Here is a 72089-nt window from a genome sequence, read left to right on the forward strand (position 1 = left end):
TAAAAGTTCGAAAATAGCCTGTTAAAAGTTCTGGAACATAGACAGGCAAACGCGGCATTATCGCTAATGCGCGATTTGTCTGGATGGCATAATGCCATCCTCGAGCGACACCTGCTCGTATATTCCAGTAGCTTGCACCAGCTCAGGTGGGAGGCCAATTCAAAGTTACATTTTGACATCATAATGATACCTAAATGATGTCATTTTGTTCTCATTCGCCCGCCGTGCATCACGCTTGTGCCAATACATGTAAGGACATGAACGAACGAAATGCAAATGATAACTAAATGATGACATTTAGTTATCATTTGTATTTCGGTCTCGATATCTTCTTCTTCTTCTTCTCTATATTTAAAAGCTGTGCTCTTGTCGGTGGAGCAATCTCCAACTCGTCCGGTCCTCTGCCTACTCCTTAACCTTCTGGTACGACACGACCTGAACCTTTTCTTTCATTTGGTTGAAATCATTTATTTAATTTTCTCGATATCTAAATTATGTTATTTAGATATCAAAAACGAAATTATGGCTCTATCTGATCAGAGTCAATGCGGCGGGTGGACCTTTTTCGTTAAATATCTCGTTTCCAGAAGAAGTACACTGATTTCTATTCATAGTTTACGCAAGTACACTGAAAGTACACTATAACTACATACTTGGAGTACGGCATAATCAAAGATTTCACAGGTCCACCCGCCATCCTGACGTCAGAATGGCGGGTGGACCTTTTTTGTTAAATATCTCGTTTCCGGGAGAAGTACACTGAATTCTATTAAAAGTACACTAAAGTACACTGAAGGTACACTGAAGGTACAATATGTTTATAAATATTTCGTTCTAATTCGCTAAGGTCCACCCGCCATCCTGACGCTCACAGTTAACTGACTCTAAAATCAAGCTGAGATTAAAACTCCGGTGCTCGTTTAGCGACGTGAATGATAGGGCTGGTCCCCTATTGTTTGCACCGGTAATTGTGTTTGCTTTGACTTTGTGCTGACGCGACTGTCTTTTGTTCCAACTGTCGCCCCCTGAAATGAAAACCTACGGCCCGATTCAAACTTTAAGATACGTACGTTAAATATTACATTTAGATACGATATGGATTGGATATGTCAGTGTCAAAAGTCACGTTTCTTCAAACAATAAAACGTCACTTTTGACACTGACATATCTAATCCATAGGTATCGTATCTAGACGCAATAGTTAACGTACCTATCTTAAAGATCAAATTGGGCTGAAGTCGAAGAAATTAATAAATAATAGGATTAGAGGGCATTTTCACTTAATTGAACACCTTTAACGGCCGGTTAGCAATCGTTACAAAACTGACGGTCAATGTCAAATCCTATACATTATGTCAGGATCAGGAATAAAACGGCTAGACGTTACTGAAACACGACTTAAGTCGCGCTTTAAAGTATAAGTTAAATGAAAATGTCCTAGAACATGGTTAAAACGTTCAATCTGTCTCTTATTTTGCCAGTGCCTTCCCGTTTCTCGCTGCTGCAACGCAACTCGCAATCCGAATGTAACAGTCAATAATTTGCCATTTCTCCGAAGGTGCTGCTTGAGTTATTTACCTGTACGCAAACTAAGCTATTACACTCTCCGAGAACTGTATAAGTGTGGGTCATTTTGAAATACATCCTGGATTAGGTGTGTTCAAGGAAAAGAGGGGCTTCTGGTTTTGAATGCGAGATTATAGGTCTGTTGGAGCTGATGTCGGGTATTTTAGAGTAAGTTTTTAGGGTTCTGTACCCAAAGGGTAAAAACGGGACCCTATTACTAAGACTTCGCTGTCCGTCTGTCTGTCTGTCTGTCTGTCTGTCTGTCACCAGGCTGTATCTCATGAACTGTGATAGCTAATAGGCAGTTGAAATTTTCACAGATGATGTATTTTATTGCCGCTATAATAACAAATACTAAAAATAGAATACAATAAATATTTAAGTGGGGCTCCCATAAAACAAACGTGATTTTTTTGCCGTTTTTTACGTAATGGTATGGAACCCTTCGTGCGCGAGTCCGACTCGCACTTGGCCGGTTTTTTATCATAAGAAGGAAAACGAGCAGACGAATAGGCTGATGGTAAGCAATAGCCGGGTGACTAAAAATAGTAAAAACAATACACTCCTTTTTTAGGGTTCCGTACCTAAAGGGTAAAAACGGGACCCTATTACTAAGACTCCGCTGTCCGTCCGTCCGTCTGTCCGTCTGTCACCAGGCTGTATCTCATGAACCGTGATAGCTAGGCAGTTGTAATTTTCACAGATGATGCATTTCTGTTGCCGCTATAACAACAAATACTAAAAAGTACGGAAGCCTCGGTGGGCGAGTCCGACTCGCACTTGTCCGGTTTTTTGGCAGTCGTTTAAAAATACGTAAGTTAAATCGTAAAATTAGTACAATAAGTATATTAGGTAGGTAAGCGCTGGTGGCCGAGCGGTATAAGAGCGTGCGACTTTCAATCCGGAGGTCGCGGGTTCAAACCCCGGCTCGTACCAATGAGTTTTTCGGAATTTAACGCTTTTCGGTGAAGGAAAATATCGTGAGGAAACGGGACTAATCCCAATAAGACCTAGTTTCCCCTCTGGGTTGGAAGGTCAGATGCCAGTCGCTTTCGTAAAAACTAGTGCCTACGTCAATTCTTGGGATTAGTTGTCAAGCGGACCGTAGGCTCCCATGAGCCGTGGCAAAATGCCGGGATAACGCGAGGAGGAAGAAGAGGTATATAATAGGTATGTACCTATTATAACATTGTCTAAATAAATAGTGTGACGCTAAGTGGGTGTATTCTAATTTCATCTCTCATCCCTTATTCCTGTCATCTCAATAAAGCCGCTATTGCCATTCGACATTGCCATAAATAATACTGACGTCATAATTTGGCTCTTTACTCCGAGTACTCCGACGCCAAACGGCCTAGCTAGGTCAATGAACGACAAATATATTTAATAATATGTGGCTTTCCATAGAGAAGGGTCCTTATGCTTTATCTGAAATAAGGACGTTTTTATCAGAATTTCTGTTGAAACTACTGTGAGGCTTGAACATATAAAAACATTTAAAAGTACGTGAAATTGAATCATATTTCTTGGATTGGAAAAACCTTAAAGGTGCAGCGAGTTCAGGCCCTCCGAACGCATTGTAAGCTCTCTGAGCACTGAGCTTTTGTGCAAATAGGTATTGTTACAAAGTTTTAATGGTGTATTTTAGACCTACTACTAGTAGGTAGTAGAGAGATTTCTCTAGAGAAAGGCTTCATTGCTATTCATATTTTTTGGCAAGCGTATTAAATATGATCTAAAAAAGAACTATGATATTTCAAAAACTCCGCTGACTGAATACACTACACATTAAAATTGAATACGAACATGTGCAAACTTGCCTTGCAGGTATTGTAAATATGTTGTATATAATAAATTCAAGTTCTGTGGTTGTGAACCAACGAACCATAAGCTCAGGACCCGTAACAGCTGCGAATTCAATTAATAATTTAACTAGAGAGGCGCCAAACATTGTATTTCCAGATTCTGTCGAATTATTAGGGTTCGATTGCAGTACGTTTAATAAGATTTTATTTGCATAAAGGGAGAAGATCGGTTGCAAGAGCATACGTGGGTTAAATCTTACGGCCTTTAACCCTCAATTGTGATAAAGTAATAAAACGCTCAAGCAATAAAAATCTAATAAAAACTTACCCATATTATTATTACGATTAAACGTATTCGCAAGCAAAGAAATCAAGGGCCGCGAAAAGAAATAAAAAGCCTTAGCTTTTGAACTGAAGAGCCGACATAAAAACGTGGCTCATTGTGTACAGAATGCCAACCTCTGAGTACGTGAGGCGAAGGACCTATGACAAAGTGATGATGGCGGCCGGGATAAAAGGGGACGCGAAGCAGTAGGGCTGCCTTTAAATACACTCAAGAATTATGAATACCTATAGGAAGGACATTTTCACAGAAAATTACACGTTTTCAATGCATTTGCATCACATACCAACTCAACTAATAGACGGAACACATAAGACAATCGAGGTCATCAAACACAAGCGCTTCCGTACAAATTTATTATGGGAGCGCGTCCGTTTATTTCAGTTGCGTCCATAATTTCAACCAGTATTCGTGTTATTTACAGAAATTAAGTTAGGGTTGTACCCGGGCTGTTATAGTTTGAAATGGTGTAGAATAAACCTCCGTTGTGTTGCGAATTGTAGGATTTTACATACCTTCATCCCTATTTCTCAATGTCCAGCAGTGGACGTCCGTGGCTGATAGGTAGGTTAGTAAGGCGGTAGGTAACCTCGTGTTTTTGTAAACTTTTCATAATGCGGTATCTGAGTTGTCTGTATTTTAGATGCTTCTATTGTAGGAGAACACTCCGTCTTATAAAGTAGTCTTACTGAAATCGACTAACAGCTAGCGTTATACCAAGAAAAGTCTGCAGCGATTTTGATAGCCCACGCAGTATTATTTTAAACGTCAATCTTCTATGAAATTATGACTTGAACTGCGTGGGCCATCAAATTCGCTGCAGACTTTTCTCGGTCTAACTATAACAGTAAGCACAATAAGGCTAATATTAATTAAAAAAAAACCGGACTAGTGCGAGTCGGACTCGCCCACCGAGGGTTCCGTACTTTTTAGTTTTGTTGTTATAGCGGCAACAGAATTACATCATCTGTGAAAATTTCAACTGTCTAGCTATCACGGTTCGTGAGATACAGCGTGGTGACAGACGGACGGACGGACGGACGGACAGCGGAGTCTTAGTAATAGGGTCCGGTTTTACCCTTTGGGTACGGAACTCTAAAAATTGAAAATATTTCACCTCCGGCAGGACTCTAACCTGCCATCATTGGAACACTGGTCCAATCGCTTCTGCCAACTGAGATGCTCTGAAAAATAGTTAAGGCTTGTATTACCTACATGTCCGGTCAGCTTCAATGGAAACTACGGAACGCTACCCTAAGCATGGCCCACATGCACTTGGCCGGTTTTTATTATCTGATTGACAACCCTAAGTTTCTTCCTTAACTCCCTACAAAGGGTGTCTGAAGCCCCATTCATTATCAAAACCCGAATGTTAGTGATGTTGGTTTTCAGTCATTGTTCCCTCAAGGTCACACAACTTGAACATTGCAAGTAGTTGGTCTAGAATTGAGTTTGTTGGAATAAACAACAGAGGCTTTTAAGTGGCTTCAGTACAGAAAGTCTGCCTTTTTGGAATTAATTCAGAATGTAGCCTTTTCAAATACAAAATACAAATCATTCTTTATTTACCTTTCTTCTTAGGCTAGGTCATTTATAATATGAATATAAAAGTAAAATACAAAATACAATCATTAAATTTATTGTTAGAATGTAAGTATTAGAAATGATGTTTGTTACATAAAGTGCGTCACAATCAGCCGTACAATATCTTGTTTCTAATGCATGTCATTGAATAAATATAATGTTTATGTCAAAATTAAATATAATAATAGGTAATTTAGGTGGATGTCAAACAAAAGATTTTAAATAATTATGTGACCATGTCATGCTATATCGGACCCTGGCAAAGGCCCGATAATGCTAGGTAGAAGAAGAAGATGTGACCATGTCATGCTATAGAAATAATAAAAATTAAATACTTAGGTACTTATAACAAAAAGGAAAAAAAAAAATTGAAATGTCAATGGTGGAACATACACGAATATTGGGTACGAACTACATTTTCAAAGTGTTCATTAACATTAAGTATAATACATTTTATTTATGCACCATTTATACAGCTTATGTTTAAATTCAGGGAAGTCAAGGAAGTCGTCCAAATGATGTAACACAAATGAATCAATTAGAGTCTGTGCGGAAAGAGAAGAGTCGTCAAATGTATGGGATCCCTTACATTCTACGACTCTTCTCTTTCCGCACAGACTCTAACACCTCAATTATCTTAAGTCTGTGTATCTTTCAAAATCTCTTAAATAGCTAAAAACATTACAAACACATGGGTGGATTAAGTACCTATTACATAACTTATAAAAACAGCTAGACCACTTGCGAAAAAACTAATCATTTCTCCAGCCGCTCGCGGAAGGCAAAAACTTGTACGCGCATTGACAGCGCGTCTCAATCAACTGTCAAACGAGTTACGAGCCGCAAAAAGAGCCTTATTCTTAAATATAGATTTTGACGTTTGACTATTAATATAATACCGATATCGTAGCATGCATGTGCTCACTCTAGTATGTACACCCACTTAATAAAGGATGTAACGAAAAATTTATGCAATTGGTAAGGATTTTTGGATTTTAGGATTACTAGAATATAAAGCTACTTTTAATTGACCGAAGCGAAGCGAAGGTCTACGTTTTGACTCGGGCATTTTGCTTTCGTATGTCCGGATGTTCTCCTCTACAGGTCGCAATTCTTAACCGATTCTCGTGAAATTTTGTGACCGAATTTTATGACTAAATAAAATTTTTTTGTCAATCCGGTTTTTGGAAATTTTTAAAAATGGCGGAGTCGTGATACCTGGCGCCTAAACAAATAGTCGTATCGATATCATAAGACTTTTTTCTTTTTGAAACATGTTTACAGAGTTAATAGCAAAAAATGCAGAAAAAAATTATCGCTGGTTTAGGCGGTATTTAGATATTTAATTTTAACTAATTTTAATTTGAGAAGGAGTAGCTAAATTTCGTCAACCCATCTAAGAACTATTTGGCTCAGTTTGTAAACGTTCGCTTTTTCTGTTTGCACAGAGGGTCTGGGTTCGATCCCCAGTAATTGTACGCTGGGATATTATAACTTTTTGTATTTTTTTACACATACATTTCGTATTGTTTTTCTTTAATTTACTATACACCGTGTTTTTATTGAATTCCGTTAACTTCGGGGTATAGTTAAGTACGTTTATAAGAACTGAATGGCATAGTTAATTTAAAAAAAAAAAAAATTTTTTTGTTTTCTTTTTTGTTTTTTTTTTTGTTTAAAAAGTAATTAAATGTAGCATATAGCGTTGTTGTAACACGGGCATTACATTTAACTCAACCAAACAATTGAAATCTGTGACATATCAATGTCATTTCGTACATCAATCGACCGAGATTGTACTTAAGTTTAGTAGCAAATGTATGAACTCATTCTAAACACTAATCAATATGTAAGCCGGCCCTAAGGCAAGTGTACACGCTTGTAGAGGCCTTATAGTAAAAAAATAAATTATGGATTATCTCCGAAATGGACTTAATTAGAACATCGGTGTCTTTGAGAAAGTTACTTGATTTAAGCTCAGGAATGCACCCTTGAAATTAACGGAAATCTAAAAAAACACGGTGTATTTAAAGCTCTTAGCACCATGTTATTTCAAGCTCTGCTCGCGAGGTCTACAGCTCACAGAGCCACTAGTTTAAATAATTATCAGTTTTTATTTGTATCTCCTTAGATATCACGGGCCTATAAATCCCGGTCTTTTGATAGGCTTGCGTGGGGATATAGATCCAACACGTAGAGGCCCTTTGGAGAGCTTTAATGTCATGTAGAACGCCTGCTGGAACCCGTTCACAGGCGCAACAATAGACACCCATGAACCGGTCTCAGCAGGCATTGGGACTATTGTATTCAGTTTTTATTATTATTATATTTTCTGTAGGAGTGAAAAAGAGCCTTATTCTTAAATATAGATTTTGACGTTTGACTTTTAATATAATACCGATATCGTAGCATGCATTTGCTCACTCTAGTATGTACACCCACTTAATAAAGGGTGTAACGAAAAATTGATGCAATTGGTAAGGATTTTTGGATTTTAGGATTACTAGAATATAAAGCTACTTTTAATTTAAATAATTATCAGTTTTTATTATTATTATATTTTCTGTAGGAGTGAAAAAGAGCCTTATTCTTAAATATAGATTTTGACGTTTGACTTTTAATATAATACCGATATCGTAGCATGCATTTGCTCACTCTAGTATGTACACCCACTTAATAAAGGGTGTAACGAAAAATTGATGCAATTGGTAAGGATTTTTGGATTTTAGGATTACTAGAATATAAAGCTACTTTTAATTTAAATAATTATCAGTTTTTATTATTATTATATTTTCTGTAGGAGTGAAAAAGAGCCTTATTCTTAAATATAGATTTTGACGTTTGACTTTTAATATAATACCGATATCGTAGCATGCATTTGCTCACTCTAGTATAAGTGGGTGTACACTTATTACATGACTGAATTCCATTCATAAAGAATATGCACTTTTGTAGCTTCATGAGATCATTAATTATTACCTTTTATGATAGGTATATTATTATTAATGTTTATTTATAAGGTAGATACAAACAATTATTACCTTTTTATCTAACCGCAGCAGTATTGGCATTGAGTTCGAAAGTGCGTTGACGCTTTTAAGATTTGTCTTGGCACCGACTTCAAAAATATCAGCTATTTATCATTTACGAAGTCGGTTTTCTATTTCTAAAAAGGTTTTATTCAAACTAGAAGTAAAGCTTTTATTTATGTACTTCTTATCTCCTGATCCTGAATCATATTTTTAAATTTTTTACATAAATACGCCTAAGTAAATATTATTTTTACATACCGCTACTTTCTAACTCAGGATATCTTATCCTACCACATTGAATTGATATTATATTGATACGGAATTTCAGTTTCTGGATAACATTGTATGACTGAATCCGAAATGACTAGAAACGGCTTTATAACACTGAAATATGAAACCTATGGAAGTGAAACGTCAACGAATAATGCGTGCCACTGTGACGTCATCTTGGGACTAAACATGGCGGTTTTAGTGCTGCCCAGAAGATTTTTACTGTTACTAGGTTTTATCGATACATCGATACCTTTTTAACGTTCTCGGCTCATTTTATTTAAAATACTAAGTATGTATTATTTGTGCAGTTTATGTTTTAATAGGAAGTAAATAAATAAAAATTCTTTATTAGTATATTGTTATGTGAAAAGATACTTTGATTGAGTAAGATGTGTGGAGTCTAGGACAATTTCGTGCTTCAAATTTGACAGGTAAACCAGATGACGCTGTACTACTCAATACATATTGCGATTTTTGCGGTAAAACTGATTTTCAAAAGTTGACGTTTGACAACTTAGTGACCGCAAAACACATGGCGCAGTACAGCGCCATCTGTTTTGGATGTCAGAATAAGTGTACGTGTTTTTCTTGGACTTTACCTCTCTATTACAATCAATTTTGTTGTGTTGCTAACCCTGAAGTCTGTAACACACTACCGCACTGCACCTCGACCTTGGTGCGCCGTATCTATAAGTGAGAGCGATACAAAATTCAAGCTTATTAAGCGACGGGTGAAAAAAAACAAAACACCTTCAGAACATTTTTTTATTACAAAAATAAGGAATGACTTCCGCTCTTCAACTTCTTCAACATTTATTCAGCAAATAGGCCACAAGCCACAAGGGTATTTTTATAAGTACGTCAACATTGAATTTACATACAAGCAAAAATAATAACAATACATTAACCATTTTATAAATTACAACTATATGTATATGGTCTCTTAATGTCGAATTATATAAAAAGATTCATTTCAGAAGATTTATTTCAGTTTATATAAAAAGACTTTAATAATGATATAAAAAAGCCCGCAGGGCAGCTTGTGGAGTAACGACCCCACGGACCCGAGTGCTCCCGAGAGTCGGTCAGGGTCTCCATCTCTAGCTCTTTCTTTTTATGTTCATTTCTTGGTAAGCTATAAAAATGATTTAATTATTAAATTAAGATAATTTAGTTGGTTTGAAGCGGGGTAGCATGATAAAATAAGAAAATATAAATAGGCAATCATAATATATCGATATCAAAGTCGATAAATAAAGTACAACCCTAGCTGAAATGTTTACATTATTTAAGCGTAGAAATATAGTTAAATAAATCCAATCACTTCATGATCTATAACTGCACAGAAGAACCTTGCTATTTATAATGTGAAACATCCTTAAATTTCCCAGGAACATTAACAATAACCAATATTTTTCATGTAAATTATAGCGTACCTGTGTATGGTTAAAGATGGCTGATTTGGTGGTTTTCTTATGCCGCACCCTAATAAACTACACACTGGCATATTCGCGACGTAATTATTCACATTTGGCTTCAATTATTTTCAATCACAAGCAAAATATTGAAAGATAATTAATAATTTTAATTTTCACCACGACTTTTTGACAGGACAAGTACCGGCTGAACTGACAGACAATGACATTTGGGTGACTAAACATGGCGGATTTTCGGCCGCATTAGGTATTTACGTATTTTCATGGAACACTTTATGTCCGTACTGAAATACTGTCACCTTTTTTTGCTATGGGTTACAGTGCTGAGTAAAAACGAGATAGATATATATTTATATGTGTGCCGTCAAAATGGGTGCTATTTCTATAAGCAATTGTATGTATAGAACAATATGTCTTGTCCCTATTATATAGGTCTATGCTTTATAATGATTTATAGCTGTCACTTTTGTGGTATTTGTCTTTGATTTCATGACGTTTTGAGAGGGGACTGATTGTAGGATCCATTTATAAATAAAGCTATACTCCATTTCAGATGGGATTATACAGATAAATGTTTTTTATAGTGCAATTTCGTTAAGTAACATTTCTGAATTATACACATCAAAATTAGCTCTAAGTAAAATATCAAAGAAGAAAATATTTCCACCCAATTTCTCTACCAAAAATTGTATCGTTTTTCACGTCATTATGTCAACCTTCGCTGTGTATGCACTCATCCAAATGTTTTCGATCCATCCAAAACTTACGCCTTGCTGTACTAAATGAAAAAAGCCTTTGATGCGAATTGCGATACGCGTCAATAGCATTTGCACGCTGCTCTGCTGGTCAGCGATCCATTGTCAGATTGTCACTAATGACTAAGGGTGGTAACTGTCCAATTTCTATGACCAATGTGTACTTTGTTTCACATTTTGCTTAATGAGAGAGTGAGACGTAATGACATTGGACAAAGATATTGGACAGAATACCACCCTAATCAATCCGCAACACTCACGATACAAGCTCCCCGTGTTTTCCTCGCACTATACATTCGAAATTCTCTCGCGCATGAGAGGAGGCCTGTGCCCAGCAGTGGGACGTATATAGGCTGAAATGATGATGATGATGATACATTCGAAAATTATTTGAATTTTAAATCGAAAATCTGCTGCTGTACACGTCGAACAATTCCTTAGGTCCAACCAATATGTTTACGAAGCAAATCCACAAATTTAAATAATATACCAGTAAGTCAAGATTTAATTCTACACTCTCGATACTCAAAGCCCATAAATTCACAATTTATTAAACCACCGAACAATACAAATGCAGTGCGGTGGCAACGATTAAGGGCCGATACACACCCGATGTGTATGCCACACTGCTTTAACTTCACAACTGCTGTAGCTTTATACTAAATATTTGGGAGACCACGCTTTGCTCGGACAACATATAAAAACTCAAAAATGCGCGTTTTCCCAGAGATAAGACCTAGCTAGATCGATTTATCGCCCCCAAAAACCCCCATGTAGCAAATTTCATCGAAATCGTTAGCACAGTCGTTAATCGTTTCCGAGATCCCCGATATATATATATATATAAATAAATAAATATACAAGAATTGCTCGTTTAAAGGTATAAGATATGTCAGATGTCATATGGTTTACGTAGCATGTTCCACGCATGATGTCAGAGGTGACATCAAACATCAAACATCAAACATCAAACATCAACATTTATTCAGCAAATAGGCCACAAGGGCACTTTTACACGTCATCATTGAATTTACATACATGCAAAAATAATAACATCAACAATTTTATAAAATAAAACTAAGAATTCAATCTAACGTATTACAATTACTAAGAGATGTATATGGTCTCTTAATGTCGAATTACATAAAAAATACAGATACAAAATACAAAAAAAAACTATAATATTTAGAGGTGTAAATGTCTCTAGGTGTCAGAACTATAAGATTATATAGTTTATCAAGTTATCCTTAGAGATGTATAGGGTCTCCAAGAGTCAATATCCTGTATAATTAATACATTCATTAAGAGAAAAGAAACATACGAGAGCAGAATGAGGCGTCTCACTGTAATTAATTAATAAAAATAAAGTTACTAAGTATAATAGCTTGTGTTAGCTTAAACAGACCAGTCTCCACAAACAGCACCCGTTCACGAGTATGACGCGTATCTCAGCCATCTGGCACATTATTGAACAATGATATTTTAGAGTATACAAATAATATCATGTATCTATAATGCAATCAGGCTTTCGTCCTGCAATGGGGACTGTTACTGCAAATTTATGTGGTCCATAGTGTTTTTTCTAGTAAGGGCACCTCTTTGGTACTTTTAGATTTCTCGCACGCTTTTGACTGTATAAATATTGCCTTGCTCCTCTCAAAACTGCGTTACTATGGTGTAGACATGAAGTCACTGGCTTGTTTCAACAGTTATCTTGGTGGGTGAACGCATTCTGTAAAAATGTCAAAAGAGAATGGTACTTATCAGTTTCTGACGCCAGATCTTTAACCCGGGGAGTCCCTCAGGTTTCCATACTTGGTCTTCTGCTGTTTATTGTTTACAGTGAAGATATAATTAATGAAATAAGGTTTCAATACTTAGTCTTCCAGAGACTGACACTTTACAAAGTCTTTTGTTTTGAAATAATGACCCTCCACCAATAAAATGCCTTGAAACTAAACAAAAACAATTAAAATTCATTTTTAAATGTATTCAAGATAAACAAAATGCAGGAATTCCGTACGCTTAGTTGCAGATTGCCAAATCTAGTCTATGTGGGTATAAGTATCTTTATTAAGTACACCATCCTACCTACTTTTGGAATAAATTATGTATGTATCTACCTATATAATTATTATTTCAAACATTATAAACATACGCGCGTGTTTACGCTCCCCACACCTGAGCAGTGTTACACTTACAGCCTTAAAGTGTTTACTCTGTAGTAAACATCTTAATCATTATACAGCGTGAGTTATTCCAGGAAGGTGAGAAATAAGTGGCCATATCCAGGGTGTTGCTTAACGAGAACTACTTGTCAGATAAATGCCGTATATAAAGCCGTTAGACAATGTGCTGGTTCCAAAGATATAGTGGAAACACCTGTTATAGTTAATAAAGTACGTGTCAATTCAATTATAAACCTAGAATGATTCCTATATGTAGGTACTTTTGCAGTTTTACAATGGCTTATAAATATGAAACAGCACCATTAATTAGGCACATAATAATATAATTCGGCAGTACCTATTAGTATTTTATACAATCGTGATATAATAGAGAGTTTTTCAGTCGAGTACCGTGTCTAAGTAAGGTACGAGATTGAAAAACTTGATTATATCACTATTGTATACAATAATTTTTCTACTAGTCAACAAAAATAATACTTTAAACTAGTAGAATCATACAAACAAACCAAACCAAAAGTATACAGCTAAGATTCGCGAACAGCCGCGATACCTTCATAATGGTACGCGCCCCGGCCGCCGCGCCCCGCGCCCTACGGCGGGCTGGTCAACGACACCTTCTCGTAACTCATGAGGCCCTGGTACTTGCTCCGCGCTAAATTCAATTCTTAGACAGTTGTTTTCTCGATTTTGGCCACCGTAGCCTATGGAGACTAACAAGCAACACTAAGTGGTTTTCGTAGTCTATGGATGTTGCTATATTAAGGGTGTCACATGCGCGTTTCTGACTTATGAACCAATTGTTTCTACTATACAACCTAAAATAATTAATTTGAGCTATGGTTTTGTTTCGTCCTCTTGATCGCGGCGAGCTGTGATTGGTCAATTTCATTATAGTTGACTAAACTGTATCGATATGAATATTATAGTTGAGTTGGGAGCCTATACATTAAAAATACCCAATTGCAGTTTGGTATAAGAAATCTTAATTCAAGAATTACGGTCGACTAGTAGAAAAATGAATATTTTAGCTTTAATTATTTTAAAGCACCACATACATCATAATATTAAAAAAAAACTACCGATTAAAGCCTACCAAAAAATAAACAACGAACTTGGGATTATAGAGGTACCTACCTACTATGCTCGGCTAATAATTTACGGCCCGATTCGAACCTTAAGATACGTCAAATATTACGTCTAGATACGATATGGATTAGATATGTCAGTGTCAAAAGTGACGATTCCTCAAACAAAGTCACTTTTAACACTGACATATCTAATCCATATCGTACCTAGACGTAATATTTGTGTTGACGTATCTAAACGTACTACTTGACGTATCTTAAAGTTCGAATCGGGCCGTTAGTATTCCTTTGTGATACTTTGTAGCACTAATCCTAAACATGATTGTCTGTGAAATCCTTCAATGGCTCTGTGATCCTTGTTTGCTTAGTAATTAATGCTTAAAGTCGATAAGAATGAAACATTAATCAGTCTTAATCAATCTGCCGTAAGAAACTGGCACTGGTGAGCTGGGATTGAGGGAAACATGTCTTTGGTGCGACAATTTATTTGTACGGGAATAAGTAAGTAGTAACATTTTTTTAATGGTTTATATTTTCATGATTTGATTCTAAATTTGATTTAAGTAGTTTATCCCTAATGTTTATGAATAAATTCTTCCTGAAATTAATGTGTACATAGATACCTCTCGGAAGAAACTAGGTAATTCCTAATTGAGATGCTAAAATGTTCACTACATTTTCCTTCAGTAAAGGTGATCTATATCAGACGATATTTAGCTAATAAGTTTTGGTATAACAGACAGAAGTAATCTACGTCCTCCATAATATGAATATCTCAGTATAGTGCTGGAATTCCGCATGGTTCTCTTAGAACGTTGATATAAATACTTTATTCCGAGTCCTGTTTTTGGCCAATTTTGAAACACAGTCCTTTCCCCAGTATCCAGTATGCTACCTGTGCATGAGCATGGGTGTGACGTTCACATGGCCCTCATCAACCCTCCTGCTGTTCAGCTCCGAGAACACCACGCTGCACCGCCTCATGACGGAGCCGAGCAGGCGCTGACCGGCAGCCTATCCTCCCAAATATTAATATCTTAGTTTTGTGCTGGAAGTCAGCTTGCTTCCCTTAGAACGTTGATATAAATACTTCATTCTGAGTCCTGTTTTTGGCCAATTTTGACACACAGTCCTTTCCCCAGTATGTTACCTGTGCGTGAGCATGGGCGTGACGTTCACCTGGCCCTCATCAACTCTCCTGCTGTTCAGCTCCGAGAACACCACGCTGCACCGCCCCATGACGGAGGCCGAGCAGGCGCTCTTCGGGAGCCTATCCTCCATCGGGGCCCTCGTGTCGACACCGGCTGCTGGGTTCTTGCTTGATGTGATTGGGAGGAAGTATTGTGCGACGCTTTTCTCTATTATGCATGTGGTGAGTTTAACGGCCCGTCCACGGCTTTGCGCGACCGGCGGCGGCGGCAACCATAGGTGGGGACGATAGGTCCTATCGCTGTGTCTTGCTCCCACCCACCTATACCTATAGTTGCCGCCGCTGCCAGTACCTAGCGCAATGTCGTGGACTCGTGGCCGAGCCGTAAGGCTTGTGGTATGAAAAGTAGCGGATTAGACAACTCATCAAAGGTACTAATAAATTAACAATAAAAACTTTTTACAAAAAAAAGCAAACCGACTTCAAAAAGGATGAAATAAAATATTATCCTTTTTGAAGTCTATGCGTTACCAACTGATATGTTTGAAGTCGGTGCCAAGCCAAATTTTGAAGCATACCATGATTTTGGTGCGATTCGATAAGGATGTACCTACGTTGGATTGCCTTACACGACGACAATGAACGTACTTTCTGTAGGTACAGTCGACGTTAAAAATATGTTTACACTTTTCGCCTTATTACAAAGGAGTAAGGTGCAAAAGTGTAAATATATCTTTGACGTCGATTGTATCTAAAGCGTCCAGACTATGCGCGTGAATCGCGGGCGAAGCCGCGAACGCGAGTGTGGAGTCGATTTGGCAGGTCTGCGTTCAGGACTCCACACTCGCGTTCGCAGCTTTGCGCCGCGATTCGCGCACGAGTGTGGAGGAGGCTTAAGAACACACCTCAGAACACACGATCAAACCTTCTTGGCGCAGTCTGTACCATGTTTGTCGGCACATTAGTGGAAATCCAATGCATTTTTTTTCGTCGTATTTTTTAAAGAGCATTTCTTATTAATGCTCGAACAGTCTATAGCACGCAAGTGTGAGATTGGGACTGAGTAATTTCCCGTCCCTTATCCAGAGGACTACATTTCAAAATATAAAACAATTTAAGAAATTTACCTTCTTGCCAAATTTCACCTAAAGCGGTTCAGTTGTTTAGCCTTGAAAAGGCGACAAAGAGGCAGACAAAATTACTTACACATTTGTAATAGTTATTAGTGCAGTTCTAATGGGATTTATAGCCATAAAGCTGATTATTTTGACTGGTATTGTTACTACTTGGCTTGGCACCGACTTCAAACATATCAGTTGGTAACGCATAGACTTCAAAAAGGATAATATTTTATTTCATCCTTTTTGAAGTCGGTTTGCTTTTTTTTGTAAAAAGTTTTTATTTTTCCATTTTTAGTTTTAACGCATTGTTAAGAGCGCGACGCTTGAATGAAAAACAACATCATGTTTATCACTAAATTCGTGTACCTATTACTTTAATAAATATGTATGTAATCAGGAATTTTCTCGAGTCCGTCTGGGAAATTATAATTCCTGTCACTACTACACTAAATCCATCCTCCGCCCCGCCACTGGCCCAATCCCTCAACGCCCCGATCACTCAACCTCACAGCGCATCAACCCCTGATCCAGGAACCCCTCGACCCTGAACCAGCAACCCTTCAACCGCCATTCCCCGACCCGTTAATCTCTGACCCCTTAACTCCTAACCCTAACCCCCGATCAGTAGCCTTACCAGCTTACCACGAGTTTGACATTGATATATTCGCTAGCATGTGTGTAACTTACTTCCTATGCATCTCGCTCGTACTAACCTTAGTGTGAGCGAGATGCATAAAAAGTTACATTTAGATGCATAAGACGTTAGCGAATATGTCAATGTCAAACTCGTGGTAAGGCTACAGTTGCAGTACATCAAATTGGTGGTTTTTGGAAGCAAATGCTCGAGTTACTTTAGAAAACCCCGAAATCACTTAACACGTGCCTTTGAAAATTGAGGAGTTCCCTCAATTCCTCATGGATTCCATCATCAGACCAGAACCAAAAATAATACGGAAACACCTTGGAGGTAACTTCGTCCAAACAAAAAAAGAATTACTCAAATCGGATCACAGGTGCCGGAGTAATCGGTGAACATACTTACATTTAAAGAAATCATCATCATTATCATCAAAATAATCATCATCATCAGGTCTACTTCATCAAATTAGTGGTTTTCGGGAGAAAATGCTCGAGTTGCTTAAGAAAACGCCCAAAACACCATGCATGTGCCTTTAAAAATTGAGGAGTTCCCTCAATTACTCATGGATCCCATCATCAGAACAGAACCAAATTAAAATGGGACCAACTCGGAGGTAGCTCCTTTCAAACAAAAAAAGAATTACTCAAATCGGACTACGGATGTCGGAGTAATCGGTGAACGTACATAGAAAAAAAAAAAAAAAAAAAAATAGCCACAACCGAATACAGAACCTCCTCCTTCTATGAAATTGAAGTCGGTTAAAAACAGAAATATCTCGATGTCCTACAACAATTAGATTGTGAAAATTATTTTTGATTGCGAACTGAACTGGAATATCTCTATTTGGAAAACTGTACTATTTACTAAGTTCCTTATCCTTCACAAAATACTGCAAATAAGAGACGTGAATGAAGTTTAGGGCCGAGATAATATTTATTGGTAGGCGGCATTAATGTTATCTAACACACCAGATGATTGTTAAATATTGTCGAACTGATAATAAAATGACGTTTAATAGTAGCAGAATAATTAAAACAAAGTAACTCTAATACAGGGAATCTGCATAATTGATTTTAGATGAAACAAAATATTTCTAATATAGATGTAATAGATTAAACGAGGATTAAAATTTATGAATAGTTAAAGACCGTCAAGGCCTCGAGATCACACATATATAGAGTTTGTGTGGAAAGAGAAGAGTCGTGGAATGTATGGGGCCCAATACATTCTACGACTCTTCTCTTTCCGAGCACACTCTAGACGTCCTTTTTAGCCTAAAATTCTATGCCGTGGCTTACCACTTAATTTAACTACTTACATAAACTTTTTCAAATTCATATTTTTTGACAGTTTAGTGGTAAAAGTGGACGCCATCGCCAGTAAAATGGTAGTTATATCTTAGTTTAACTAACCAGTAGGCAAGTGTTTTATGCTCAAGATGACCAGTTTATTCATACATTGACAATAACAATGCTCTTCCAGATCGCCTGGGTCATGATAATAGTCTCCAATCGCGTCGAGGTCCTCCTCACAGCAATCTTTATATCAGGAGTCGGTGGCGCTGCTTTCCTGGTCGTCCCTCTCTACGTCAGCGAATTCTGCCAAGAGTCCATCCGAGGCGGCATGACCTCTGGCTCCGTGATCTTCTATGCTGTAGGGATGATCGTATCCTACGCGTTGGGGGGATACGTGGATTATTATCCTATGGTTTATACTTGTCTGTGCATTGCCGTGGTTGGAGTTGTGCTGCTCAGTTTTCTGAAGGAATCTCCGATGTTTTTGATGAAGAGAGGCAGAGAGCAGGTACATTTTTTGATCTTTCTTTTTCTAGTTGTATTGCAACCAGTCGGTCTTTCATTGAGATTAGTTTTCAATCGCAAGATGTATACAATCCATACGTTGAAGATGTGAATACATACATTATTGGAATTAGCGAAATTAGGAATCAGATTGGAATTAGCAACCATCACACATATTATGGACAGTACAAACAAGATAGATTTACAATCGCAAACCCAGCAATTTATCTCAACTCCAAGTCAAAAGAATTCTTAATTATCTTGATTTCAGGAAGCTGCTAAGTCAATGGCGTTCTACAGAGCTACGAAGGTGTCTTCTAAGGTGGTGCAACAAGAACTAGAAACTATCCGTCGTATTCTGGATGCTGCTAAGTTGGATGAGACAGGTAAGGTAAACGTACGTGCTCGACATGCTAATGCCCAATAGATGACACCTTGCTGTCACCTCTATTGACAATGACTTAAGTTTCAAGATGACATGTACTGGGACCGCGTCGAGTACCAGTACGTTTACCTTGGGTAAATTGCCTATTTTATATTTAGAGCCGTAAGACAAACTACGATACCTATTGTACTTATGTAAGTGTCGTTCCAAATTATTAGAATTGACATCAATATCAAAATCAACGCCGATATTTAAGCAAGGCAAAATTTGTGAATCCTGATACTTTTTAATCAACCCTAATTATTCATGATTGCAGAGATTCCGGCAGAAGAACGAAAACTTAGGACTAGCGTTACAGCGAAGCCAATTCAGAAGGTTTCCACCTTCCAATTTATTAGTAAGTAACTAGAAAGAAAGAAATTAGTATGTAACTATTATACCACATGCAAATCTCACGGGTCTGCTAAAGGTGCCATAAAATCGCCTATAGTACATAGTTACAATAACTTCATATTAGGTAGGACTATTGGTTGCTTAATCTGCTAATTGTACAGTCGCCATCAGATATATCGGAGCGGCTAAGGCGCTCACAAATATCTGAAACGCCTTTATTGTCGGGGCGTTATAGTGCGTGTTTAGATATTGTGAACACCTTGGCCGCTCCGATATAACTGATGGCGACTGTACTAGCATGCAACAATCTAAAAACGACTACAAATCCATCTGTATCTGAGGAAATCTTTTATTAACAGGTACTAATACATTTTGGTAACTTGTTTATACATTTGCAGAGAAATCTTACCCAACCCGTCGCGCCCTCTTAGTCACGATGGTCCTTACCACGGCCTCAGTGTTCCAAGGCCTGGTGGTGGTGCAGGTGTACGCGGAGACTCTCTTCTCGAAGGCCATCCCCACCATGTCAGCTACCATCTCCAGCATCATATTCTCTATAATCACGCTGGTCTCGGGTTTGGTCGCTGCGTATTTGACGGACGTTGCTGGGAGGAAGGTATTAGTGAACTTATGTGATCAATTTTAATAACAAAACGTGAAACATATATAGAGGTATATTAAATATATTATAACGGGTCACTATCGTTAAGTCGAGGATCCTGCCGCCGCCGTCGCCCGCGCCGAACAGCTCGCGTCCTGGAGAGCTGCAGCCCGCAGTCTGACTTCGTTTTTTAGGGTTCCGTATCCAAAGGGTAAAACGGGACCCTATTACTAAGACTCCGCTGTCCGTCCGTCCGTCCGTCCGTTCGTCCGTCCGTCTGTCACCAGGCTGTATCTCGTGATCTGTGATAGCTAGACAGCTGAAATTTTCACAGATGATGTATTTCTGTTGCCGCTATAACAACAAATACTAATAAAAAACAGAATAAAATAAAGATTTAAGTGGGGCTCCCATACAACAAACGTGATTTTTGGCCGAAGTTATGCAACTCGGGCGGGGTCAGTACTTGGATGGGTGACTGTTTTTATAGATAATGGTACGGAACCCTTCCTGTGCGAGTCCGACTCGCACTTGCCCGGTCTTTTTTTTCCGAATATCATTATCAGGCCTTTAACATCTTGACATATGATTTATGCTGCGTCTGTAAGCGAGGTACAACGTATCTTTATGTTCTCTTCTTCTTCGCGCTTTCCAAATAAATTGCAAAATAATACGGTTTAGTACAAATTACCATTAGGCGTAGATACCTTTTTATGAAATAATCACTTTGCCTATTCGCAGCTTCTCATGCTATACTCCTCACTCGCCTCCGGCGTGTGCTGCGTGCTGCTCGGCTCTCAAATCCACATGAGCTGGGCCCCGCACGCCGTCACCGCCGTAATTATCTACACGTTCTGCGTGGCCTACTCGCTCGGATCTGGAACTATCCCGTTTGTGTTGAGCGCTGAGGTGTTCTTACCCGAGGTAAGAAAGAGATAGTCAAATACTCAGCCTCTCATGCTGTATTCCTCACTGACCTTGCGGGCGCAGCGTACTGCTGACTCTTAAATCCTCATGGCCTGTGCTCCGCACGCCATAATCGCCATTATTATGTGTGTTTCATAGAAAAATCAGCGCTGGAAGTCACCAGCAACATGCTGAGACGAGGCTATTTCATGTCACTTTTCTTTCTACGTTTATTTTTATTTTTATTAAGGTCCTTAATGACCTTAATGTGTTTTTCTGGTTGGGAAGACCGTCGTAGAGTAAGAACTCTGGTATTTGTATACGAACTCCGCTCAGACACAGTCAGATAGGAAGAGCTTCATTTTTTCTGTTCTACCGACCTTCTGTTAGTGGAGTATGTCTTCAAACGCAAAAGTTAAAAGCGACGAAAGAGCTCGTAGACGGTCTTCACTTATGGACGGTCTTCTCCACATTTCCCTTATTTCTATTCAATTTCTAAACTCTTCCAGGTGAAAGGCATTCTGTTCATGCTGGTGATCGAGTGGACCTGGCTGTGCAGCTTCATCATCCTCTTCATCTTCAGCCCGCTGGTGGCCACCATCGGCCTAGGCCAGATCTTCTACCTCTTCGCTGCTGTCTGCTTCGCCACTTCTGTCTTCACGTACTTCTTCTTGCCGGAGACGAAGGGGTTGCCGGTCGACATTATACAGACGCTGTTTGATAGGAAGCGAAATCGTCGTGCGTGAGATATTGAAATATTCGGCTCGATTCTGAAAATGAATTAGATTTCTACTAGACTTCAACAAGTTACGATACGGATAATTTAAAGATATTTGTAAGATAGATATGTCAAATTTGACGTTTCTGCGATTCTGGAGGTCCTCTTGAACGATTTCGACAAGTTATGACTTAGATATCCAAGTCACATCTAGTCGATATCTAATGTAGATCTAGTTCATCTCTAAATCGTCTCAAGATCTTGTGATCATCTCGAAATCTGAATAGGCCTGATTGATTTTTAATGTATTTTTATTGAATTTTCTAGAATCTAGGTATACCACCTATTTGGTCTAATTCAAATGCCAATGGTTTGCAAATCAGCATCAAAACATACGTGGGCCATACTGAAAGTTTCTGGATTCTGATATATGAGACGACTTATTTTTTGTGGCCAGTCCAGGAATTATCAGTATGCCCTAAGTACAACACGGAAACATGATGTGCAAGCAAGTTTCTATATGGACGTTGTAATTAAGTTGAATAAAATACTTAGATATTTCATGAATATGGAATGCGAATGAGGACAATAAACGAGAAAGAGAAAGAAAATAGGACTGTATCGGGTCCGGATATTATTAAAAGTGGATAAAAAGTTTATGCCTACTTATGAAAACGTATCTTCAGAAAACAAGCTGATTTACAAATTGCCAGCTATGCAGAAACACTTCAGCAAATCGCAGTCAAAACAGAACAATAAATAATTTCCAACCCTTACATAAACTCAACAATAAAAAATGAGACTAACGTGTCTACAACACGAAAATAAGGTGTTATGAAATGCAACCCCTGTATCGGGGGATTACTCAAAATTAGACTCTAATATCAAAGCAATAAGACCGTCTGTATTAGCATAGCAGACGTGCTCAACCCGCTCATAAAGGTGAGAAACGCAGATGAAAATCTGAATTTATATGTCCTTTTGGATTGGGATTCTAAGGGTGGCCATGCACTTCAGTCCCGCCGCACTTGCGGGATCAAAACGCGATCGTAATGGCGTGCGTACGTAGGGTGTCTGCTTTTACGTGCTTTGAGAGGTGGTTACGAGTATGTCTAGGTACTCTAGGTAGGTACTAGTGGGCTGTGTTCCCATTACTCAAGGAGAGCCATGAGTTAGGTAGATACAATTTTGCCCATCTGGGATTCAGGGCTATTTATGTGACAATGTAATATAATATAATGAAAAACATAAATTCCATTAAAATTTGTAGTTTTTTATGTTATTTCTACTCTGGATCACGAGCTCTTTCTATCCTAACAGGGATAGCAATTGTTCACAGAGAAATGAAACGAAGCACTGTCTCTATCGCACTAATAAGGAAGAGTTGATACCGGCGGACTCAACGGACAATAGCGTTTCGTTTCGTTTTCTGCAAAATTATTGATAGAAAACGCCAGTCGAAACTTAAATAATGTAGCTTCTGTCATTCTGATACATTTTTCTTTACGTTTGGCATTTACTGTCGATGTCGATGTACGATTGTCATTTTAGCTAGATATAGATATCGTTAGAGATCATTAAAGGCTGGGTGTATTGAGTCGAACTCTCGCTACGCTTTCGGAATGAATACCAGGTGAAAATAGGTAGCTACTCCGCCTTGTGAAGGATATGGAGTACCTTCACCAATCTTGGCACGTACCTTCGTATGTTCCTGGCGTTTTTATGTGTAGCGGTGTTTCAATGTCCTGATTTTTTGTTGGTGCGAGGTCCTTGAAAGAGTTTTTAAGTCCGCTTTCTTGCAGGTATTTATCGAAAAATGAGTATATCAGAGTTATAGAACGGAGAGAAAGTTAAAAAATAAAAACCGGACAAGTGCGAGTCGGACTCGCCCATCGAGGGTTCCGTACTTTTTAGTACCTATTTGTTGTTATAACGGCAACAGAAATACATCATCTGTGAAAATTTCAACTATCTACCTATCACGGTTCATGAGATACAGCCTGGTGACAGACAGACGGACGGACAGGCGGACAGCGGAGTCTTAGTAATAGGGTCCCGTTTTTACCCTTTAGGCACGGAACCCTAAAAACGAAGGGTGGAAAAGGTTGAATGAAACTGCCTGCCATCCTAGTCCCATAGTCTAATAAAACATGGTCTTCCATTCCCAGAGTGACACGGGGCTACGTCACAACAACATGGCCGCTATATATAGCGCTATCGCATATTATCATATAGCGCTGTCGCATGATGACGTAAGCCCGTGTCAGTTAGGTGACCTAGAAAAGACGGGAATGGAGTACCAGGCGGAGTATATTATTATACCATGCCTAGTCCGAACTTTTCAACCCAGAGGGGAAACTAGACCTTATTGGGAGCAGTCCGGTTTCTTCACGATGTTTTCCTTCACCGAAAACCGACTGGTAAATATCAAATGATTGTACATAAGTTCCGAAAAACTCACTCCGGATTAAAAGTCGCAACTGTCGCAAGCTCTTACCGCTAGGCTACCAGTGCCCTGTTTATCAAAAGCTTGTAACTTATTATACAAGTGGAAGTCCCTTTCTAACAAAAGCTGTCAAAAAGGGACTTCCACTTGTATTACAAGTTACAAGCTTTTAATAAACAGGGCACAGCGCTCTTTAATATCAGGAACAAATTATCGTAGCAATTTATTTGCACTTAACAGTTTGTACAGTAATCAGTTATGATTATGAAACACTTATTTAGCCGACCGACCACGCGATGCTTAATGATTTTTATTATTCTGCCATTATGTAGTAATAGTAAGTATAGTAACTATGTGAAATGATCGTTTGTCTTAGTTTTATGATGTTCGTTATGTAATCAGAATATGTGTGTAACATAATTATACTGCATATACCTATCGTTGACCGAGCGCGAGCGAAGAGAGAATAGGGTATTATACTGTATTTATAATAAATTATTTTACACCATGCATGAAATAAAGCACCAGATAATTATTAGAAAAACACAGATAGGAGTTATTTTTAAACACAAGTTCTATTTAATAAATCGAATAGAAATAAAAATAGCCACAACCGAATACAGAACCTCTTCCTTCTATGAAATTGAAGTCGGTTAAAAAGTAGGTGAGTTGACCGTGACGTCACGATGTAATGTTTCATATAAATTCCATATTAGCAAATCATTTGACAGTTCTAAAAAAGTAACTGATTTGGCTAGTAGGAAAATACCCTATACGAGTACTCTGCTTGGGATCAAAATGCTTTCGCATATATCTGGATGTTATCTACAGGTCGTATTTCCCAACCGATTTTCGTAACCAATTTTAATACATAATTTTATTGTGGATTCTCTTCTTGGATTTATTTCATAATGGCAGAGCTAAAGCGATGTATATAACTCATAGAACTACTAGTTGTATGAGTTATTGTTAAGATCGCAGACACTTCCAAATATTTAGCTCAAACTAAAAGTATGATTATTAACCTTTTGGCCGCCGGGCCTAGTCCGCAAATACGCTCACTCACACGCCGGAGCAAATTTTAAGTATGCTAATAAAAAGATTAGGGATTGCAAATAGTGATATCGATATTTACAATTTATGGTAAAAATCTTTTCAATTTAGCTTTGTTCTTATCCAGCTTTAATTTCTTTCCAAATTACCAAAATTAAACATATGTTATACCCCCTAAAATGTTTAAAATACAGGGATTTATCATAAAAAAACAACCACTAAACGATGTCGATTTAAGACGTAATATCGCCACATACTGTTTCTCTTGCCCCCGAGCAAAATATTTTTCACATCACCTAATCAGAAAATGGATTTTTCTTCCCTGCTAGGAGGGATCAAAGTGGCACTTTTCTGTTCAAGGACATTTCATTGCCAGTATAAAATATTAATATAATTAACTATGAACATCGTATGTACAGCCTGGCACAAAAGAGTAGAAATTAAAAAGTGGCAACACTGTAGTGTCAACACTGAGATTTTTTTACTTTCCTCGTAGTTGATGTGAATAGCAGTATGTGTCACACGGTATCAAAATTATTTCGTCTTGGGCGTTAACTCTTGAATCCCTCATTACGGTCAGGATTCAATGTACGCCCTTGACGGAAATATATCATTTTGATCCCTTGTAACACAAACTACTATACTTTAGCTATCATATGTACCTGGTACCCGTGATGATGACTGTACTATGAAGATAACAGCCTTGAGTTCTGTTCTGCACCGAACGCCCCAGTTTGTAACGATAGTGATCGTCGAAACTCGTTACTTTTATCTCAATTAATTTTAAGTAAACGTATTATTTAAGTTAAATTATCACGCCATTTGCACCAGCAGTTTATACTACGGTAATGTAGTGGCATGTGCACAATATTTTATCATTTTAAAGGTACAAGCTTTTATTTTATAACTACTATATACGAAGTTACATATGTCTTGGCTACCAAAAAGAATAGATAGTATGGAGGGGTCCTGTCATTGTAAATTTTGTAGTCACTGTAAATTTACTGCCATCTATCGACACACGACTAAAACTCAAAATGAAAACGTATAAAGTTATCAAAAAATGTATATAAGTATATGGATAAATGATTTTATTATTTTTATATCATTTTGATCCATGTTCATTCACTGATATCTATGTGTTAAAATTGTTAAATATGACACGGTGTCATCACGCCATCTAGCCGAGGATAGGCTAAAGGTGTGTGCGCCATCTATCCGAGAATGACTTTTACTTGAATTCCGAGGCACGTTTTTTCCTTACACTTTATTCGTCTTATACGAAGTTACATATGTCTTGGCTAACGAAGTTATATATATCTCTGCTACTATTAAGAACGGAATATTTGGGCGAATCAACTTTTTGACCGATATTTTTGAGTGACTCATGCGTTACTCAAAATGTCCTGGAGTTACCAAGAAATCGGGCTTCTAATATACATTATTTTTTGTTTATTAGGTTTAACAGTAGGGACCTTGTATGTTTTGACATACTTACAGCGTAAACTGAAACAGAAACGCCGTTTAAAAACGAAGTTTAAAAGTGGTGGGATAGATTTGTGTCGGTTAAAAATAACAGTTGATTCGCCCAGTTATTTACCATGTAAAGATTGTAAAGTTGATTCCGATATGGATTGTAATAATGAAACAAAACATCGTTAATCGAAGTATTTGTAATAAAAGTACCGTTATAAAGTACCTAAATTTAACCTGTTAGCCTAAAACCCTTGATGTAGGTACTATAGTACTAGCTTCTCCACGCGATTTTGTCTGCGTGTTTTGCTTCAATAAGTACTTAGTGTTTTAGTTTGAGCTAACTCTCAAGTGTGTACTCGCCTGTATGTCTCTCGAGCATTACGCAAGGCTATTATAAATCGGAGCAAGAACAGCTTCATTATCGGCCACATATCACCCCGGTGCGCTATTACACGCATTTATCTCACTGTCAAGCCTCGGCGACCCTAATTTAGTATCCATCTTAATCGGTTAAGGCTCCGTGACATTGTGTAACGTAACATACTCAAAAACAATGCGAATCAGGCCGCGAAGCCAACATGCCAATCGCTTATGCTCCGTAGCGATCAAAACGCAACTGTTACTGTCGCACTGATATGGAAGAGTGATAGAGAGACACAAAGCGCTTCGTTGTCGAAGCGATAGCGATTGTCACCTTGGCTAGGCCGTCAGGTAGTCTTAAAAAATAATAATGACCGGCAGGTATGCTTATCATATCAAAGTGCGCGGAAGTAAATAGTTTTAATGACGCAATAATTACAATGTAAATGACCATGTTAGTCGTAACTTGAAAGCAGTAACTTAAATATTCGCACCAAAGTAAATACAATAAATCTCTGTACACTTTACAAATACTCCTGATTCAAGAAACCTGTTAATACCTAGCAGATAATGAAGTTATTTATTACCAGACTATAATTAATAGCGGCCATTAAAAGTGGGAAAAGTAATAAAGCGGCAAAAGTGATATTTTATTGTGGACCTAATACCGCAGCCATAAAGTTTATTATCCTATAAAAAGGAGTGGTTTTTTATAACAACGATTTAATTGGAATGACCAAAATAAATAGGTACTTTAAGGGATTTAGTCTTAGAGTTGGTTGCACCAATCTGTTTGTCACCATTAAAGACTTGCTAAATTTTATTGTATGGAAAGTTTCATAGTAAACCACCGCGACGCGCCGGGTGACGTTGATCAGTCTGTCAAGTGCGGATGGTGCAACTGGCACTTAATTTAGTACCTACCTAATCTACCTATTTCAAACGCAAATAATACCTCAATTGCTTAGTTGAAAATGCTGCCGCGCTAAGCATAAGAGCAGTAACTGTTTTTGAAATTTCTTTCAATTGTGTCTAGAACATATCGTAGGCACTTGTAAGTACAAAGTATACAATTGAATGACATTTCAAAATGAGTTACTGCTCTTATGATTAGCGCGGCAGAATGTATTTAGCATTAATAAAACAAATAGTTTTTCTTAATAAATTGCTTAAGTAACATCAATTTCAAGGACATTGGGTGTTGACAACCCCTTAATTATAAATCTTGTTTTAATAGAATCACCGTCAGATATAATATATCGGAGCGGCGGAGGTGCTCGAAAATATCTGAACACGCACTCTAACGCTTTGACAATAGAGGCGTGTTCAGATATTTGTGAGCGCCTCGGCCGCTCTGATATATCTGATGTACAACTGTACATGTTTAAATAAGGGACATGTCCATGTCTATTTCGCGCTGGGGAACGCGGAAGCCTCAAATTACATCTCATTTTACTCCTAACCCGTTGTAAAGCTATTCTGTTCAACTCTGATCACTTGTCTGATAGATGGGAGACAAGACAGATTATAGATGCTTGTATTTGAATTTGTTTTTTTTTTAATTCAGGCAACTAGTGTCCCATACATAAATATCTTAAAACTAGCATACATATTATAAAAATATATTTTAAAACTAAACACTACAAATCACATTATGGCTGCGATGCATTACTCCTCAAACCTTTGTGCCAACCGTAAAGAGTTTTAACCACGAGGCTCACGGTGTCCTATTGTACCATAGATATCTGATGTACTTATTATAACTAACTAACTAATATGGCTCAGCGATCCAAAGAGGATCTTGGCCTCCGAAACGAGAGCACGCCACTTTTCCCAATCCTGCCCCGTTTCAATCGCCTTCGCCGTTTATTATGGTCGAAAAAATTTAAATTATTTCTAATCGGAATAGAGTGCATTTGTTTTTATTGGTATTCACTACGACGGGACATAATTTTATATTTACATATTTTAAGTTTTAACTTTACCGCCGACGTTTAAATAAATCATGAGTGAAAATCGTGAAAGTTTAAATCAGTGTTTTTTTGCATTTGTTTTGTTTCGTACATCTTTCAAAAAAAGCCAAATAAACTCTATTCCCTACAACATTACACTGGCTGGCTTTTTTTCTTGTATGACTGGGACTTAGGAGGGTATAATGCGGAGTCTAGGAGGTAGTCTGTGATGCAACGTGATCCTAGTGGTCGCTGATTATTGCGTAATTTCATACTGCGTTTATGCGAAAATGGAGATGCGTAAATTGTGTTGTAAGGTGGTACTGGTCAGGGATGTTGCGAACATCCGCATCCGCATCCGCAACCGCGGAACATCCGCATTATTTTCAACATCCGCATCTGCATCCGCATAAAATCGATGCGGAGCTTATGCGGATGCGGATGTCGACCAAGTTAGTACAACAACGTCTTAGCGGCGGCGTAAGTGCTAGGTAATTTCGTCATTTCCTATAACGAAATCGTCTAGATCCAGAAAAGTCGGCCAAGTTACTGTTTATTAAATGTAACGCACCTATATTATTGCTCAAATACTTAACGTTTCGTTTTTTTTAATAATAAAATACTAAAAATGTAATATTTGACGTTTTCTAAGTACCTATAATCTTGACATTCGCATCCGCGGAGGTGAGCCTTTAAATATCCGCATTCGCATCCGCGGATGTCAAAAAATCTGCATCCGCAACATCCCTGGTACTGGTGCTCGACGCGGTCCCAGTACATGTCATCTTGAACTTTAAGTCATTGTCAATAGAGGTGACAACAGGGTGTCATCTATTGGGCATTAGCATGTTAAGCACTGGTACCACCACCTTAAATGTAACTGCTTGTATGGAAAAAGTTATGGAGCCTAGAGTTTGGGTAAAAGAAATATAACATGCTAGGGCCCACTTGCACAATCCCACTAAGCCTTGGTTAAGCGGTTAAGCCGTTAACCCCGCGTCAATTTGTATTGGTAACCATGGTAACTCCGGGTTTAACCGGCTAACCCCGGGTAGTGGAATGGTGCAAGTGGCCCTAGAAGAATAGTTAAACAGAAGTTAAGTAGTTTTGAGCGGAAGTGAGGAAAAACGTGTAATACCATATCTTACAGTTTGTTCCTGGCTGTACACCGCGTTTGCAAGCGTCATTTTGTATGAGATTTTGAGTTTCCAAAACGTCCCGCTTGGCGCGCTCTTCAAAATCCCATACAAAAATAGACACAACACAAACGCGAACGCTCGTCACGCTATCTAATGAAATTTACACTAGGGATTCTGAATTGGGATCGACTAGGAGTCTTTGCTTTTATCAGTGGGGAGACACTCCTGACTTCGGGCAAACTCGGCTCCGTTCGGCTCAGCATTGCTCCGAGCAGTTATTGGGGTTGGCACAACTTGACGTCTCTTTGCGTGCACGACCACAGATAAGATGATTACTTGAATTTTGACAACCCTAAATAAAAAATACCTACCAACTAAAAATTATTGGGGTTGGCACAACTTGACGTCTCTTTGCGTGCACGACCACAGATAAGATGATTACTTGAATTTTGACAACCCTAAATAAAAAATACCTACCAACTAAAAATTGTAGGGTCCTTTCTGTACGGTAGTACTATTACCTACTTATTCTGTGCTTTTATGTAAGCGTCCCGGGCACGTGTCGTCTCGAACTCGATCGAACTCGGCTCGTTGTAAGTCATCCTTAAATGGCTAAGCCGCCTTTCGCAGTTATGTATACAGGATGATTCGGGAGACGTGAGCAGGGTCAATGATACGGAGTCAGTAAATAATGAACTAATGTATTAGTGTTAGTGAGATTAATATTTTTTTTAGTGTTGAAAACAAATAAAGCTATTTAGACATACTTCAGTCAAGTGTGACAATTTGCTCACGTGAACTTAGCCCGCTGAGCACTGAATTTGTTGTGTTATATTGAATTGTGTTTTTAGTTATTTTTAACACAAAAAAAGTAATCGATGTGCTTACTTAAAACTTAAAAATACTTAGTTACAAATGTTTAATGGCGCGTTTTAGACCTATTTTGGTGATTTTGTTCTATCGAACGAAAGTTTTCAGTTATCAGGTTTCGAATCGATGAATTTAAAGGGTCCACAGATTACAGTCGAGGACATAAATATGTATACATTTTTTCACCTCATTTCAATGGGTTTCAATGGGTACTGTACCAGTTCGTCGGACGATATCAGCCTGTCAGTTAAACGCAAAAGGTGACAGTTACAAACAACTGACAGGCTGATTTCGTCCGGCGAACTGGTAATCTGTGGGCCCCTTTACTAGAGAGACGCTTCATGACTGCTTTTTATATTTTTTGGCAACTGTATTATGATCTAACCCACTGCAGCTTAAGACGAAACAGGAGCTGAGTTTTAAATATTTTAGGTAAATATACCCGTCTCGCTAACGGAAGCGGCACCTAAAAGTAGTGCGATAAGGACAAGGCGAAAAATCCTGCGTAAAAATCTCAATAATCGAGGTTTCGTACTCCTCTGTTTCCTCCTCCAAAACTTTACCAATCGTAACCAAATTTGGAAATCTAAATGATTATGAAATTATCTGCGTCGGACCGTTTTGATTTTTTGGCTAATTGATATCAGTTTTGAATGCAACGCCTCTCATTGCGGCATAGTCAATTAGGCCATTTTGGCCATTTTTGAAGGGCTCTAAGCGCCTTAAAAAACAAAAATATCAAAAAAGCAAAACGGTCCGACACAGATATTGACAATATTAATCTGTGTTTAAAAAATCATTGCTCTAGCTTCAAAAACCACGGAGGAAAACGAGGAGTACGTTTTATGGAGAAATTACCACTCCCGTTGGCTCTTAAGTACAATGATTAATGGGCGGACGACGGATGCAATATACGTCAAAATCATGTTGTCTTATTTAAACCAATTTTAATTACGTATATCGTTTGACATGATTTTGACGTATATTGCATCCTTCGTCCTCCCATTAACAATGATGAGCATTTACTGTCGTAGGGTCGGCCCTGCTTACGTCTTCAGAATCACCCTGTATATAGCATATAGCTATGTAAGTATGTGGAGTAAAAGTTTCTTCCATAAAAAGGCAGTGTTGGAAAAACTTGTCCACACGTTGTTTTTGCGAATCTACAAATGGCGGTGAGCAATCCAGTCATGAACCCGAGCCGAAGCTTAACTAGAGAATACTAGAGATTAATCTATACATATAATAAAGCTGAAGAGGGTCGAAAGTCTGTACATTAGAAGATATTCGAAAAAAAATTGGCTGGGGATACTTAGAATCGATTACAGAACACGTTCCAATAGTTTTTAGAATTGTTGTCTGTTTGTCTGTTTATCTGTTTATCTGTTTAGACAAACAGATAAACAGAGAGAGTTTATTTGAACGCGCATCACGTGAAAACGGCTGAACGGATTTTGATGAAAACTTTACTAATCTGTCGAGAATATCCCCGGCCAGGTTATAGGCTATAAAAATTCAACCCCTAAAAGGGGGGATAGCCACAACACACGATTGACTTAAGTTTGCCCCTAAATCCTATGGCGCTACTTAGGAAGGAGGGGCAAACTTTTTCGCGCCTGTTGGGAGTAAAAGTAAAAATGTACAACTGTCTATCAAATTGCGTTTATTATATCGAAAAATTTTCGCGCTCGCTTCGCTCGCGTTTTCAATAACATTCTGAGATATGATAAAGGTGATATTCGGGTGGCAACTGCAGCAGCATTACGAGTACTTTGTTGCAACGTTACTGCTGCAGCACTGTAAATATTCGTGATAAAATGATGTGACTGATTTCCATACTAAAAGTAAGAGAGTGAGGGTACGTATGAACATCTCCATCGTAGGCATCCGATTTGACCTTACGCGGAGGCCCTTAAAGTCATGGAAAAAATCTTGCTTTCGGGCTTGCGGCCAGCCGATTTATTCGACATAGGTTACCGATTTTATAGCGAACTTTGCTCTCTTTCACGGCAGATTTGTTGGCCATGGCGAGTTGCTCCTTAGCCGCGATCCCCGTGAAAGCCGAAAACTAAAAGCATCCTATCAAGTAGCGCTTTCGAGTGAAGCCAAAGAGCGAGCAGTACAAGAGTCGTGATTACATGCGTAGATTCGATTTCAAGCTACTCTTTTGCAGTTCGGCGTGAGGTCTTAAGGATGACTCACGTTAGACCGGGCCGTGTCCAGACCGGAGCTTCCGACGCTTATTTTTCTATGAGATGACAGGCGATCACGTGACACTTTCCATAGAAAACGATGCGCCGGAAGCTCCGGTCCGGACACGGCCCGGTCTAACGTGAGTCATCCTTTATGCGAGGCCTTCTGCCTTACGGCAAAATTGATCTTCTGCCTTAATCACACTTGGGCGTGGATCCAAATCCAAGCTTTCCTCTTTCGCAGCTGGGCCTTCTGCCTTGCTCACATTTCGCCAATTCAATTCACTTGGTCAATTCCAAGCTCTGCTTTCTTGCATCTTTTCTGTATGAAAACAACCTCGCTGAGACCCTTAAATATCGAGCCCTATGCGAAGCTAGGCTGATAGAAAACTGTCCCATCCCTTCTCTGTATGAAATCCTGAACTCGCGCCTGGTTGGGACTAAAAGTAAAAATGTACAACGTCTATCAAATTGCGTTTTTTATATCGAAAAATTTTCGCACTCGCTTCGTTCGCATTTTCAATAACATTCTAGAGTATGATAAAGGTGATATTAGGGTGGCAACTGCAGCAGCATTACTCTGTTGCAACGTTACTGCTGCAGCACTGTCAATTTTGGTGATAAAATGATGTGACTGATTTCCGTGTATTTGATAGACTGTACGTCTATCAAATTGCTTTTTTATATCGAAAAATTTTAGCGCTCGCTTCGCTCGTGTTTTCAACAATATTCTAAGATATGATAAAGGTGATATTCGGGTGGCGACTGCAGCAGCATTACTCTGTTGCAACGTTACTGCTGCAGGACTGTCAATTTTCGTGATAAAATGATGTGACTGATTTCCATACTCAGCTGTATTGCGGCAATGAACGTCACTCAATTTACCAAAAAAAATCAATATAATCTTGATGACCCTAGGGAGAGGGGGCACCATGGTCTAGAAATGCTTAGTGCATCAAAATATCTTAATCCGGCACTGGTCGTTTGCGGAGTCAAACGATTTGGGACTCGCATTTTATACGCATTACCATGCCTTCCCGAAAAAAATCGAATCATTCGCGAAAGTCTCGAAACGCATTGAGGTTACAAGGGGCACGTGGTCTTCCCCAGGAGTCTGAAGAAGACCACGGTGAGTGGCGCTCTAGCCAGGCAGGCCGCTTCGCTTTCGCTCGCGCGCGTTTATTTACTGTATCGTCCGATATACACCTACTACTCTGTCGTTTAAATCACGTGTAAAATTTTAATAAGGGCGAAAAAAACTATTGATTTTGGAGTGTAGTTTTATTCAGTGGTACCTAACTGTAAAATATTTTATCTGGACTACAGTCCTCTAGCATATCCATCTGACAACTTTACTTCAAGTTCCGCCTCCAGGGTAGAGGGAAAGAAACAGAACAGACCGAATTCCACGCGGGCGGAGCCGCGGGCACAGCTAGTGTTGGAATATATAGACACAGAATAAGTAATAGTACTACCGTACAGAAAGGACACTTCCTACAAAACCGAAGTTTGACAGCGATTCAGGGTCGAATCATGATATCCCTTTCTAACTTATGGCACTATCCCTGTCTACTATTTAGGGTTGACAAAATTCAAGTCTTTATCTTATCCGTGGTCGTGCACGCAAAGGGACGTCAAGTTGTGTCAACCCTAATAATTGCTCGGAGCAATGCTGAGCCGAACGAAGCCGAGTTTATCCGAAGTCAGGAGTGTCTCCCCACTGATATGGATTAAACTCTATACTTTAACTAGGGATTAATGTTAAGAGGGATCGTAAATTCAGGAAATTAGACAGGAAATATGAGTCGGGACGCGCGAAAATCGTGACGGAAGATTTGGACATCACGCGGGTTATTATAACGTTTTATCTCAATTTCTTTGATAATAACATACCTACTTCTGTTTACAAACTTCCCCTGCTTGTCTTTCAACTCTTTCGAAAAACTTCTTTTTAGGGTTCCATACCCAAAGGGTAAAACGGGACCCTATTACTAAGACTCCGATGTCCGTCCGTCCGTCCGTCCGTATGTCACTAGGCTGTATCTCACGAATCGTGATAGCTAGACAGTTGAAATTTTCACAGATGATGTATTTCTGTTGCCGCTATAACAACAAATACTAAAAAGTACGGAACCCTCGGTGGGCGAGTCCGACTCGTACTTGTCCGGTTTTTTCTTCTTCTTTCTTTTCTAATTTTTGCTACCTCTGTACGGTAGTGTAAATTAAATTCGATAGCGTGACGAGCGCTCGCGTTTGCGTTATGCCTATTTTTGTATGGGATTTTGAACAGCGCGCCAAGCGGGTCGTTTTGGAAACTCAAAAACCCATACAAAATGACAAACGCAACCAACGCAACGCAAGCTCGTACGTCACATCACGCTATCGAACCAAATTTACACTTAAGGCCTACCGCGAACCACGTTCGACGTGTTGCCTCTCTGTCGCACTTGTAAATTTGTACGTAAGTGTGACAGGGAGGCAACACGTCGAAAGTGGTTCGCGGTAGGCCCTCTTGTTCAAATGTTCAATACATTGGTCTTTCCTGTTCCCATCGCAAATAGATTATCGCACAAATTGATGCTTCGATCGTTCTTAAGTGTGAGTTAAGGCTGGAGCCATTGAAAAGTGGAGCGTTTTTAATGTTAATTAGATTTTAAACCCCATTTCCTGAACACAAACACACAATTATAAAAATTAGGGATGTACTTACAGACTAGTCAGGTAAGCCGACTATCCGGCCTCATTTGTAGTCGGCGATTAGTCGACGACTAATCGGCAAAAATGGCCGATTAGACGGCACTTTATAAGTGACTGAAAAACAGGGCAAAAAGAAATAATCAGAAAATATTTCACCTATTTTACCCAAATTCCTATTTAGGGCACTTACGAAAACTTTTGTTTGAATTATTGACCGCTTGGTCGCTTTCTTGTCCGATTGTCCGGTTGTCGTATGAAATATAGCCTTAGGATTTTTTTATTTTTTTTCTTTTCCAGCGTTACTATTAATAATATGACGAATAGCGCGGCGAAAGGGGTAAAACGGTTGTTTTTAAGTACATTTGAACCGAACTTACACGAAACTAATGATCCGGCCGACTAGCCGACTAGTTGGCCAAATCAATAGTTGCCGTTGGTACATTAGGTACTAATAAAAATTAATAATTTCCCCACATCTGTTACTTTTTTTTCTTACTTTTGTATTTAAATATTGCTTAAATAAAAATATGATATTGATATTAAACGTATTAAAAAGGGCGACTACAGCATGTAGTCTAGTAAAAATAATTCTACGGGTAAAAAGATGTCATATGTTGCCTGTGACACCTTTTCACAAGGTTACACAACCTCACGAAGTTTGCGGGAGTCATTTGCTGAGATCGTTGCAATGAAATTAAAACCGTCACTAAAGATCGCAGTGGGAAGGGTCCCATTTGTAATGTTGAGGCCACAGCCATAACTTGAGCCTATGCTAATGCGCCCTGCACTGGGGCGTACAGTTACCCTTTCACATCCGTTCGTCGTCGGTCTACAACGCTGCCTCCAAGGCCAAAGCCTTAACGACGCGTCCTATGCTCGTATGATTTCTCTAACACCCCCATTAGCGATATTATCCGCTATTACCGCATAGGCCCATCGGGCTACAACGCCGCGCCGGCGGGCTACCACGATCCGGGCGCCCAGCTCCGTGTAATGCCATGTGAATTCTTTTGTAAGTAATTATCCTATTAGTCATAATCTGGACGTTTTTTAGCTTTAAATATATTATAAGATTTGAATTGAACTAAGGTTTACTCGGGTAATTCCGAAATTCGGATAATTCCGAAATTCAGATGAAAATCACCCAAAATTCCATCATAATAAAAGTCTCTTTTCGGAATTACCCGAATACACCTTACATTCTTTATGAACTAAGGGGTCATCCATTAATTACATCACACGTTTAGGGGGAGGGAGGGGGTCAAGAAAATGTGACATGTTGTGACAAGGGGGAGGGGGGAGTCGTAAACTTTGTGACGTCACTTTAACTTCATCAGTAACCGAAAATGTATTTAAATTATGTTATACGCTAATTATCATTTAAATAACAAGGTTTTGAAACGATAATCGTTTTCATTCGTTTAATTTTATTTCTTAATCAGTTTTGGGTTATAAAATTACTAATATTTCTCTTGTCAAAAATATTTTGATAAAATATTAAATAAATATTTGCCGATTTCGTTGAAGAAATGTGACGTCACACCAGGGGGGAGGGGTTTGCCAAATGTGACCAAGTGTGACAAGGAGGGGGGGAGGGGTAAAAAAACCCAGAAATTCGTGTGACGTAATTAATGGATGACCCCTAACAAGGTCCCGAAAAATATGGCTGCTCCATCAATATATTCCGAATGTTCCGTCCCGTCGTACATTATGAGGGCCTACCAATAACCACGTTCGACGTGTTGCCTCTCTATCGCACTTGTTAATTCGTACGTAAGTGTGATAAGGAAGCAACACGTCGAACGTGGTTCGCGGTAGGCCCACTGTGCCTATTCTAGTAACCTATTGTAAAACTTACCTTACGTGTAATGAGAAAAGAAAAAAAATAATCTTTAATGTGACAGTGTGTAGTGTACCTGTAACAAGAAGATATGAAATTACATTTTATCTCCAATTAGTCTCCAATAGGAAAAAACAAACGTTGTTAACATACCATAAAAGCAAATAATTGTTTGAGATATTTGTTTACGGCTACCAGCACGGATATGATTAATGATCCAAAAGACTCGAGCCTTTGGAGCTCTTTTTTAGGGCTCGCCTCATCTCTTGACGCCTAAAAGGCTAAAAGCCTATTTAGCTCTTTAGCCCCCGAGCCTAGTTCTATTTAAGAGCCTAGAATCTTGGGGCTAATAACCTTATTAAGCCCCTAAAAAAAGCCTATTTAGCTCTTTAGCCCCCGACCGGCTGGCTGGGCTTAATAAGGTTATTAGCCCCAAGAGTCTAGGATCTTAAATAGAACTAGGCTCGGGGGCTAAAGAGCTAAATAGGCTTTTAGCCTTTTAGGCGTGAAGAAATGAGGCGAGCCCTAAAAAAAGAGCTAAAAGGCTCGAGTCCTTAGGATCACTAGATATGATGGTCGTTCTGGTCTACGTGACAGCGTGATGAAAAGGTATCCGTCACTTTCATTCGCGCTCTATTAAAAAGTGATGGATATTTTTCACGTGGATAAAGCCATCCATAGGCCTGCAGGCTACCAATTTGACACTGACGATACCTACTGCCGTATTCGAACTTCAAGATATTCACAAGAGACGACACATACTAGATCCATTCTAGACACATTATAGTTTAAATATCAACTAGTTCTCTTTTGCAGCACAAATCGGGCAACCAATGTCACTTTTACGTTAGATAGAGTAAGATATCTATTAGATGTGAATTGGATCTCTAAGTCATATCCTGTGGAAATCGTTCAACAGTATCTCCAGAATCGCGCAAATGTCAAATTTGACAGGTTAGATCTTATGCATATCGTTATCGTATCTTGGTGATGTCTAATAGATGGCTATTTCAAAACCCGAATCGGGCCCCTTCACTAAAGTGTGCGTAACTTACTTTCTATGCATCTCTCTCGCACTCGCAGATTAGAATGTGCTTCAGATAGATTTCTGAGCATATTTATTCGAATCTATTATAGGTAAATATAATTTCATTTCACATGATAATACGGCAACAAGCGCCGGTAATAGGGTTGTCAAAGCTAAGCCGATGGCGTGACAGCTCGGACACGGGCTTTCCGGACTAATGGAATGCTATAGTTCATTAACTTGTCATAAACCGAGTATAGAGAAATAGGAGGAAAATAGTAGACAATATTATAGTAGCAAGTTTATAAAGTTCGGCGAAGATAACTGTATAATTTAATTCAATATCTTTAATGTCAAAAAATAAAATTAAAAATACACATCTGGGGGGCGATTTTTGAATTCTGATCGCTCGATTTCGTTACTCGAAAATCGCTGGAAAATGGCGAAATGCTAATTTTTGAAATACGAGCGGTAGAAATTTGGAATCTAGTGGTATTGACCACTCGTTTTCAATTCTATTATTAGAATTTACACGCCTAATAGTGGAAATATTATTGAACGAAATACACGAAATCGAGCGGTCGAAATTCAAAAATCGGCCCCCTGACACTAAATTTAAAAAGAAATCTATAATACCTTAAAAAAAGTACTAGGTATAACACCATTTAACTTTCCGTTATAAAGATAGAATTTTTATGCATTTTTACTAAGTAATTTAATTTTTATATTATTGTTTTTTGTTTTTGTAATTGTGTATTGCTTGACATTTGTATCAGGTAATTATAATCAATTGTTATTTTCCTACTTGACGATCATAATATAACTTCGTATTTTTCGATTATGTAAATCTAATTAAGTCATCCCTTTAGGGGGTGTAGAGAGGGGAGGAGGTGTGGAATCAATAAAGATTTGGATAATAAGTAAGCTACCCAATTTACTAATTCCGCGCACGCGCAGGTAAAGTCGCGGGCAAAAGCTAGCATAATTATATTCCGTCACTGGGTCTCTACCTCTCCTACGCAAATAGTAGTTAAATTTAATCTTCAACCTTGAGGGTAAAGTTCTAGCTGCCCGATTCGAACTTTAATATACGTCAATTAATAGATCTAGAAACGATATGGATGAGAGATGTGTCAGTGTCAAAAGTGACGTATTTGTTTGAAGAAACGTCACATTTGACACTGACATATCTAATCCATATCGTTTCTAGATCTATTAATTGACGTATCTTAAAGTTCGAATCGGGCCGTAGCAATGCGAAATTAAAAAAGGAAATGTATGTCTTCAGGCTCCCTGCGGCCGACGTCATGCGGCGACAGATATGTGGACGGTGGCGCAGATTAAACAATGTTAGAACAGATATACCACTGTCTTGTCAACCTCTATATTTAATCAATTGTTTATTTTCTTTTCTGTTGTATCTTTTTATCTAGAGCGGCGGTCGGCGACCTGCGGCCCGCGGGCCGCATGCGGCTCGTGAAACTGTCACTTGCGGCCTGCGAGCCTCTCTGGCTATGTAATATTGAGAAACGACAATGTCTGATAAAGTCATAAATATTAACAAAGTGCGGCCCGCGTCAACTTACTCATCGTTAACTACGCTACTAAAACTACGTAAAAAAGGTTGCCGACCGCTGATCTAGAGTATTCTATCTATCATGCAACATGCAAGATCATTGCTTCCATATCAGTTAGTAAGTTACCGTTACATTTAATGTTAATAAATAAATAAAATTAAGTTAGTTATGATTGAGCTGAAACTTCACATAGGTACATATGTAAGTTGGGCGATAATGCAATATTATGGTACCATCGAGCTGATCTGATGAAATTGATGATTGATTCAGGAGGTGGCCATAGGAACTATATGATAAACCAACGCAACCTAATTGTGTTTTGGTTTGTTAGAATGATCGCAAAGTACCTACAGATAGCGATTAAAGCTTCTTTGTGTAAATTTTTGTCTAAAAACTTTTTATAATAAAAAAGAAAAGACCTAAATTAAGAGATAAATTGAATGAACGATGCAATATAACTTATTCGTAAAAGGAAACATTAGTGGTAATTTTTCTATACAAACGTTCTCGACATTTACTTCTCTGGATGTTGGGCCTAGATGAGTTTTTTTTTGAAAGTGAGTTCAATATTACCATTACCTGTGTCCGTACTTTTTGCTTTTTTGACATTCTGTTTTTTATAAGATCTCGGTAAAAAATCAAAACGCTCAGACACAGATAATTTCTTTCTCGTTCCGTTCCCAAAATTTCATTACGATTGGTTAAGTTTTGGAGGCGGATAATGTCGAGATAAAAACCTAAATTTCTGAGATTATTACGCCTGGTTTTTCGCCTAAACTGCAGTTGTCCTTATCGCACTAATTTTAGAAGCCATCGGCGCAACGGAGACATTTACCTAAAATTCTCAAATCTGAGAAGGGGCTCAGCTGGTATTCACTTCCCGACTGGGGTATCTGCAAACGGGATGAATCTGTGACGGGATCTCTTAATCTACGGACCTTATTTGTAGCTCGGAGGCAAGACGAATGTAAAATAAATAACACGTCAGCCATATTGTTATCATTTTATGGTTCTTGGAAGCTTCGGGCGTATAGGTTTACTGTTTAAGAGCCCATCAACGTGCACACTAGCGCCACAGCTAAATAATCGTGATTATTTAAATTTAACGAAAGATATTTAAAAAATGAGGCAGCTACGTACTGTATTTTGTATTGAAGTACCTTTTGAATACATCAAACTAGTTTTTATGTTGCTGGATTCAGTTGCTGGAGTCAATCTATGCGTCCAAAGTTATACGGCCGTTTTTGTTTTGAGTTCATGTTTTTTAATTTTTTTAATATCTTTCGATAAATTTAAAATAATCACGATTATTTAGCAGTGGCGCTAGTGTGCACGTTGATGGGTCTTTAACTGAGGGGGTTGGTAAAAAGTTATTACGGACGTCTACTGACATCAGTACTGACTTCTAATGAAAGATTTTTTTTTATATTATAAGTATGGGACAATCTTATACAAATCGACCTGCGGTTGTAGCATGGTCGCATTTTTTATCACCTGTCACCATGCCTGTCACGTTCTAACAAATATGTAAGTGCGAAAGTGACAAGCATAGTGACAAGTGACAAAAATCCTACCATGCTATAGCCACCTACAGGCCAAGCACATGATTGGCGCAAAAGTATCTCGCCGCGAGAACTACCCGTCTTTTTCTAACTGTATTAATTAAAGAGGGACGGGTAGTCTATCTCGCGGCGAGATACTGTCGCGCCAATCATGTGGTAGCCCGGCTGGTCCTACAGTAAGGCTTGTGTTGTGGGTACTAGACGACGATATAAATAAAACAGTAAAGAAGAAAATAATTTACTCTTCACATTTTTAAAATTTCAACAATAATATATTTTTACAAACAAAACTTGAAGCTAACCATTTGTGTATGGGGAAAACTTCGACAGTTAAGTTTAGCGATATAAGAGGACGGTTACCATCAGTTTGTCACTGACATAAACGCCGTCGAGAACGTAATTTACTTTCTATACATCTCGCTCGCACTCGCATATTAGTGCAAACGGGATGTATAGAAAGTAAATTACGTTCTCGACGGCGTTTACGTCAGTGACAAACTGATGGTAACCGTAATCCCTACAATCCCTACTTACTTACATACTGCTGTCGCGCAACGACCCGAAGTGGATCTTGGCCTCCGACACCCAGGCCCCGTAGACAACATGCCAATCGCTAACGCTCCGTATCGAACGAATCGCAACTGTCACCGTCACACTAATATGGAAGAGTGATAGAGAGACACAAAGCGATTCGATGGTGAAGCGCAAGCGATCGTCACCTTGGCTAGGCCGCCTGGGCCGTCTTCAACTATGCTGGGGCCCTTGGGCACATAAGAATTTGGGGCCCTTTTGGAAAGTAAAGAAAGCTAATTAAATTAACATTTTTCTACTATGATCTTCTATTTATTATGGGTATTCAAATATACTGTTACTCTCTGTCCTTCGGGGCCCCTGGGCACGGGCCCCGTGTGCCCTTATATGGTAAAGACGGTACTCTGTCCAGTCGACGGCACCGAGTTCGCTAAGGTCTTTTTGTACTTCTCTCCAGCGGTACCTAGGACGTCCAGACCCCTCCCTACAATCCCTGTCATTAAATTTTACCCCTTAGAGTCCGATGTCTGGTTATCTTCATTCCGTTCAGGCGTTTGACTGGACAGTTTCCAGTAAGCGGTGTAACTACACCACGGCCTTGTAAGGCGCCGCAAAAGGCAAGATAAACATCCACGGATACTAGTTGAAATGTTGTACACAGACTACAGGACGCGGCATTATTTATTATTATTGACGACCGGTCTGGCCTAGTGGGTAGTGACCCTGCCTGCGAAGCCGATGGTCCTGGGTTCGAATCCCAGTAAGGGCATTTATTTGTGTGATGAACAATATTTGTTCCTGAGTCATGGGTGTTTTCTATGTATATAAGTATGTATTTATCTATATATGTATATCGTCGCCTAGCACCCATAGAACAAGCTTTGCTTAGTTTGGGGCTAAGTTGATCTGTGTAAGATGTCCCCAATATTTTTTATGTGTATTTTTTTATTTCAATATTTTTTATGTGGTTTCAATAACTATAGCCACCTTATGCTAAAATGAATTATGTTTATAGGTGAATAGAATTCATTTTTATTACAAGCTTTTATTTAGTTTCACCTGACCGTTGTCTGTCTGTCTGTCGGTCTGTAATCAAATCTTGCAAGTTAAATTTGATCCAATTCCCGGTTTCCTATTGAGCTGAAATTTTGCATGCATGTATAAATCGGATGACAATGCAATATTATGGTACCATCGAGCTGATCTGATGATGGAGACAGGAGGTGGCCATAGGTACTCTGTGATGAAACAACGCAACCTAATTGTGTTAGGGGTTTTTAGAATTGTCTCGATGAGTATTAGTTGTCTGTCGTAAGAAAAGTACAGTCAGCGATAAAAGCTTGTACCAAAAATTAAATTTTTGCCAAAAACCTTTTAGTTTAGGGTGGCCAGTTACTAACAGGTGGCCAGTTACTGGCGAATTACCCTATAAGAGAATCGTACAAAAAATTACATGTAGGTATTTTATATAGTAACGTCGTGTCACTAACTACGTGTGTCCACCTTGTACAAACAGCAACACTCCTATCTGTACATCGGTGGACCTATTATAGCTGGTTTGTTACTGCACACCGTTGTATGGGGACCTTGCACTTTGAGACTATGCGCTGAAACTTGGCACAGTTGATTCTTAGCTGGTCATGAGCAGATACAGACCGGGAGACCTCGAGAGCCACGTCTCATTTAGTGGGGGGGAGGGGGGAAGTTCGACGCTGCCGCGCTTCACTTGGAGCAACATTTCTCTAAAACTATACCTATTAGGGCATGTAATATATCATTTTCGGATAAATTAAGGATGAGAAATCTAGTTTTGGAACAAAAACAATGCACTTTCTAACAATTATTTTTTTCATAATTACAAATTTTTTTTTAAAGTGTAGCAGGAATCTGAAAACAAAAAATACAGTCGTAAAGCTACACTTATTACGTTTAAGAAAATATATAGTTTAATATACAAAACTGTTGATAAATGGGAGATAAAAAATAATATTAAGCGTGGGTCAGAGTGATCCCAATACAAAATATTATGAATGTGGGAAAGTTACTTATAATTTGTTCTACAATCGTTTATTTTTCTTGTTTTTCGTAAATAACTCGTAAACGGTAGCCCACAGCAAAAAATTATCTTTTACGTAAATAATCTGTTTCAGATTTCTTATAAAATAAGTACTACTGTATTTCGCTACCATCAATATAAAAAAAAATATTGAAGGGAGAAAATAAATACTTAGGTCCCCTTTTTTAGTCATTCGTAAATAACTCGTAAACGAAGGCCAATAGCAAAAAATTTTTTAGTACATGAATAATTTACATAAAATTTCCTACAAAAAAGGTCATTCAAATTTTTTCGCTAGGATCAAGATTAAAAACGATATTAAAGAGAGAAATTAAATGCTCAGGTCCCCTTTTTAAATATTGATCTTAGCGAAAAAGTTTGAATAACCTTTTTTGTAGGAAATTTTATGCTAATTATTCATGTGTTAAAATATTTTTTGCTATTGGCCATCCTTTACGAGTTATTTATGAAAGACTAAAAAAGAGGACCTTAGTATTTATTTTCTCCCTTCAATATTTTTATTAATATTGATCTTAGCGAAAAAAAGTAGCACTTATTTTATAAAAAATCTGAAACAGATTATTTACGTAAAAGATATTTTTTGCTGTGGGCTACCGTTTACGAGTTATTTACGAAAAACTAAAAAAATAAACGATTGTAGAACAAATTATAAGTAACTTTCCCACATTCATAATATTTTGTATTCAGATCACTCTGGCCCACGCTTAATATTATTTTTTATCTCCCATGTAACAACAGTTTTGTATAATAAACTATATATTTTCTTAAACGTAATAAGTGTAGCTTTACAACTATATTTTTTGTTTTCAGATTCCTACTACACTAAAAAAAAAATGGTAATTATGATAAAATCCAAGATACGTTTTTTTGTCTTTTCTACTTTATGTTTTTTTTTTGTTAGAAAGTGCATTGTTTTGGTTCCAAAAAAAAATTCTTCATCCTTAATTGATCCGAAAATAATATATCACATGCCCTAATAGGTACAGTTTTAGAGAAATGTTGCTCCAAGTGAAGCGCGGCGGCGTCGAACTTCCCCCCTCCCCCCACTAAATGAGACGTGGCTCTCGAGGTCTCCCGGTCTGTATCTGCTCATGACCAGCTAAGAATCAACTGTGCCAAGTTTCAGCGCATAGTCACAAAGTGCAAGGTGTCGTGCACTAACAAACTATAGCTATTACAAAAGGCATAAGGTCCACCGATGTACAGTTAACACTGTGGGCGATGGTACCTTTTTACTGCAGATCCGCATTCTAAATCATCATCGCAACTAGGGTTGCAAATAGAAAAAAAAACAAATGTTTTTTTTCAAATTTATGAAAAAAAACATGAAAAAAAACCTAGCACCATGGTTTTTTTTCTAAATTAGGTTTTTTTTCAGATGAACAAAAATATGCCACAATAACGGTTTTTCGTGATTTATTTATATAAGTAACTTAAAACTAAGTAATTTTTGGGGTATCCCTGAATTCCCCGATGCGGCGACGAGAGGCGTTGGTGTTGCCAACAGTAAATTACGATAACTACCACTACAGATTTCATCTATGTTGTTATTAATCAAAGTTGTTAAATTAAATTGGTTTAATGGTTAACATAAAGTCTAAAACAAGTAAAACAACCGTATAAAAGTATTAACTGCCTTGCAAATTTTGAGTTTTCATACTTTTGAAAAAAAAAATTTTTTTCATGTTTTTTTCAAGTCAGAAAAAAAACCGTTTTTTTACAACCCTAATCGCAACAAATACCTACATTTGTGTATGCGACTGTCGGCGCGATTCGGGAAATGAATTAGAGATTCACTAGATATGAAAAAGTAAAGATATGTGACGTTCCACGGCAAAAGGTACAGGCGGCTGGCGTTTACGCTTTTATTAACGCCGCTCCAACATTCAGACGGGGCAATGGTACCTTTTGCCGTGGAACGTCACATATCTTTACTATTTCATATCTAGTGAATGTCTAATTCATTACCCGAATCGCGCCGTGTTTGTGTTCTAAATAACTAAATTAAAAACATGAAAGCCCCTCAAATGCTCCATCTAGTTGTGGAGTCTGTGGTCGAATAGTTCGGCATTCACCAAACAGCTAAGCAGTTAACATACGCAAGTAATTAAAGCTTAATGAGATAAAGCTATTGCAATGCCTGTTATGTCAATTCCTTTAACTTTGCATACTATGCAAAAACTAGACTTGAAAGGCGAGGGGATAATAAGGCAAGACGGGTATATATAGGGCAGAAAATGTATAGATAGAATACTCTTTATTGGCGCACCTCAGTAAAAAGATACAAAAGAAAAGAAGAATAGAGTGAAAAATATAATTCATTTTTTAGGGTTTCGTACCCAAAGGGTAAAAACGGGACCCTATTAGGTACTAAGACTCCGCTACCCGTCTGTCTGTCTGTCACCAGGCTGTATCTCACGAACCGTGATAGCTAGACAGTTGAATTTTTCACAGATGATGTATTTCTGTTGCCGCTATAGCAACAAATACTATTTAAAAAGTACGGAACCCTCGGTGGGTGAGTACGACTCGCACTTGCCCGTTTTACGTATTCTAGAACTAAACACAGATTATCAAAAAGGACTTTTTGCTGTTTTCTACCTGGAAAGAGTAAATTTAACTACACGAGGGCTCTTAAAGTAAAAGTGAAGTACCTAACTTACTGAGCGGCCATCATTTCCCGGCCAAGGCCGGCAAAGTTTAAGAAAGAGGATAAGTGGACGAACGCTTCTCTGTACAAACGTCGTCTCCATTTTCCTCCCAGGATATTGACATTATGTAAAATATGTTTATGTACAATGTATTGTATTTTAACCGTGACCCTTCGTTTGACTTTTTTAGATTTTTTGTTTATTATAAAAATGTGAAGCGAAAAAGAAATTCCATGCATATTTTTAAAGCTCCTATTTTTTATAATAATTATTAAACCAAAAAAATCAAACGATGGGGCATATCTGTGGTTAATACATATTAAACTGTGTAAAAATATTTTCTATATTGTCAATATCCAGAGAGGAAAATGGGGACTACGTTTGTATGGCGAAGCGGTCGCCCCCTTTCATCTTAAACCTGGAAATTAAATATTTATTTATAAAAGGAACTGAGCGAGGTAAAGATGACGGGTGTCACTGTCGGCTGAAGGAAATGTTAATGTTTGTGACAGTTTCGTTAATTTTGTTATTTTGTACTTATAATTTCTTTGCGTATTACCTATTGGTACGATTCAACTCATCGGCTGGTACAATGTTAAAATGTGTTTTAGTGTTCCGTACCTAAAGAGTAAAAACGGGACCCCATTACTAAGACCCCACTGTCCGTCTGTCCGTCTGTCTGTCACCAGGCTGTATCTCATGAACCGTGACAGCTAGATAGTTGAAATTTTCACAGATGATGGAAAGGAATGAAAATAATGGAAGATGATGGTTTTAAGGAAACATTCGGATTGAGTCTGCACCAGCGTTACTGTTGCAGTATTGTGGCGCGACATTGTCGACTGCATTTCTGCTGCAAATGTCAAAAATTCACAGACATTCAATTTATCAAAAGCCCGCCGTCAACCGTAAGCAAATTAACCAACGATTTGCATAAGCGAATGCATAATGGCGCCGGCTGCCGGCAAATTGTGGCAGCCTGTTCTGCTGACTTGACACGGTCACTGATTTAATATTAACAGAGATAAATATACAAGAAGGCCTGGCGGCCTAGCGGTAAGAGCGTGCGACTTGCAATCCGGAGGTCGCGGGTTCAAACCCCGGCTCGTACCAATGAGTTTTTCGGAACTAAGTACCTACGAAATATCATTTGATATTTACCAGCCGCTTTTCGGTGAAGGAAAACATCGTGAAGAAACCGGACTAATCCCAATAAGGCCTAGTTTTCCCTCTGGGTTGGAAGGTCAGATGGCAGTCGCTTTCGTAAAAACTAGTGCCTACGTCAAATCATGGGATTAGTTGTCAAGCGGATCCCAGGCTCCCATGAGCCGTGGCAAAATGCCGGGATAACGCGAGGAAGAAGAGAGATAAATATACAAGACTGACAATTTACACACTATACTGGCAAGTACAGTCAAGTGTAAAAATATGGGTGCACTCATCATACTCAAAAATATGTCCCATAGCTCTTACCTGTGACAGGGAATGGGAAATATTTTTGAGTAGGTTGTATGCACCCATATTTTTACACTTGACTGTACCTAAGTATGTTTATTGTTTAATAATTGTAATAGAGCGAGGCGAATCGGATCACAGGGACAATTGAATCAAGATGAAAAATCCGTTGATATTTGTAGCTTTCCATCATAGAAGCGTGATAGTGTGCAACGAAACTACTTAGGTACTTATAAGGTAAACGTTCTGGTTCTCGTCGCGGTCCCAGTACATGTCATCTTGAAACTTAAGTCATTGTCAATAGAGATGATGATTAAGTGCGTCATGGGTGAAATATTTAGTTATATTTAAAAATTACATACATTTATGTCCCCAATTGGGATTTCGTGTTTATTTCGCCTAGAAAGAGGAGTTTATAAAATTTGACAAACAACAAAATGTGAAGGAAATAAATCTACATCAAAAAATAAAAAAACCGGACAAGTGCGATTCGGTCTCGCCCACCGAGGGTTCCGTACTTTTTAGTGGGTAATTGTTGTTATAGCGGCAACAGAAATTCATCATCTGTAAAAATTTCAACAGTCTAACTATCACGGTTCATGAGATACAGCCTGGTGACAGACAGACAGACGGACAGACGGACAGGGGAGTCTTAGTAATAGCGTTCCGTTTTTACCCTTTGGGTACGGAACCCTAAAAATCGCCCCATTTAGGCTAGCGTATAATAACAGTAACAATATCTCGTATACAATCTACAAGCAATCTCACAACAGTTGTCACCAGCAACCTCGCAAATCTAAACTCCAATCTGTTATCAGTTAGTCGTACAACAGCACGCGGTCGTAACTAAACGGACCCTATTCCAACAGTTCCAACAAGGCTGCCGAGGTGACGAGTCGAACGCCCATATAATGGCCCTATACACTACACCACCACCACCAGACGCACCAGAGAGTGGATCAGCTACACTCTAATAACACGACTTAAAAATTGCCTACTCCAGAGCACACAGTCGCTGTGGCCGAAATAGGTCAGGAGAGCATCATCATCATCCTATACACTATCGGCGATGACAGATGACGGGCGGGCACGATAGACGGCATACTCGGCAGTCCCCGCCAGTCATCGTCTATCATCGCCTGCGAGCCGTGTGTTGGTTTTTAGGGTTCCATACCCAAAGGGTAAAAACGGGACCCTATTACTAAGACTGCGCTGTCCGTCTGTCTGTTGTCTGTCACCAGGCTGTATCTCATGAACCGTGATAACGGGCAGTTGAAATTTTCACAGATGATGTATTAATTTCTGTTGCCACTATAACAACAAATAGTAAAACAGAATAAAATTAATATTTAAGTGGGGCATCAATCCATACAACAAACGTGATATTTTTGCCGTTTTTCGCGTAATGGTACGGAACCCTACCTGCGTGAGTCCGACTCGCACTTGGCCGTTTTTTTTTTGTTGCAAGAAAATTAACAAGTATATTAGATGGCATGGCCGTGGTTATAGCGTAGGGGTTCATGGCGATAGCCGCGATACCTAAAGCCCACTCCACACTCGTGCACGAATCGCGGCGCACAGCCGCGAACGCGAGTGTGGAGTCGAGATCGCAGATCTACGAAATAGACTTCACATAAAGACGTCGGTTCGAATCCAGCCTTCACTGGAGGGCTTCGTCACTTTTTATTTAAAAGGTATATGAAATCTATTTCAGATTATAATTAATTCCCTTTTTTAGGCATTAAATAGTTAACTTAGCGTTGGACTCACAAAACTATCGGAACCACACTCCAGGGTGCCCGTAAACATGGAACCATGTCACAATGGCATTCTTTCCGGCCTCTATTAGGCAATCATTAAAGCCGTTTATATTTATTGGCGAGCCCCGAGCTACGGCGTTAAGGCCCGTTTACACGGCGCACGTTAATAGTACGATTAAAGACCAGCCTAGACGGCCCAATCTGATAAAATTGACAATTTAATTAGGTGGTGTGAACGCAAAAATTATACGAGTATCGAAGGATATTGAAATGGCTCTCTGATTCCATTATGAGGTAGAAGCCATTTTTTTTTTCTGATCAAATTGTCGGTTTGATCTACCTGTCTCGATGGGCCTTAAGATTGAACCTCGTGAAGCCCACCATACAAAACCGAGACACAGCCTTTCGTTCACCTATAGTTGCCGCCGCCACCGTCGCCAGTCGCGCAATGTCGAGGCCGAGCCGTAACAACAGTAATGCAGCTGCAGTTAACATCCGAATGTCACCATAAGCGAACGAGATGCCTAACGACACGAGTGACGGTGGATTTCGCGCGCACCACTCAGCGCGAGTGATCGTATCGTATCAATGACAGGTTTATTAAGTTGTCAAGGTAAAATCAGAAGAACATTATAAATATTAAAATTATCATACTTATCCTAGCGAAATTGTAATTTTTAATGTAATTTTAAAACCATTAATCGACGTCACGTTTTTAAGATTAATCCAAAATTGATTTGACGCCTTAAAAGGGTAAAGACAGACCTTATTACGAAGGAGTAGAGTTTAAAATTGATTGAACGTGATTGACGTAGGTACATTGATGCCAGAGGGAAAAGAAAGATAATTCGAGGAAAGTGTGACAGAGAGGTCGCGACCTAATAACGTTCAAATTTGCATTAGTAGGTATGGTACTTTTACTATTTATTGATCGTACTTTCTGTTACCTATTAAAATATTCTAGATTCATCACTAGGTACCTAGGTAGGTAAATAGGCAATAGAAATAATAGAATCGACGTACGGTCAAATTCCGCTTATATTAATACGGAATACATCAAATATTATTATTATTTGCGAAGCAGGCAGGCCGTTGAAATAAGTAACTGATAATGCCTGTGCCTAGTGCTATCAACCGAGTTTTCAGTGTTGAGGCCTGTTGAGTAGAGTTTGCATTGCAGTAGAATTCATTGCAGGGATGTTGCGAAACAACCGCGGAACATCCGCATTATTTACAACATCCGCATCTGCATCCGCATCCGCATAAAATCGATGCGGGGCTTATGCGGATGCGGATGTCGACCAAGTCGGTACAGGAACGTCTTAGCGGCGGCGTAAGTGCTAGGTAATTTCGTCATTACCTATAACGAAATCGTCTAGATCCTGAAAAGTCGGCTAAGTTAATGTTTATTAAATATAACACACCTATATTCTTGCTCCAATACTTAACGTTTCGTTTTTTTTAAATAAAAAATACTAAAAATGTAATATTTGACGTTTTCTAAGTATTACCTAATCTTGACAGGCGCAGCCGCATCCGCATCCGCGGATGTGTGCCTTTAAATATCCGCATCCGCATCCGCATCCGCGGATGTCAAAAAATCTGCATCCGCAACATCCCTGATTTCATTGACACTATTAAAATTTGAAAGATCGATATCTGACGAAACAAAATCGACAATAAAATGAAAATCGTCCCAAATAGGTAAACAGAATGATATCAATTTACCACATTGCAACTACGAATTTATCCCTTTTTCGGAATAACCTTGGTATACCTTACCTACACAAACATAAATAACTTAAGGCATCCGCAATCCGTCATAATTAAGAGAAATATATTAAAATGCACTTTATGAAAATAATAGCGTGACCTTTAAGTTTAATGTCACAATAAAAACTGCTTTCGCGAAGGTAGCCGTGAAATTTTAATGACAGTGATTATATTATATGCATTGATTTCTTAATATAGACTTCCGGTTCGAGCGCCATCTTGATGGCACGCGTCGGGATCAATTGCTTTGTTTTTTGCTCATTAATATTGTTTAAAGTGATATATCGATAGCCTATTATACAGTAACTAATGTGGTAGTGTGCAGTGAATGGAGAATTAATCTTGAAGCACGTTTAACCATCATTTTGGAGTCAACGGCCGGTTGTCCACGTGTTTCTTGTAAAGCCCGCTATCGCTTTACAAGAGCTAAATCGCACCGTACACTGTCTTGTACTAACCGTACAATTTAAATCGTGTTACCCTGCTACTACGACCTTGACACTGGCGAAATAACCCCAATGGGCTGAAGCCATAATTTTAAAAGAATGAATGAATGAATTCTTAATATAGAGTCAGACCGAGAAAAGTCTGCAGTGATTTTGATAGCCCACGCAGTGCAAGTGTCATTTTAAACGTCAAACTTCTATGAAATTATGACGTACAAATAACACTTGCACTGCGTGGGCTATCAAAATCGCTGCAGACTTTTCTTGGTCTAACTCTAAAAACTGTTGGAGCACAATTAGGTACCCAATGGGGAGCAAAGTAGGCACATGTTACGGTAATGTCAATCAAATATCACGTCTAATTAGCAGTCTCGTGTATCGTTTGATCTAATAACCCGAAGCCCTACAACGAGGCTGCGAACCGACCCTCTAGGGCTTCGCTGCGAGGTTTAATACCTTTAGAGTTTACCCTCTACAAACTAATAAACAACTTATTTAAACTAAAATGCTATCCTTTTAAAAGCACTGAGAAATCAATAATATTTCTTGGATCATCGTTTGATTTAATAACACGACACGAAAGGCGCTATTATCGGGTAAAAATATATATTTTTCGGGATTCTGGGACTTAAGTCGGGAAAGAAAACATTCAAATTAAAGTAATTGTATTAAAAACAACGATATTTTACATTATTGGCACTACGAACTGACAGCGGCCGGCGCCCAGTTCGGAACTTGAAATTATTCTTTTATAACGTGAAGCTGTTTTTCGGGACAATTTTCGCTTTGTCGGGAATCGGGAATACATGCTAAAAATTTGGAGAATCCCGCCAAATCCCGACCATCTGGCAATCCTAACTACGACCCCCGCAACGCCCGTTCTCATTGTCACCCCACCGAGTACATAGCTGTGCGCTGGCTGTGCGGAAAGAGAATCGTGAAATGTATGAGATTCAATACATTCTACGACTCTTCTCTTTCCGCACAGACTCTACACATCGTTTGTTTGTTTGTTGATAATCAGACTCAGACATAGAGCTTTTGGTGGCTGATATGTCGTCGGAATTTTTTGAAGTGAAAACTTCTTTAGCGGCGCTGAGCACTTTTTGAGGTGGGGAAAAAATGATAAACTCGATTCAGACGCGTAACGTAACGGTAACGTCATGTGTCACGGACAATGTTATTCACAAAAGAGTTTTAGTCATAACGTATCATAATCAGGGCAATTATTTAAAACTGGACTTTTATATTAAGCAATAAAGCTCAATGTTCTAATCTTGTACGGGCTGAAATACGAGGATCTCACAGTTACGTAACTTTATATCACTCCAATATAATTCAATAAAGCTACATCTTGATGAAATCGCAAATAAAAGTGAACTCTAGTACTGGTGAATAAAACTCAAAATATCATGACCAAATATACATATTTAGATGCGAGGTCTGCAAGGTAACTTTACAATTTCTATTCGAATTTTAAACAATTAACGCTACAATTTTAAGCTCACTGGCCAGCAATTTCGGAACTAAAGTTTTTCAATAGAAAGGAGGATGGGTCAATTATACATAGTGCTGCAGTCATTTTGGACTAGTCATAGAGTTTTCACTTCTGTCGGCACTCCCGGAGTGCAACCCGTTGTTTTTTTTTAATTGCAAAATTTACGCATGGAAAATCGGAATCTTGACATATTCTTGCTTTGAGGTTGAAATTTTCCATTACTAAATAAAATTGAAAGTTACGTACATTTAATTCCCGTAAAACTTGCCTGAAATTTCTGAGAACTTTTCCAACTTTGTGGATGTTTTCAGCAACTCGCACATCAGCAGGGGCGTATTTTGAAATTTGGCGCCCCGGGCCAATACGTTTTGCCGCCCCAGAAGTCAAGGAAGAAAAACAAAATGCAATCCGGCATGCCGCCCCTGGGGGTTGGCATATGCCGCCCCTGGAGGTTGGCGCCCCGGGCCATGGCCCGGATGGCCCTAGGGTAAATACGCCCCATCAGCCGGGTGACAAATGAGTTTCATATTCACACATTGCTAATTATTTGTACTAATTTCATTACTGTAATTACTGTCATCAAATGACGTAACCACATGTGACTTGTAAATACAGCAATCAAAACGAGATGGATCCTCTAGTTTGACATCATTTAGATCCAACAGATTATAATTTGAATGTAAGGTTCTTTTATAACATTTAGAAAAGAACCTTAAGCGGCCCCACTGATTAACAGTCCGCCGGACGCTATCGGCCTGTCAGTTAGAACAAAATTTTGACCGTTCCGAACAACTGACAGGCCGATACCGTCCGGCGGACTATTAATCAGTGGGCCCCTTTAGATAGCCGAGTTATAACTCCATTCAGATAGGTAAGTAAAAGTATACGTAACTGGCTTACTTATTACTTATTATATTACCTTACCTAACTAAAAGTCCCACTTACTCTCGCAATTTCCATAGCAACATAATAATGACGATAAAGGTTTACGTAAAACCATAAAACCTTATTGTTGCGGTCTCATCCTAAAATAGCGCAGCGTAATCGTGCATACTAATATAATTTTATGCAACACCTAGCCCTATCAAGGTAAAGTTAGCCTTATTAAAAGGCTACAAGGTTTTAAATTGATTGGATCGATGCATGCGTCAACACGATGGCCGGAGACGTGAGGATTTTTTTTTACTCGATGCTGGTATTTTTAGTTTAGTTACTAATCGCACAAGAACATTCGCCTTTTGAACGACCAGTATAAGTTTGAGCTATAGCTTCATACAAAATCCACGTAACCTGATGAAAAGTTAATAGTGGTTGATTTGAAGCGAATGGCGTTTAGGCGATTGGAATGTAGGGACGTGCCGCAAAATAGTGATGCGTATATCGTTATAATAGTTTAAAAAATAAAAGGTGTAATTTTGTATTTCGCGTTTCATAGGTAAATGTAATGATAATGACACTTGATACGGGTGTTTTATCGTTATAGCGTGATAGGGTAATGGCGGAGGACTTTATTCGTTTTTATAATATATTCGTTGGCCGGTATGCGACACGGGTAGACAGTTAGTATTTTTACTGTACGTATAAACGCTTTCGAGCAGAATAATGTTGGAGGACGTTTTAAGAGATGTTAAAGTTTATATTTTATATGTAAATATGGATGACTAAATACTGTCATAAAATCTAATGTTTACATAATATGTAGTCAATATACAGTCAGCTGCAGTCAGAGGTGGCCCCCCTGCATATACTGATTGTATGTTTGGCTTGAAAAAAAAATTGGCTGTTTCATACATTTTGGCTGCTCCATTTTCTATGGGAGGGTAAATTGTTTTTCGCGATTTCGGGGTTGGTGACATAGTAAAAGTTGCTCAGTATAATCCCAAAACCTCCCTGGCAACAGGACTGCAGTTATTTTTTAGCCACCGTGTATAGCTCTTGCCACGGATCTGTAGTAGTAAAAAATATCAAGTAGCAGTACTGATAATTCCTCTACTCGATGCTAGATGTCGACCACGAAAATAATAGTCATTTTGGTACTAAAACCGATGTATGGAGTGAGCACTCTATGTATTTTTTTCTCTATGACAGTACTTAGCGCGAACTGTTGGCGGATGCGCGTAACACGGTTAGTAACAACCACGCAAACTTGCGACTTGTACATCATATTATCCTCACTTAAAAAAAAAACAAAAATAATAAATAAATAAATAAATAATGGACATCTTACACGGATCAACCTAGCCCCAAACTAAGCAAAGCTTGTACTATGGCTGCTAGGCGACGATATACATACTTATATAGATAAATACATACTTATACATAGAAAACACCCATGACTCAGGAACAAACATTTGTGTTCATCACACAAATAAATGCCCTTACCGGGATTCGAAACCAGGACCGTCGGCTTCACAGGCAGGCAAATACTTCATTAAGTCACAATACTGGCGTTTAAGTTCTTTGGCCAGGCGAAAATTTCGTCAGTTATCACGCCTCCCGGTTGGTAATTCGTCACATGATAGTTTAGATGCTATCATGAATTAAAAAAATAGTCAGCCGGTTGTATCGCGGTGGAAAATCCGTCAGCTGGTCACGTTGATACATTGCCAGGTAATAGTTTAGAAGCTAAATAAAAAAAACGACAACCTTTAGGCTTTATAGTATAGGTACAAGTGTATGTTAGAACTATTTCTCTCTTAAAAAGCGTTAAATGCCAAAGTTTATAGTTTAAGCAAGCAACAATTAAGGGAAGATGTGGGTAAACCACGCAGGCACCGTTACAAGTATGTTCGTCCTGTACTTTGCTATTAGCTATGAAACTAAATAAGCCAAGTGCGATTTGAACTCGCACACTGCGGGTTCCGCAAGCAACCAAGCAAAATGGCCTATTTTACGGCAGTCAAAATATCAATATCCAGAGAGGAAAATGGGGACTACGTTTGTATGGAGAAACGGTCGCCCCCTTTCCTCTAAACCTAATTATCAGAGCAATTTATTGATGTTAATAGTATTCCATAATTATTGTGAATTATCATACCTACAGATCAAATAGTAAGGATTTCACAAAATGATCGTCAAAAAAAATTGTATAAAAAATACTAGTAAGTATAGATAAAATAAATAAAAAATAAATACAGCATATTAAAAAAGTGAAAGGTGCTCTGAAAATGCCCAGTTACGAAATGTTATTATTTTATTCATACGCGAGTAAAATACGAACGTTTTATCCAATAAAAGAAAAAATAATAGAGTTCCTGAAATAGTCTAAAATATTCAGACCGAAAAGGAATAAAAATATTACAACTCTGTCGGACATTGTTCAAACAACATCTAAAATGAAAACGGTCTACTAAATTGTAGGTTACATTTTTACGAGTAGGTATTCGTCTGCCGCAAAAATGCGAGTAAGTACAATTTTTTTTCAAGCTCACATGCTGTCTGTGATTTTATTACATACACATACATATAATCACGCCTGTTTCCCGGAGGGGTAGGCAGAGACCACGGATTTCCACTTGCTACGATCCTGACATACCTCTTTCGCTTCCTTCACTTTCATAACATTCCTCATACACGCTCGTCGGTTTAGGGTGCTCTTGACCTGGCCTTTCTTCAGGATTTCCCCGATCTGATCAGAGAAAGTCCGCCGAGGTCTACCCCTTCCAACTCCCACTTCCACTTCTCCCTTATACACTCTCTACGATTTTATTACTATTAAATAAACTCTTATTATACCGATTTTTATATTTATAAGTAGGTCTACACATAGCAAAATCATAATGGCGATTCAACTAGTGGTGTCAAAATTTAAATTTTCATCTTTATAAGTATAAATATAGATAGGCGGAAGTACCCCAGTGGCGGACAGCTAAGCCTTTTTGAAGAAAATAAAAAATATATATTTATTTATGAATTATTTATTCGACAAACTTTAGAATCCGAATAAAATAACACAAATGCAACTTCTTCATAAACTAATTCAAAACCGAAAAGTAACTTTAACAGTTATTTCCTCGGATATCCAAATTGTATTAAATATACAGGGGGTTGGTACAAACCTTGACGTCCAAAATTTTTCTTAGATTCCTCACGTCGTGGGCTATCAGAATATACCCTATGTATGTTAGCCGATTTTTCGTAGTTCTCGAGTTGTGAATTTATTAACTTTTAACTTTTGTTAAGTAATTCCGGGGTGAAGCAATAAAAAAAACTATGAACTTTTTTGAATGTTTCTTTTTGTAAAATATGGGCTTTACAAACGGCGCAATCCTAAAAAAAATCAGCATCCTCACTTGGCTGCGAGTTGGAAAAATAAGACAAAAGTAAAAGGTTTAATAGCACACAACGTGAGGAATCTAAAAAAATTTTTGGACGTCAAGGTTTGGACCACCCTGTATAAAAACCGAGTATAAAAGTTTGAAGCACACTAAGTCCGAAAATAAACTGATTTATGATAATTAAAAGATGATAAGGTGTTTCTTGGAAGTTTACTGTTTAGAATTCATGATGGATTGCCTGGCGGCATCGGCAACGAGGGATGGGCATTCGGCAAACGTAAAATATTAAAACGAAATAAATAAATTAAATATTTGGGGACAATCTTACACATATCGACATAGCCCCAAACTAAGCAAAGCTTGTACTGTTACTCAAAAACAAATATAAAAAAAAAATAACCCACCAGGCCAGACAGGTCGCCGACAAAACTGAAACATGTTTACTTAAAGAACTAGATGTGCAAATATCTTTTTTTATGTGGGTAATTTTTATAAAATATTGGTAACGCATTCAGTTATTTGTTTTGAAAAGTGCGTCAAAACAATTGAAAATTAGACATTCAACTCATGTACCTACCTATTGTGATATGAAAGAGTAGAAATTAAATAAAATGGAACTAAAAATATTCCATACAAAATTATTGCCATGTCTGAGCATTTTACGTCAAAAATACGATGGTTACAAAGAAAGTGGCGCCCTCATTAATTTTCTACTCTTTCATGTCGCACTGTACTTACTTATCTATGTGTAGGTAGGTAACCTAGCCAGTTTTTTTCTGGAATATTGTTGAAATAAAATATTTTAACATAAACGAAACAGAGTGGGTGCCACAATGTAAACGCCGGCAAGTCGGCCTAATAAGAGGAGATGGCGGGACGACCTGGACACATTTCTCAGCAACTGGACGGATGCTGCAGTTGATCGGGAGGATTGGAAGTCTAGGGAGGAGGCCTTTGCCCAGCAGTGGGACACCTTATAGGCTCGTTAAAAAAAAAACTAAATAAAAAAAGATCAGAACGCCCATCACTAGCCTGAAGCAATTTCAAACTTGTTAATGATGAGTTTACTGACTTTTTTGCTGAAACGTGAATATTAAAATACTTATATTACAGTTGCGGTTCGCTGTGGTGTTTTTGGATCACGTATTTATTTTGAGTAGATAAATAAAACTCTTGAAGAAAAGGTACACATTTAGCGGAATACGGCTAAATGTGTACCTTTTATTTTTTTGAGGAATTGCACGTTTTACAATTTCTTTGTCTACCCCAAACATTTTTATAAACCAATTTCGGGTAGTTTAGTGGTGTATTATTTATTTCCCCGTTGACAGTTGTTGGGACGTCAGTCTTTCCGTGACCACAGCTGGTGCAACTCAGCTGAAACGTCGGAATTTAAGGTAAAACAATGAATTTATATCGCGGTAGACCCGTTTGTGTAATTACTAATTAAATAAGTCTTCTCTTCTTAGTACAAAGCGCTACTAAGGTACTTACTCCCTTAATGCTTGTAATGTCATCATCATCAGCCAGAGGACGTCCACTGCTGGACATAGGCCTCCCCCAAAGAGTGCCACAATGACCGGTCTTGCGCCACCCGCATCCAGCGGACTCCCGCGACCTTAACCAGGTCGTCAGTCCACCTTGTGATGCTTGTAATGTACATGATACTTACTAATAGCCCCCGTTTAGTCACACACAACACACAGAATGATAACTACGGATCCCTACACTGAGCATGGCCTGACATGCTCTTAACCGATTTTTAAATCATACCTTAGTAAAATGCATGTATAGGTACCTAAATTTGCATATTTTCGCAATCATAATAAATCATACGGGGCTTTAAACAACAAAACCCCATCAAAGGAGTAGACAAGTATCAAACACCCTAACGAGGGGTACAGTCAGCTGCATTTAAGACGAAACAGGAGCTGAGGTTTAAATATTTTAGGCAAATATACCCGTCTCGCTAACGGAAGCGGCTCCTAAAACTAGTGCGATAAGGACAAGGCGAAAAGTCCTGCGTAAAAAACTCAGAAATCGAGGTTTCGTACTCCTCTGTTTCCTCCTCCAAAACTTAACCAATCGTAACCAAATTTGGAAATATAAATGATTATGAAATTATCTGTGTCGGACCGTTTTGATTTTTTGGCTAATTGATATCAGTTTTTAATACCACGGCTCTCATTGCGCCATAGTCAATTAGGCCATTTTTGAAGGGCTCTAGCGCCTTAAAAATCAAAAATATCAAAAAAAGCAAAACGGTCCGACACAGATATTGACAATATTAATCTGTGTTGAAAAAATCATTGCTCTAGCTTCAAAAACCACGGAGGAAAACGAGGAGTACGTTTGTATGGTGGAATGACCACTCCTGTTGGCTCTTAAGAGCGCTCTTACAAGAAAAGTCGAAATAATGCAAAATTGATGATACTAGTCGACGAAATTCAGGACTTTGCGCTCATTATTAGAAACAATGAGTACTTGTTCCAGTAAAAGCGTCTTCTTATCTTTATAAATATCGTTGTAAATATTAGAAAAAGGACTTATTAAATTAGTAATGATTTTTTTTCTGATGGTCGTTTCCGAAAAACCCCGTGAAGCACTGAATGGCGAGCTCTTATTTGGAAATGTTGAGAATTTTACTCTGCTAAACCTGGCTATTTTGTATTACTAATACCCTGTACTTTAGGCATATCAAACTATATTTTTCCTACATACCTTTGAGAAAGAGAAAATCAAAGTAAAACGAACTCGATTTTCTCTCCGAAACAAGTGTCAATTCCTACGAAAATCTACTTAATATCGAAGTCATTTTCATACTCAAGCAATCTGCAACGTTTGCTTATACTGTTGGTATACATTAGTGTTTATGAAATTCTACTATAATTTTTTGGCAATTTTTTGAAAACTACTCTATATTACCGATGACGCGCGCTGCGCCAGCTCAGTGCCGCGGCAGAGCTTGTAGAGGCAGGACGTGTGTCGGTCGGCTCCGCACATTTTCAACGGCGACGACGAGGTTTTTTATCATTGTGTGCGGCGGGCGCCGTGTAAAACGCTATACTGTGTGCGTGTAAACCGCAACGAGAGACTTTGATCCTAGCACTGTTTTTATAGTATTATAATTTATAATGGTACAGTTTAATAAACTACCGGACAGGATTAAAAATATTTGAAACGACCTGACATTCTATATGTATTTATTTGACTCAAGATAGTACTCAGGGTCTGATGATGGAGCCGGAAGGTGATCACCGGTACCAATCAACCATGCAACTAAACCACTTCGTGTTTAGGCTCGTTTTATTCATCTCAACAAGATCTTTGACACAAGATAGTACTCAGGGTCTGATGATGGAGCCGGAAGGTGGCCACCGGTACCAATCAACCATGCAACTAAACCACTTCGTGTTTGGGCTCGTTTGATTCGGCTCAACAAGATCTTTGACTTAAGATAGTACTCAGGGTCTGATGATGGAGCCGGAAGGTGGTCACCAGTACCAATCAACAATGCAACTAAACCACTTCGTGTTTAGGCTCGTTTTATTCGTCTCAACAAGATCTTTGACTTAAGATAGTACTCAGGGTCTGATGATGGAGTCGAAAGGTGGTCACCGGTACCAATCAACCATGCAACTAAACCACTTCGTGTTTAGGCTCGTTTTATTCATCTCAACAAGATCTTTGACACAAGATAGTACTCAGGGTCTGATGATGGAGCCGGAAGGTGGTCACCGGTACCAATCAACCATGCAACTAAACCACTTCGTGTTTGGGCTCGTTTGATTCGGCTCAACAAGATCTTTGACTTAAGATAGTACTCAGGGTCTGATGATGGAGCCGGAAGGTGGTCACCAGTACCAATCAACAATGCAACTAAACCACTTCGTGTTTAGGCTCGTTTTATTCGTCTCAACAAGATCTTTGACTTAAGATAGTACTCAGGGTCTGATGATGGAGCCGGAAGGTGGTCACCGGTACCAACCAACCATGCAACTAAACCACTTCGTGTTTAGGCTCGTTTGATTCGTCTCAACAAGACCTTGGACACAAGATAGTACTCAGGATCTGATGATGGAGCTGGAAGGTGGCCACGGGTACCAGTCTACCATGTAACTGAACCACTTCGTGTTTGGGCTCGTTTGATTTGTCGCAACAAGATCTTTGACACAAGGTAGTACTGAAGGTCTGATGATGGATCCGGAAGGTGGTGACCGGTACCAATCAACCATGCAACTAAACCACTTCGTGTTTGGCTTCGTTCGATTCGTCGCAACAAGATCTTTGACACAAGTTAGTACTCAGGGTCTGATGATGGAGCTGGACTGTGGCCACGGGTACCAGTCTACCATGTAACTGAACCACTTCGTGTTTGGGCTCGTTTGATTCGTCGCAATAAGATGTTTGACACAAGATACTACTCAGGGTCTGATGATGGAGCTGATGATGATAGACAGGTACCCGTCGCCACCTTCGCGCTCCATCATCAGACCCTGAGTACTACCTTGTGTCAAAGATCTTGTTGAGATGAATAAAACGTGCCTAAACACGAAGTGGTTTAGTTGCATGGTTGATTGGTACCGGTGACCACCTTCCGGCTCCAACATCAGACCCTGAGTACTATCTTGTGTCAAAGATCTTGTTGAAACGAATAAAACGAGCCTAAACACGAAGTGGTTTAGTTGCATGGTTGATTGGTACCGGTGACCACCTTCCAGCTCCATCATCAGACTCTGAGTATCACCTAGTGTCAAAGATCTTGTTGAGACGAATCAAACGATCCTAAACACGATGTGGTTTAGTTGCATGGTTGATTGGTAATGGTACCTTCCAGCTCCATCATCAGACCCTGAGTACTGTCTTGTGTCAAAGATCTTGTTGAGACGAATCAAACGAGCCCAAACACGAAGTTGTTTAGTTACATGATAGACTGGTACCCGTGGCCACCTTCCAGCTACATCATCAGACCCTGTGTATCTTCAGTGTCAAAGATCTTGTTGAGACGAATCAAACGAGCCTAATCATGTTACTACATGGTTGATTGGTATCCGTGACCACCTTAATCATCATCAGATCCTCAGTACCAGTTCGTTTTTAAACCCTCGTTGATACAAACTTTACATCCTATAGGTACCAAATGCAATGACGAAACATGTAAATAAGCGAGTAGGTACCTATAATTTCTTTCGAGTAATATACCTTCATAAGTACGAGTATGGGGCAATTCATAAATTACGTCGTTTCAAATGGGAGGAGTGGGGGGGGGGGGAGTCTGGACATCGGATGATGGTAACATGACGTAGGAGGAAACAGATTCATCCGAAGCTTGATTTTTGGATGATTTGAGGGGGGGGGGGGGTCAAAAATCGTCAAAAATAGATGACGTAATTTATGAACAGCCCCTATGTACATTTGCACTGCATTTAGTATTTTCGTACTTACCAAATAACAGTTTTAGAACTTTAAAAGTAAAAGTTAGTGTTGTTATGGTTGATTTCAATATGCTTCGCGAAGGATCAAGAATGTTTAATCCATCATTGTAGTGCGAGTGTGGTAGAAGGGATCGGCATACTGAGCTCGCACGGCCTGCCGCAGCGCGTAAAATACCTAAACTCGCTCAACGCCGAAATGTAATAGCGCTCTTAAGTTATAAAACAATCGGAAAGCTACTCGTATTCTATGGATAATTTAAACTTAATTTTTTAGTGCAGAATCATACAAAATTTTTGGCGGATATAATAAAAAAAAGCTTGTTATTAGTGTCAGTGTTGGCCGAAAGTTAATGCGAATTGAAAATGTTGGCCATTAACCATTATAAATTGAACCTTAAACCGTAACGGACGATTACGGTTTAAGGGTCAATTTATAATGGTTAATGGCTAACATTTTCAATTCGCATTAACTTTCGGCCAACACTGATTAGTGTAGACTCGTTAAATAATTATATTTTTTTAGGTCAAAGATACCTATCTATGTAATCTGTACCTACCTATTACACGATTAGGTATATTACCTATTATTACAATATGGTTGTGTATATATTTATTTCTGTTTATCTATTGGTCAACCTAACAATCTTGCCAAAAACTTGTAAATATGCAAAAATATGTATTAACATGACCAATTACACCCGTTTAAATATTTTTGGCACGTTATCCGTATTGTTCTTTGACTGTACTCGTACCGACCGTCATAGTCGACCTTTCAATAACTACCAGCTATTTGTAAACATGTTTACGGTGCTGAGTGTACCTGTTTGCGGCGAGGTACAGACAGCCCCGCCCACTGAGCCAGAAGCGTTGCGTATGTATAAAACCGGACAAGTGCGAGCCGGACTCACCCACCGAGGGTTCCGTACTTTTTAGTATTTGTTGTTATAGCGGCAACAGAAATACATTATCTGTGCAAATTTCAACTGTCTAGCTATCACGGTTCGTGAGATACAGCCTGGTGACAGACGGACGGACGGACGGACGGACGGACAGCGGAGTCTTAGTAATAGGGCCCCGTTTTACCCTTTGGGTACGGAACCCTAACTAGGCTGCATGAGTATCATTGCATGTGGATACAGTAAAACCTGGATAACTGGGACAACGAGGGTCCAACGAATTTGTCTCACTTATTAAACAGGTTTTCCACTTATTGTCTCAGATAGCCAGGGATAAATAAATATCTGTAGGTATTATGTATTAAAGAGGCTCACTGATTAACAGTCCACCGGACGGTATTGGCCAGTCAGTTGTTCGGAACTGTCAAAATTTTGTTCTAACTGACAGGCCGATACCGTCCGACGGACTGTTAATCAGTGGGCCCCTTTACAGAGGATTGCATTAATAGAGGTGACAGTAGAAGTTAATATTACAGCCTGTATCAAGTCCAAAGATAGACGTAATAAGGCCTGTGCTTCTCAATATCTTATATATCTTAAGTAAGTATACAGGTTGGCCAAAAAATAAGTGCATTCCCGTTGCCAGGCAGGTTTTGGGATTATACTGAGCAAAAAAACCCTTCCATAGAAAATGGACCAGCCAAAATGTAATTGAAACAGCCAAATTTTTTTTTCGCGATTTCGGGGTTGGTCCCATGGTAAAAGTTGCTCAGTATAATCCCAAAACCTCCCATTGCAACGGGAATGCACTTTATCTTTTCGCCACCCTGTATATTGTGCTAACAAATTAGCCTTACAGTTTATACACTTATAGGTAGGCCACCCTTTTCTTGGCAAAGTATCTTACAAGATACATAATTTTACACTCTTTTTTGTATATTTTTGTAATAGTATTTTTTCTCAAAGAAAAGGGTTAAGAACTTCTTTGGCGCAGGTACCTTACATAATTTTCAATCATATATATGCACACATATCATATGTATACACTATACAGCAATATTCATCCTGTACAATTGGTAAGCTATTCATGGTAGTATCAATATAACAAGGTGAAGGAAGCGCCATCTGATGCCCGTGAATGGCATCTTTAACGAGCTTACATGAAGCCGGCTGCTCACACAAACGTACACAAGATGTGAAGCTGCGAATCATTTTGAGATCAAAGTAATTAAAGGTCCCAGGGTCCAAGTTTGTACACAACTTTGCTACAACTTAATTTTTAAACTTATTAATTATTTATAATACGTTTTACCATACTTCCCATACAACTTATTATTTATTAAGTAGTCTTAATTTTATAATTTAGCAAACTAAAGTGTAGAATAAGAACTTTTTGTTGTTGAACAACCTGTTGTTTTTTTCATTATCGCATGTCTTCTCTAAGTGATAAGGCAGGCGCAGAGCTTTTTATTGCGCATGTTAGTTATACTAAGAAACAGTGTAGGTAGTTATTGTTGAAGATCCAAATAAAATAAAAAAATAAGTAAGGAAACTGATGTATAGAGTGAACACTCTACTTAAGCTTAACGTATTAACCTCCTGAGTCTAAGTGATCTAAATGTACATTGTACATTACAATGAACATATTCATGCAATCTAATTTGAACTTTTCATGTACCAAATAAAGTAGCATTTCTTTTGTTTCATTGCTTTTTAAATTAAAACAAACGAAATTCGTTCCAATTTACGTATAGAACGAAGTTCAAATTAAAAGTTGAAAAACTTTCTAATGGTGGGTCTTACGAGGTTAAAGTCCAAAACATCCTGTAAGTAATACGTGTGACTGACAATAGATGATTGATACGAAGGTGAGCCATGAATATACGATGGACTGGACGGCATTATGCCTAGCGTGTGAACGCTTCTTTACGAGGAAATTGAACATTGCAATGTATTGAATGTTTACGTTTTTTTGAAGACGAGAAAGAGAACTACTAAAGTTAATGTTAATAGAATTCATATGCGAGTCTTCCCACGTTTTTGATTGATATTTATTTTATACCAAGCATTGTCTATATGTAGGGTCTAAGGCATAGGTCAAGAGATCATTGAACTGAACCTAAGTGTCAAATTACTCTGACGAGATTTATTAGGCTACATATATAATGACCACCAAAAATACTTTGATACCCTAAATAAAGAAATCTCTCTTACCAAAAAAAAATGAGTACAGTCAACAACACTCCCAGCTGTACATCGCTACCTTATGCCTTTTGTAATAAGGTCCACCGATGTACAGCTGGGAGTGTTGTTGACTGTACCTAAACACAGTCAAACATAATAAAAATAAGGTAAAATTACAAAAGTACCAGCTGTTTTAAACACGACTGCACTTCAAATTGTATTCAAATACCAAATATCATTTAATATTTGGTGATGATAAATTTCATTCATTAATGATCACCAAATATAGGGTCTGTTCTATGCGGAAAGAGAAGAGTTGTGAAATGTATACATTCTACGACTCTTCTCTTTCCGCACAGACCCTTTAATATGCCGAAATTTTGAAATCACCAAATCTTGAAGAGCAAATTAATGCGATATTTTCACCTAAATACCGGACCACTTTGATTAACAAAAAAATTATTCATTTTACCAAATAAAAAACTTTTTTTAAAACAATATACTTCGTGATTTTTACTAGAAATGGGTTTCAAGTTTTTCGAAAAAAGCAAATGGCTTGCATTAAGTAAGTACCTACAATTCGAAAATGCCTTCTACTCTCCCTTCTAAGCCAGAATCCGGTGAAATTAATGGCTGACAGGTATTCAGATTTAAAAACTGAAGCCGTGGGCCAACGATTACTATTTAACCCTCTTAATGCGCACCATGTCATCCCGAGGGGGTTCTACATAAAGATTAATTCCAACAATCAACCGGGAATAACCGTGCAACGCTATTTGCACTCTATTCCTAGGTGATAAGACTCAATGTCGTAAGCGTAAGAAGAGCTGCAACATTGTATGAAATGTAAGTATTGTATTATAATGAATGGTTGTAGTCAAGTTTAATGTGTAATATTTTTGATAAATAAACTGTAATTACAAAGGTATGTATTGTGTCAATAATAAATGAAAATTGAGGTTTAATTCTTAGTGCAAGTTTATCAACCTAACATTTTTTTTTGCAGAATCTTTGCATAGATAGATTGCCAGATCGAAAGGCGCCATTACCGGGAAAAAAAAACAAACATTCAAATTAAAGTAATTGTATTAAAAACAACGATATTTTACATAACCCTACTACGACTACGCACTACGTCAGCTGCTCTGCCCATTATTGAAATTATTGTTTTATAACGTAAAGCTGTTTTTCGGGACAGTTTTCACTTTTTTATACCACATCGGTGGCAAACAAGCATACGGCCCGCCTGATGGTAAGCAGTCACCGTAGCCTATGGACGCCTGCAACTCCAGAGGTGTTACATGCGCGTTGCCGACCTTTCACTTTGTCGGGAATCGGGAACACATGCTAAAAATCGGGAGAATCCCGCCAAATCCCGACCATCTGGCAACCCTAGATAGATATGACGAAAATTATTCGCAGGAATACAATAAAAGTAGGGTTATCGAATCTAAATAGCCAATTAGGTATCATGCATGATTGATATTCTCTCGATAGAAAAATTTCGGTATATTTCTCTTATTTAGATTACGTAAACATACCTACGATATACCTACTTAGGCAAAGCAAAACAACAAAGTTAAAAATTTAATATTTTGGTTTACCGAAAGACTCAAAAAAGCGAAATTAATTAAAACATTAACCTGGCATATGAGTGTGGTAGTCAAAAATCGTGTTCAAAACTCGGTTGTATTGTAATACATAGAGCAGTAAAAATCGTTCTCGAAAAAAATGAGAAATATTACTTATAATTTTTAAGAAAAAAATACCGACTTCTATGGGGGCCGGTGAAAGATTATTGTAGATGGTGCACTATGTAGAAAAGGAGGTAAAACCACCCACTTTTCTACTAGCATTTCGCTTCTGTAAGGGTCGTAGTTCTAGCCTAACCCAATCCACTCCTCTGATAGCAGTTCGGTTCTGTGAGGATCGCAGTTCGAATGCGACAGTTTTTAATAAAAATGCTTGATTTTCTGATGAAAATACAAAAATCTCTATACGCATGCCTTTAAGAGTTGAGGAGTTCCCTCGATTCCTCATGGATCCTATCATCAGAACTCGAGCTTGACAAAAATGTGGCTTAAAAACTTAACTTGCTTAACAAACATAACGAAGAGGACAAATCGCCAAACGTGAACTATGCGTCGTTGAAGAGTTCCGTTCTGATCATCATCAGCAGTTCCACTTCATCAAATGTCACGTTTTTGAATGTATATGCTTAATTTGTTGATAAAAACACAAAAAATCACTATATGTATGCCTTTAAGATGTGAGGAGTTCCGTCGATTCCTCATGGATCCCATCATCAGAACTGGACTTTGACAAAAACGGGACCAATCTGTATGCATATACTTACCATCAAAAAAAGAATTTTCAAAATCGGTCCAGTAATGGCGGAGATATGGAATAACAAACATAAAAAATAAAAAAAAATACAACCGAATTGATAACCTCCTCCTTTGGGATTTGGAAGTCGGTTAAAAATTCGGCCAGGATGCTTATCATACACAGAAAAGAGGTACCTAAACATCGCATACTTTTCGTACTTTGTTGAAAAAGTTCAACCCATAAGAGCGCTGTATGCTGTATCTCTTTCTTTTGCGCACGGCAGCCATGCGTGTCTTTCACAGTTGAAGCACACCCAATATAAAGTTAATAAAAAGCTTAAAAACATAAGTAAAATAATATTTTTCAATTTCCCGCGTTCAATATTATTCTAAGACTTCCGAATCGTATTAAAGAAAATGATGGAACTCCGATCCGATTGCAACCCGACGCACAGCTCAGTTGAAATGCTTCAGAAAGTCAGGGTTTAAGGCAAATTACTTCTTTCATTTCAAAATAAATAATATTTTCTATTCGTATATAGACCTATAGATATCTAGAGAGGTATGGAAGAAAAATACATGCTTGCAAGTGAATAACGGCCCGATTCTAATCTAACTTTAAGATACGTCCATTAATAGATCTAGAAACGATATGGCTTAGATATGTCAGTGTCAAAGGTGACGTTTGTTCAAACAAAAACGTCACTTTTGACACTGACACATCTAATCCATATCGTTTCTAGATCTATTAATTGACGTATCTTAAAGTTAGAATCGGGCAGTAAGACATTTTACTTGAATGTTGAACGTTTTAAAGATAGCGTAATTTCTCCAAACTCTTAACTTTGCCAAAATATATTTTTGATTTTAATTTAGTATGTGAAACAAACCATCTCATAACTTCATATAAATAACTCAGTCTACTTTCATCCCGTTATTGGTTAATCGAAAAATAACCATAAATATGTCTTATCGATCGTCTTGAAAAATCGATAAACACGAACTCGGGCGCAGTCGATCCGATTATTAATCGAATCAGCACAATACCCCGTCAGAGGGCTTATCAAGAAACCACTCCGTTTGTCTGTTTCGCTCGAATACGCAAGAGCGATAGAGAGGCAGATAACGAAATTTCGATTTTCGACGCTCCGACTCCCTCGGGCATCTCGTAATTTCGCGGATCCAATGCAATTTGTCGATAACTATGGGCGGATGGACAAGGGTTGTCACTCTTTGAGAAATTATTTACATTTTCACGCCACTGTTCGGAAATGTGGCAATAGATGGTCTAAAACCAAGCTGGAAAGTAGGCAATAGCTGTAGCACCTGAACCACCACTACTACAATGTTTCATAGTTATCATCATCTGTCATTGGTGATGGTTCGCTACAGCAATGCAAATTAAAATCAATAAAAGGTCTTTTTTGGCGCAACTTTTTCCTTCAAAAATAAAATTAGCTTATTTATAGGACCAATTTCTTGTTTAAAAAAGACAGCACAGGCAGTGGCTAGTAATTTGCTACCAGAGAAATCGCGGGCTAGTACTTATAGTTATGCAAATGTTTTCTTATTTCCTCGCAGTAGTCGTGAAAAGTACTATGTAATGCCTCGGCCGGAAACGCTAAAGATGGACTCGTATTATTTGAGGGCCTCCACTAACGTGTCGGCCCTCAAACTCTCTCGTCCATCTTTTAGCGGTTTTCCGTCCTCTCCTAAAATTCATTCATTCATTCATTTATATCAAACGGAACCATGATAATTATTGAAACGTTGGTCTTTAAAATCTTGCTATATTATAGATGGTCAAGCAAATTTTGCCAGTAGAAAAAGGCGCCAAATTTAAAAAATGTAGGCGCGAAGGGTTATCGTCCCATAGAAAATTTTAATTTCGCGCCTTTTTCTACTGACAAGATTTGCTTGACCATGCAGCTATATAAATATAGTAGTAGTTAAATCAAAAATGCTTTCTTATGAGTCGCCAGTATATACAGAGCCGCCGAATTCACCTTTTCATACATAAGAAATATAGCGATTATAATTTTTGTATGTTAATCTTTTAATCGCTCTATTTTCTTACAGTTGTATTACAAATTCTAGCCATGAAAACTAGTTCAGGCATAGATATATGTTACTTCAATTTTCATGCCATGTTTCATGTTATTTTAGCAAGTTACATCGGCTCTGTAGTCTGTACTGGCGACTTTTACGTCCGGCTTTTCTCTGTGGTGCGAGAATTATTTGTCAGTTCAGTTTTTGTCTTTTTCCAAAATGGCGTAGAGTCAGACCAAGAATAGTCTGCAGCGGATTTGATAGACCACGCAGTGCAAGTGTTATTTTAAACGTCAAACTTCTATGAAATTATGACGTCGAAATGACACTTGCACTGCGTGGGCTATCAAATCCGCTGCAGACTTTTTTTGGTCCGACTCTAGTCATGGGGGTTCCCGAGATCAGAGCCATTAGTTTAAGTTTCTACGGGGTATAAAATGTCACTTGGCTAGACGCCTTGTATCTTGTGAGTCTTGTGACAGCCCTGTATGTACAAGATAAGTGCACACACAAGCTTTCATCAGATAGTCGGCGATAAAACACGAGGCGGGTCGCGTTCGTGTTTCTTTTATAAAGAGTGTTTTCGATATACAGGATGTTGTCGGCGATATACAAGGTCCTGTCTGCGATATACAGATTGTTGTCGGCGACATACAGGATGTTGTCGACGATATACAGGATGTTGTCGACGATATACAGGATGTTGTCGACGATATACAGAGTGTCTGTCAGTGATATACAAGGATATATATAATTTC

General features: G+C 38.4%; 1 protein-coding gene across 1 annotated transcript; it reads left to right on the forward strand.

Moving 5' to 3' along the window:
* Positions 1-15152: 15152 nt before the first annotated feature.
* On the forward strand, positions 15153-21809 carry LOC134806651 (facilitated trehalose transporter Tret1-like). Its single transcript, XM_063779980.1, has 7 exons — positions 15153-15440; positions 18462-18782; positions 19050-19164; positions 19480-19560; positions 19955-20172; positions 20899-21081; positions 21573-21809. The coding sequence occupies exons 1-7, from the start codon at positions 15231-15233 to the stop codon at positions 21807-21809; spliced, it is 1365 nt and encodes a 454-aa protein (XP_063636050.1). The 5' UTR covers positions 15153-15230.
* Positions 21810-72089: the final 50280 nt, after the last annotated feature.

The sequence above is a fragment of the Cydia splendana genome, chromosome 3 (assembly GCF_910591565.1).
Source record: "Cydia splendana chromosome 3, ilCydSple1.2, whole genome shotgun sequence".
NCBI classification, from domain to species: domain Eukaryota; kingdom Metazoa; phylum Arthropoda; class Insecta; order Lepidoptera; family Tortricidae; genus Cydia; species Cydia splendana.

What these genes read in the sequence shown, in the direction of transcription:
- LOC134806651 (XM_063779980.1), top strand. Translation starts at nt 15,231, where the DNA reads ATGGGCGTGACGTTCACCTGGCCCTCATCAACTCTCCTGCTGTTCAGC. An exon ending in TGAAGAGAGGCAGAGAGCAG is followed by an intron (nt 18,783 to 19,049) that starts GTACATTTTTTG and finishes TCTTGATTTCAG; the next exon opens with GAAGCTGCTAAGTCAATGGC. An exon ending in CTGAGGTGTTCTTACCCGAG is followed by an intron (nt 21,082 to 21,572) that starts GTAAGAAAGAGA and finishes AAACTCTTCCAG; the next exon opens with GTGAAAGGCATTCTGTTCAT.